The 72,089-nt window shown below is 41.2% G+C and overlaps 2 long non-coding RNA genes across 3 annotated transcripts; both read left to right on the forward strand.

Annotated features, from left to right (window-relative positions):
* The first annotated feature begins 12,764 nt into the window (after positions 1 to 12,764).
* LOC148182918 (uncharacterized) lies at positions 12,765 to 32,704 on the forward strand. Of its 2 annotated transcripts, XR_015774118.1 has the most exons (4): positions 12,765 to 12,988; positions 14,147 to 14,411; positions 14,525 to 14,744; positions 32,475 to 32,704. It is a non-coding gene; the product is annotated as an uncharacterized LOC148182918 (long non-coding RNA). The 2 variants fall into 2 exon arrangements; XR_015774117.1 differs by lacking the exon at positions 32,475 to 32,704 and having other exon boundaries at positions 14,525 to 15,298.
* Positions 32,705 to 39,651: 6,947 nt separating this feature from the next.
* Positions 39,652 to 40,933, forward strand: LOC148182919 (uncharacterized). The gene is made up of 2 exons (XR_015774116.1): positions 39,652 to 39,683; positions 40,616 to 40,933. It is a non-coding gene; the product is annotated as an uncharacterized LOC148182919 (long non-coding RNA).
* Positions 40,934 to 72,089: the final 31,156 nt, after the last annotated feature.

Raw genomic sequence — 72,089 nt, forward strand, 5'->3', positions numbered from 1 at the left:
GCTTTCCCTGCTAGCAGTGTGGGTGCCAGGGCTGGTGTGTCCCCAGTGCTCTGTCCCTGGGGCACGGGGCTGTCCCTGCTGGGGCTGGGTGCCCCCGGGTGCCAGCCCTGCCTGTCCGTGTGTCTGTCCCCGTGTCCGTGCGTGCGCCCTCGGCAGCTGCCACCACAGGCAGCCAGCGAGGCTCCGGGCTCGGGGTTTGATTCCAAAGATGACAAGTTCCAGCACCAGCTGTGCTTCTCAGGCAACACTGCATGATGCATGGGGATAGCTGGGGTTTGTTCGTAGGGGTGAAAAAGGCATCTTCCAGACTGCAGTTTGCCCTCCCCTGAGCTGTCCCTGCCTGGTGTCTGTTTCTGTGCACACCAGGGAGAGCTGTTCCAGAGGCTCCTCCTGTCACTGCCGAGCTTGTTGCCCAAGCCACAAGAAAGGTGTCCATGTGCTGTAGTTCTAGACATGCCCATTAGCCCAGCAGGTCCAGATGAATCTGGTGTCGTGCTTTGGCCGTGTCACATGCATGCCAAGAGATTTATGTGACCCTTCTACCTGGGTTCCCATTATACTCTAATTTAGCAGGGGAAGACAAGACAGAGAGAAGGGATTCAACATTGCTTGGGTTGCCGTTTAGCAGGAAGTTTTATCCTACCAAGTGCCTGAATCCTTTCAGGAAGCTAAAGAGAAGAAGCCCTGATATTTGCCAGGAATGGTGGGGAGATATTATGCCGTGCTTAATTGATATCTTTATGTGACATACAAGCACTAAGTGTCCAAGTGCACTGTCCTGCACATCAGGCGTGATGGATGCTTTGCACTGCTTCCCTCGGTGGCTGGGTGGAATGACTGAGGTGGCAATGCTGGGTAAGATTTGGGCTGAAGGCAGGTTAAACACAAGTGGGACACATAGACACACATGGAGAACCTGAAGTGCCACGTAATTTTTACATGGTTGGATTAATCTGCTTTTGTCTGGTATTATCACTTCATGCAGTAGTGCTTCCTCTCTTGGCCAAGTAGCCCACACACGCTAAATTAATAAAAACTTTGCATTTGTTGAGCAATTGGCCAGAGAAGAAGGAGAGCACCATGTGTAACCAAAAGGCAGTCATCTTTGCAGGGTATTTTTATTCCAATTATTTAAAGTTCCTATACAGCTTCAATTGTCTAGCCAAAATTAAATTGAAGCTTTATCTTAGAGATCCTATTTAAAGATCTAAGATCTAAAAAATCTAAGATCTTAGAGCTGTCCCAGTGTAGAATGTTCTGTACTACTGTGTCCTTGGTCATCTTTTTGGGCATTCAAGTTGTTTATTAACTTCTAATTTGGGTAAAATTTTAAGATCCTTTTTTTAAACTAGAATTTAATTTTCTTTAACTTTCTGGGAACCTTGTCTTCAGTTTGAATTGCTGTCATGTCATATTGCTGTTTCTTGCCTCAAGTGATTTTTTTGCAAGTTTGACATGTTCCTCTTGCCACATTTTTTTCACTTTTACAGTACAGATGCATGAGGAAAAAAGGCTGTGCAAATCATTTCCTCCCTAAAGTAGAGCTGAAATATCATCATTTTGGTAGGTGTAAGGGAGAGAAGAAAAAAGAAGAAAAAAAGTAAAATAAAAAGTAACCTTGTTTCAGTGGGAAGAGAAGATTCGAGTGGGAGGTGAGATCAGAAGGGAGACAATGATTTTGGGAGGTCTTTGAAGAATTTATGAAAGTGTCATCAAAAAGAGTCATTTTCCAGTATTATAAAAGTTTATCTTGTTGCTCCATTTACACCTAAGGGGCATATGCTTCACCTCTCACTAGAACAGGAGCTTTATGCTGAGTCTTTCCAGACTTTCCAGGCAGCTTTCATGCCTCTCCAGCACTTCCCCAGTGCTCTGCATACCAATTATTGTCTCGCAGCACTTCACAAAAAGCACAGTGGCCATGGACTAGGATCAGAGGAAGAGATGGGCAGCATATACCAATATACCATCAACTTGAATCTTTTCCTAAGGTAAGACAGAGATGAGCACGGAGAGGCAAAATATTAGAAGTACTTTCAGATCCAAGAGCTTGTCTTTATTTTCTCACTTGGAAAAGAAAGGTTTTTATTTCATGCTGTGTTTAAGTCTGTAGGTGTATTTCCTGTCTCCACACACAGGATGGGTGCCAGCAGGGCAGTGTGGTGGTAGCAGGGATGTGATTCCCTGAGTGTGGCTGGCTGGGACACGGCTCCTGCTGGCAGCAGGGCAGCGCACACGCAGGTTGCCCACTTGGGAAGGACAGATTCTTACACTTACATCCATGAAGGGGCCTGGAAACAGCAATGTCACTTGAGGTGTGCAGGCAGGCAGCGATCAGGGCCAGAAGCTCCTGCTCAGCTGCTGTTCAGCTCTCTACAGTAGATGCTGTCACTTCAGATTCCTGTATAATGTCTTGCCTGGGCACTCAGGGTAGGTGACCTTGCTTTGTGTGGCTTGCAGTGCCTGGCAGGGGCAGAAAGAATGAGTTTTGGGTGGAAGGGAAGGTGGAGGTGATTGCCATGCCCACTGACATCATGTTCAAGGCATTCTCAAATGGATGTGGGAGATTGCTTTTTAAAGTCTTCTCTTGGCTCAATTTATACAAGAACTTTTTTCCACATGTAGTTGTCACGAGTATACTGGGTTAGGTTATTCTCAATTCTGTTAAAGACCCTCCATTTCACTTAAATAATTAGTCCTTGAGAAACACTTCTACAATACCCTGCTGGCTGGGACTCTGCTCTGGATCCCAGTTCCACATCACAGTGAATAAAGCCTGCCTCCATGACCCTACTGCTTGGTTAAAGGGGACAGTGGAGTGTCCCTTTCCATCCCCTGACAGACTGGCTCCTCCTAGCTCCTCTTCCAAAAGGGATTTACAGCTGAAAACCCAAACTGGAGAAAAGCTTGTTGTTAAGGTGCTTTAGAGCCCTCCAGCCTTCTTCCTGCTCAGCCCTGCTGGGCTGGGTTTGCTCTCTTAGCTGTGATTTACCCTTGGCTGCCTGGGCAGCCTCTGTGCCTGGCCAATTTAATGATTTCACTCTTTAGCAGCAGGCCTGTGAGTCAGGAGTTCAGAATGTAGGAAAACTGTTAAATGAAACATAAGTGAATGCAAAAATAATCATTTAATGGACATTATGAAAGGACAGTAAACCAAACAGTTCAGTCCAATGGATGATGTATAACATCTAAACAAATATGACAACTAATTAAGGATTAGGTTCTGCATTTTGGATGACAAGCCTTATAAAAATGAACAGCTAGGTTATGTTGGGGGAAAAAAAAAGCTGCATTTTGCAAATGTCAGGCAGACAGATCAGTAAGCAGAAAAGCTCAGTTATCCAATTAAAATAAATGTGCAGTGTTCTCAATATAAAGAGCTAAAGCATCCTTATGTCGAGGAGTTAAGATGCTGAAATATAAGTGGAACAAAAAGTGCTCTCTATAAAGATTAATGTAATCTATCAAGATTAAAATTTTGCATGCTGGCAAAGGCAGATAGTAATGTGTTTCAGTTCCTGAAATTGGAAACATTAGACTAAGATCAGTACCAATTTAAACCCCAGGTAACCCCAAATATTGAACTGAATTATTTACAACCATGAAGGGCTAATAACTTGCCCTGATGGCTTCTATGGGAAATAGATACTTACAGTAGGTGCTCTCCTATTCCCCATAATCCTCCCTGGTACTTCATGTGAAATGTAATTACAAGTTGTATAACTGCAATTTAGGAAAAACTCTTCCACTAGTAATAATTCTGATTTATTCAGGAGTTTGATTCCTGTCCTAAGAAAGAATAAGGCTGGTTTGAACATTGTCATGTGCAAGGGGTATCAGGGAGAGGCCATAAAGTTTCAAGGCCACCAGCAGGGGACATAGTTAAACCTAATTTTTTTGTTGCTTTCTAACAAAAGGAGGTTATTGTATAACAGTGGAAAGCAAGCAGTGGGGAGGAACCACAATAACAATTAAACTAGGTTGCACTTGATTTGTAGGAAAAAAAAGATTCCACTATCTACACTTCCAGCAGAGCATATGTCTTTTTTTTAAGCTAAGATTTAAACCTGCCCTTTGATGCAGGTCTTCAAAATAAGAATTTCTAAGGCAGGAAACGTGTAACAAAATTTCTAAAAGGATATTCAGTTCAAGGTATTTTCAACAGAATTAACATGAAACATATGGATTTTCTGGTGGTTTATAAAGCAGAAAGCAGAACATTATTACTAGGAGGGAGGCTTTAACAGAGTATTAAAATGAAATTCAAATTTGTGACATATAAAATAAAATCCGTCAAATGTTGAAGTGAGAGGTGATATCTTAGCTCTGCAGTGCTTGAGAAAACATGGGAGATCATGGCTGTAACACTCCCACCTCTGTTTGATTTCGCCACCCACAGATTTGCCACCTTTTTAATGAAGTGAGCAGTTGCACTTGCAGCTCTGAGTGCCTCTGCTGTCCTCACCTTTATTCTTCTAGAAGCAATGTTTCACATCTTCTTGGCCACAACTTTTGATGTTCACCCAGAAGGGCAATGATCCAGCTCCCTATTATTTGAGAAGAATGATGGCCTGGGGACACAGACATTGTTAATTCACAGACTCAGCTGATGAGCTCTGTAACTGAGGTTTCATCACAGACTTGAAATTTCTGAGGCCCTGTTGCTCTACAGTTAAAAAGCAAACAAAGTTCTTTCAGGAAAAATAGCAAGAAAGATAAAAAATAGTTTTATCTGTGAAGCTGAAAAGCAGATTTTACTGGCAGTTCTCTTACGCTAAGAATAGAGAGAGAAATATGCATGTTGCTACAGCTGGTAAATTCTGCCAGAGAGACAAGAAATTCCTATGGGATGTCTCTAGATTCTGGTAGTTGTCTTTTTTTAAAAATTTATTTTATTTTTTTTTTTAGTTTTTAACTTGACCCTCTGCTAGACCACACTATAAAAATTAAACATTGCCCCATCTTCCCCCAGCATTGGCCCCTAAAGCCTGATTCCCATGGCAAGAACGATCCATAACCCTTGGAATGTGAGGACATCATTTGTGCCCTGGGATTAAGAGGAAGGCATGCATCACCAGAGAGTGCTGCACCAGCCATCCACTCTGAATCCACTCTCAAATCACCTACCCCTGGAAAATAAGAAGTGGCAACATGAATATGATAAGCAGAGCAACATGGCCTACTTTCTGATAATCTTCTTTTATAGCTTTATTCTCGGTGGCTTTGAGGGGAAGTCAATAAAGAAATTGTTTTGCCCAGTGCCAAAATAATGGAAATACATGCAAATTTGTGCTCTCCCCCAGTTGTCTGTCTCTTTGCCCTTTAGTCAGCCTGATCTGTCACCACTTTACAGAATTCCCTACCTGTGTGGAGCCCAGCATAGGATTTGGGACAGGAAAATAGGATATCATTACTGGAACACCCTAAGAAACAAATCCCCAGTAAAATGAATTCTTGTAAGGCAACTGGAGATTTGGGAAAGTGGAAACCAAGTGACTTAACTCCTGTTGAAGGTCAGAAAGAGGTGCATGGTTAGCACTGACCTGCCCAAACTGAGGGGAAAACCTTCAGAACATTGTCCCAGCACACCAAAGAACAGACAGGATTATTTGAAAGCCCCCAAATTCCAGTTGCTTTATTTTTATGAGATGTTTTCAAGTTGTTTTAGGCAAAGCACTCCCAAGGTTTTAAGACACTGAAGTCACCTGAAGAGGTGAGGTCCAATTTTGGGAGGCTTGTTTGCCTAGAAACAGGACAGTTCCAACTTTTTTTTTTTTATTATTATTTTTTATTTTTTAATTTTTTTTTTTTTTTTGAGAATTCTGCACTTTTTCTACAAATATGGAAGTTCTTCTCTCTTCTAATTTCACTCTTAAACCTCATTTCCTTCTCCATATTGTCAGAATGGCTTGGAAAGATTAAAAAAAGAAAAAGAAAATAAAGGGAAAAAGAAGAGGTGTTGGCAGCGCTGCAGGTCTGCAGAGGAACACAGCACTGAGGTAAAGGAAAGAGGGTTGCTGAGTGAGTAGGTCCTAGGAATTTTAAATAACCTTAAGGCTGCTTGCTAAAAGGAAAAGTCATAAGGTCGCTGGTGTTTGAGAACACGCTGCAGAAAAGCAGACACATTAAAAGTGGAAGTTTTCCACTCTCTGTTGTATAAGCATGAGCAAACAACATCAACAGTGTATTTTAATCAGAGAGCCAACGGTTTAAATTTGCTCATTTGCAGGATTCAGCCCAGAACACATAAACACTTAAGGTGATCTGATTTCTGGAAATTCAGGAATCTATGTCCAAAAACAAATTGATACTTTTCTTTTTAAAAAAAAGTTAGGGCTAAAAATCTTCTACCAGGGAGACAGAATGTCAGGATTTTAGAATAAACTAATTAAAAGCCTGGTTTGGGGCAGCTATGTATATTTTCTAAGAGTCACAGGCTAGCTTTATTTTGATCCTTGCCCATCATATTTCATTCAATGTGTAGTTTCTTGGAAGAAAAGAGTTTTGAACTCACTGAAAGCATTTCACTCTTTTGTTGAAAACTCCACCAAACCAGGAAACGTTATACACACATATATAAATATAGGTAGATAGATAGATAGATATACATATGTAGATATATACATATATATACAAAACAGAATGTTTTGTGTAATGGCCCAACCTAGGTAAGTTATTTAAGACAGTTGAAAACTGCATTTTCCTAGAATCTGAAGTGTGAAAGCAAACCAACTCTTCTCTTCTGTGCATCTGATGATAATGTGGAGAAAAAGGACAAAGACTTATATAGGAAAAGGAAACCAACAGTGTTGTTAGGAAGTTTAGAGGCTTAATTCTTCAAGTCACTTTTAATTATCTCTCCCTGACTAGAAAAATTGCCAGTAGCTTGTAGCTGAATAGAAAAATTGCCACAGGACATTCCTTCCTTGCATAACAATAAAAGAAATGTGCTAAAGAGCAGAAGACTTTTTACTGTTTGTGAAGGGTGCAGTGCCATGCCCTCATCTACAGCAGGCCCTGCATCTTTCAGAGTTCAACTTAAAACTGGAAAAGTCTCAAGATGGGCCATGCAGAGGTTTTGGAAATCCCCCATGATGGGCATCTGTAAAACATCTGGGACTTCCCCCTACATGTGGAGTTACTTGTTGCTAAGAAGGTTTTACTGAAATTATTACTAGAGATTTAAAGGTTACTTGTGAAAGAGAGCAACTGTGATTGCACTGTTTTCAGTAGCAATTGCATTCCTATGGTGCAGCTTATGAAGGTTTTCTGAGATCTTACTTGTGTATTTGATCCAGAAGCAGTTTGCCTAAATAACTCAAATCAGTGGGATTTATTTTTTGCTGTATTTCCTTTTAAAAGCTACTCTTTTATTTTTTTTTTTTTTATTTTTTTTTTTACAATTCCTAATATGAAACAAGAAGCCTGAGAAGATCAAACAGCAAGTAAGGATTTAAGAACATAACACAAGTTCAGGAGCTGGGAAAAAGACCCAAAAAATAAATAAAAGGACCAAAGAACCCCCCAAAGATTCTTTCTGTATATTAACCTGACTTTAAATGGCACGAGTTCCTTTGGGGTCACTTTTAAGTGGTTATATTGGTTATCTTTCAAGAGAAAGCTGGGAAGAAGGGATGGACAGGCAGAGGGGAGATCCCCAACATCCTTACAGAGCCATTCTTCGCAGAGAGTGGCTCCACCAGTGCTGGGGAGCACTCTGCAAAGCCATTTTTCATGGACATGTCTGCAGCCACCTCCTCCTCTACAGGAAAGTTCATCTGCCTTGAGGAGAGCACAAAGGCACTTGCATTTCCCTCTTTGCAGCCAAGCCATGTGGCAAACGCAGCCCTTTGGGTTTCAAAGCCTCTGTTCTTAGCCCCTGACTGACATATAGCACTGTGACAGGCATAAGTTTTCCCCTTATTCAGCATGAAATTAACTTGACATGCTCAAAGCAGCACAGCTATCAAGCCTGGATCGTAATCAGCCTGAGCTTCTTGGGGGGAATATTCCCAGCCCAGCACTAAAACATGATCTGTGCACGCCAGAGTGCCACGGGCAGCACCAGTGCTGCTCCACACGTGCTCTGCAGAGGGGCAGAGCAGGGATGGATGTTCCCCCTGCCCTGTCCCTGCCTCCCCTCAGCAGCCCCAAAGCCATCAGCAGCCAGCCCAGATGTGTTGTTTTAAATGTGCTTGTAACGAGTAAATGCATCCGCAGCCGTTCGGAGCTGGTGTTGCAAATGCTTAAGTGCCTTTTGGGAAGCTTTTAGGCTGAAATGTTGCTGTTAAGACACTGAAATATTAGTAAATCTTGCAAACGACACAAGTTCTAATGTTCCTCGTTTCTGCGGCGCTGCACGCTGGGCTAATGACCCGGTGACTGGATTTGCTGCTTTGGAAAGCAGAGCTCTGTGCTGTAAAACTTTCATCTAACTTGAGCTGCCTCTCTCTAACGAATTTTTTATTTGTTTACTTGTTGTTTCAGTAGAATTTAAAAGTAGCAATTAAAAAAGTCCAGCCAACCAAACCCTCACCCCCTAACAAGGAAATTGCCTTAATTCAAGATCTAATATAATGATGGGGAAAACATTGTGCTCTGTCCAGTAAAGTGATAAGAAGTAAAGGAAGATGCATAAATATGCTGGTATTTGGCATGAACAGGAATGCATAATTCATGTGATGGTTTACACTCACACCAGCCACCAGTGCTGCATTTTCCACTCAGCTCTGCCTGGGCATGACTCCTGTCTGTCACTTGGTGAGAAATTCCTGCTGTCCCTGGAGCCCTGGCCCAGCTGACTCTCCTGTTCCCGTGTACTTTGTTTGCTGGAGGGTGGAAGAGCTCTTGAGTCCGGCTGTGCCAGGCAGGGAGGCTGGCCTGGCACGCTCAGCATCTCCACAGTGGTTTGGAGCAGAACCTGAGCAACATCTGTGCCCAGCTTTGCCCCTGAGCCTTGGAAAAGAGGCCAGGAATTAGAAAGAAGCAGGAGTGGAGAGGAGAGGAGGAGAGCCCTTGAATGAGAGGAGGAGCAAGCCAAGGCAAGGTGACACCGGGGGACAGGGGTGTTGTCCCTGCATTAGGGAGAGGGAGGGTGGGAGCCCAGCTGCATCCCACGGCAGCTGCCAGTGCAGAACAGCTCTCCTTTGCCTTCTGTTGAGAGGAGATGTGTGGTCCTGGAGGATCCACAGGCATGGGGATAAACAATCACAGTTCCTACAGCCAAGGTCAAGGCTGTCTCTGCTCGTTCTGGTGGAGCTCACAGGAGGAACAGGTGATGCTCCTGGCACTTCCACCTGCCCTTCCTGCCTGGAGCCCTGGGGCACAGCCACCCTTTTGTCCCAGGGCTTGCTTTGCTCAGGAGTTGAAAAAAACAGTCTGTGTACAAAAATAAATAAAGCCCCAGCACTTCTGTTTAAAAAGCAGAGACTGATATTTACTATGCGTTTATTTACAGTAGAGCTGGTGAAAACAATGGTATTAGAAAAATAAATGGTCAAAATATGGTTATTTTCTTGCCTTATTTCTGAGCCAACAGAAAAGATGAAAGATAAAAGCTTAAGGGAGAGGCTGCTGATAAAAGCTGTCTGTGGTGAGATCCCTGGCTGCTCCTCAGAGCTGGGGCTGTCACAGTCCTCCAGGGGCTGGCCAGAAAATGTGTCCCCATGGCCAGCAGCCCTCCTGTGCTCACAGGCTGGGCTGGGGGTCTCTTTTTCAGCCTCCATCCTTTGGGATGTCCTGTGCCACCAGCCCCTGGCACAAGCCCAGCCTGTGCCCCGGTGGGAGAGAGGGGACACGGCAAACACAGCCCTGGGTGTGGAGCAGAGGAGAAGGAGCCGTGGGGAATCTGGGGAAAGAGCAGAGCAGCAGCAGCACCTGCTCATCACACAGGAGGGATGTGTTCCACTGTCTCCATCCTTCCAGTGCCAGGGCTTTCCAGCTCTGCCTCCACTCGGTGTGGAGCTGCTGGAGGGGATGCTGTGGTTCAAGGACCAAAATGAGCCAGGGGAGGGGAGGGCAGAGAGGGACAGGAGGTTTGGCAGAGCTGTGCACAGGGAGAGTGGGAACCAGCACCTCCTGTGACCTCTGTGGCCTCAAAACCACACAGAAACCTCATCCTCCTCATTACTGCTTTCTTTTTAAGCTACTCTCAGTTCCAGAATTTAGTATTAGACCTCCAAAAGCTGACAGATCAGTGTGTTTTGAGAGCTCTGGGTCTTTATTATGGTAAAATCATAACATCTAAAATCCAATTCAGCCCTTGCTATAAATAAGTATAATGAAGAATTTAATGATATTTCCACTAAAATTAGTCAGAAGGCAAACTTTAAAAAATGACACAGATCATTAACTGGGAACATTTCTCAGAATAGATTTGTTATATTAAAAAGGCACTGAAATTACTAGCGTTAATCAACTGTATTGTATTAAAAACTCTGTATAGATTAATTAAGTACTTTAAATATGAAGAAATATAAAAGTGAGGATATAGAGGAATCACAGGCTTGAATCTGGGTCTCCTGACATGCTACTTCCCCTGAACTTCTTAAGCACCTAATTTAGTAAGAATTCAGATTAAATAATTATTCTTGGCTGGTCTAAGCTGTTTTTAATACCCTATTGCATAAGTAACAAGATTCCTGGCTGCATTTTTCATTTACTTCCCTCAAACACAGACATTGGGCTCTTGTCCACACCACACCCTGGGCTCAGTCAAGTCATGTAGGGCTGAAGACAGTCAACAAAATACATTTTATACCATTTTTGAGATATTTAGCTGTGGTTCTTTGCCTTCAAGACCTGGCACTTTTAGGTGATCTCCCACTGGAACAAATCTGGGCTTGTTTAGCCACAGACTGCAGAGAAGAAGAGCATTCAGCTCATACTCCTTAATTTGTATTTGCCAATGAGGGCAATTTGCCTCAGCACTGCTGCTCCCTTGGGTACCAGACACTTAAAACAATCTCAGTTCAAAGTACAAACTTTAAAAAAAAAAAAAAGAAAAAGAAGTAAAACTGTAAAATAGGTAGGCTACATTTTATCTTTCTCCTTGTGGGAGCTGTGGAGCACCATCTCTCTCATCCAGGCTGAGCCAGCCCTGCACAGGTTAGAAAGTGAGGTTATTCTGTGGCTGGAAAAGCAGCAGCAGCAGCAGGCCCTCAGTGCCCTTGTTAAATCAGCCAGCAGCTCCAGGAGTGCACGATCCTCTCCTGTAGAAGCACACCCCACTGGCAGGTGCATTATACACACGACTAGAATATTCCCTGGCAGCTCCTGCAGAAAAATGTGCTTTACTGTTATGGCACAGGAAAAGCAAACTTGTATTCTGCTGCTTGGGTGTTGTTATGTTTTTGCCAGATCCATTTGTACCAGGGGTATTTCAAGGACTAGAAAAAAATAACAGAGGTGCTCCCTCAATCTGCAGCACCTGGACAACAAAGGAGAAGCTGAAAGAGATGTCAGCAAAGCTGTTCTCACCCTACCTCCAAAATAACCAGTGAAAGTGTCTTTTCTTATAGACAGGCAAACAATTGAATTTCTACATGAAGAAAACTTTAACCAGTCTTTTTCCCATCTGTCCATGCAAAGTCCCAGCCCTGAACAGGTTGAGGGCTGACCAACAGAACCTGGAGCACCTGTACACTGTTCCCCACCCTGTGTGCACTACAAAAGAAATTTCCTCCAGAGATCCTCTGCTTGCAATCTGCTATTGAAAAGGCAGCACAGAAGCAGAACCTTTTACTGGTTTGAACTAAACATTCAAACTTGAAAGCTAGGAGACTTAGATTTTTCTTTTAATGGGCTTAGTATTAACAAAATAAAATAAAAATATAATTCTGGTGCGGTTTGACTGGCTCAGTAGCAGGTATTATCATATATCCCTGTCTCCCACATTCTTATTTCAATTGTGTGGTGCTTTAAATGATGCTGGATAATACAGCAGAGTGTGTGTCAGAAACAGGTCACCAGCTGATTTTCTGCAGCTGCTTTATAGAAAAATATATTCCTTAAAACTCAAAAGCTCTTCAGACAAGTCCTCAATAGTTGAGAAGCTGTTGTATGTACCAGGTTTGTTATAGTGCAGCTCACATTCTGGGCACACTCTTTACCTGTGTGATAAAAATGCTGACATAGATTCATGTAAAATGCAATAACCTAAAATGTTTATAGCCACATCCTATCACTGAAACAGAATGAATTTATTTTATTTTATTTTATTTTATTTTATTTTATTATTTTATTTTATTTTTTATTTTATTTTATTTTATTTTGTTTTATTTTATTTTGTTTTATTTTATTTTATTTTATTTTATTTTATTTTATTTTATTATTTTATTGAGACATTACATCAGATTGTCTTCACCTGTGAAATTCAGCTCAGTGGACACACTTGTAATTATACTAATTGAAACATCTGGAAACTGTCTCATAGGTTTATGCTACATGCAAAATATTTTTTTTCCACAATTATTTTAAAACTAGGTATTTTTCAAGCTGGGATTTTCTCTTTTTCCTGATCATTGTTTCTGTTTTTTCCTGCCTTAGCACTGTTTATTTTTCTATTGGTCAGGGAGTAAGTTAAAAACCTGAAAGGAGCTACACCTGAAGGTAAAACCTGAAAGGAGCTACAGCTGAAGGTAAAAACTTGAAAGGAATTGCAGCTGTGTTTTACCTCCCAGGCACATTCCATGGTTGATTCCTAATGAGGAAAAGCTGCATTAAGGAGAGGCTTTATGCAGCAGTTTCTGCTGGTGTGGGTAGTGTGGTGGCTGTAAGGCTGGTTGTTAGGCATGGGGAAATGGTGAGATTCAGAATGTGCTTTCTGCTGTGGGAGAAGAGTATTTTGTGTTTGAAGACATTTGTGCCTCAAGGAGATAATGGTCTGGATGAGTGCTACTTGATGCAAGCCTCTGTTCTACTTTTCAGCTTTTGTCAACAGGCATGGAAAAAAAAGTCGGCCTTGAAGATGATTCTGAGCAGGGAGGAGGTGGGTGAAGGGTTGAGGTGGCAAGAGGGGAGTGTGGGGAGGAAAGTATTTTAGATTTTGTCTTTGTTTCTCACTTTCTAAATCTATCTTAATTTGCCCTGAGTTAAATGAACCTCATCCATTCTTAAAGTCAAATCTTCTTTGTCTGGGATGGCAACTGGTGAGTGCCCTTGCTTCAGCTCCAGTGGATGGAAACTTCTTGTGTTTCCATCCCCCTTGTCCTGCTGGGAGGGCATCTGCCCGTGGCCAGGGCTTGTGGTGCTGGAGGAGCCCTTGGAGGAGAGTTTTGGAATTGGACAGGTTCACCTGGAGAAAGAGGGAAAAGGGTTGTGAGATTAGGAACAGGGAGATTCATCTAGGCAAGAGGGACAAAAAGGTGTCTGGCTGAGAAGGGTGAACTAATTGGGGACTGCTGGTTTCTAAGCAACTTAATCAGCTAAGAGTAATGCCACACTAGGCTTACAGAAGTTAAAAGCTAAGTACAAACAGTGAGTTTTGAAGAATACCTGGATAAGAGGCATATGATGCTCTAGAGGTACCTTTAGGCCTAACAAAGGTGTGGTGTGTTTATCCACGGTCAGCTGACAATAAAGCCTAGTGCTGAACATAACCACACACAGCCCAGGGCACAGAGAGGGCTGCTAGCCCCCATTCCAGCTGGATTTGGGGGCTGTGGGATCTGTGCCTCATGCAGTGGCACTGGCCAGGGTGCCTGGTCACCAGCTCCTGTCAGAGGATGGCTGCTTGCATCAGCTTTGATGGAGTGCTTGGGTTGTTTGCTCAGGTCCTTTCCTGGAAATGCAGCAGAGCTGCAGTGCTCAGCAGGCCACCAGCACTTCATCTTCCTCTCAATATCTGCCTCCTGCTATATTTGTGCTATTCAGACAGGGCTATAGCTCAGAAGCTTCAGTGGGTTAATAACTCACGTTCTGCCTGTTTGTGATGCAGGCTCATCCAGGAGAAATGAACAAATATTGTTGCCCCAAAGCTGCTCTGGCAGGGTGTGAGTGTCAGTAGAGGGAACTTCCCTTGGTTACAGTAAATGTCATTGAGACACTTAACTAGAAATTCAAAGTGATTTAAGTTTAATTTTGACTCAAGAATCCACATAAACTGGAGCACAAACACTGTCTTGGTTTTTTTTGCTTTGGCTGGAAGGTGCCAATTAAGTTCTGCAAGAGGGCAGCAAGGCCAAAACCAAAAAGCTGTGAACGCAGAGGGAGGAGAAGGCATTAAAATGGGTCAGCTGTGTCCCTGCCTTAGGATAAAAGTTATTGATTTGTGGAGAAGACTCTTACAGCCAGCAATAGAAGTGAGCTTGCCAAGGAAATATCTTGGAATTAGAGCAGTTCCTGCACTGCCTTAGAAGGAAGAGATGAGGATCGTGCATTTGTGTTACCCCCACCCCACAATGGATGAGCAGGTTTGAAAACTCCCTTCAAAATGTCTGTTTGCTTTCTCTGTTTGTACCTGAGGGGCTTTTAGTCTCTCTTCTAGTTCAGCAGCAGTAGTTTTTTATGTGTTGGTGTCTTTCAGGTGATACCTGGTCCCTGGTATTACATAAAATAATGCTAACAGCAGAAATAGAGGTGTCTGTGTTATAATAATAAAGAAGGTGCATCCTACAGAAATGTTTGACTCCAGGCTGAAGGATCTGAACATAAGTGTGCTCCAGCAAAGATGTTTTTCCCCTCACTGGTGATCAGTGACCCCAGCCTCACTTTCTCTGCTGATGGAAGATGATCATGGCTCGCAGGTAAGAGGCAGAGGAAGTCTGAGTGAGAAACATGGTGCAATCACACAAAGATGTACTTTCAGTGTAAGCTATCACTGTGGAAGTGCCAAATATTCCGACAGGACTGCAAGTGCAGCATGGAAATGAAGAGGCCTGGAAGTTACTGTGTCTCAGTGATGACTGAGGCCAGGTACAGGCAGCGTGTCCTCATGGCTATTCATACTGTGTTTAGAAGAGAAAAATAATAGGCAATCTCCGAGTTGCTGAGATTTTCAATTGTTTGAAGTGGAGCAAGGAGCCAGCACTTCTTAATGAGGTTTTGTGGTTTCGCTGCACGTGTTTCATTTGAAGGTAAGGAGTATTTGCACAGGCACTAAAATAGAGTGGAGAAGAACTGTATAGAATTTATGCTGCCCCTGGGGTTAAGAGTGTCCATATCTGATGGTTTATGTCCACCTTTTCTTGCAGAAATGATTGCAGAGTGAATTTTAAGTACTTTATCATGTGCAGGATTTGTAAATGCGCAGGAGCTGGGTTAGGGCTCTTGTGCTTTTAAGGTGGCTGTTGTAAGCCTGGTGCTCTCAGGAATCACACCTACCTATGCAGCAGGTTTAGTTTCAAGATGAACATGCACTTATGCTGCCTAATTCTGAAACATCCCCAAAATTAGACTTACTACACAGAAACTGTGAGTCTGCACATAAGAACTGGAGTTTCTGAAAACAGGAAATGGATTTCTGTGAGCACAGAACCAGTTTTATTTTTTTTCTCATGTTTACAATGTCAGTGATTTAGACATAAATAATTTTGAAAAATACGATCACTTCTATCCTGTAACTTTTGAATAAAAAAAATAAAATTATTTTGTATAAAGAAGCTTAATTGGAGACTGTGACCAGGAACTTTAATGGAATGTTTTGGGTGCTTAACCAACCAGTGAGCGCCCAGAAATACAGTAGCAGCAGTTTGTGCTAGTGGTAAACAAATGTCATGATGTTCTCGCTTGTTATATTACAGTTTAAATGTTCTGCCATGCAGAACTGTTGGCTCTGCTTGTGTGCAGCTAGTGCCTCAGTGAGTGAGCCACGGAGAAGAATGCCTGTGTGAGGAATCCCTTTGGAGCCCCACAGCCTAAGGACAGATCCCCTGCTGCAAGGGAAGTTCAGCACGCTGGGTCTAGGAGCAGGACTTCACCCTGCCTTTCCTTAAGAAATGTGTGTGCACCTCCTCTGCACCTACCTCTTCCCCTTTCTATTTAATATTTAGGTCAAAACTACAGTTAAACACAGATGGAAAGTTGAAATGAGAAAGGCTCATTGCCAGTACTGTGTTTGAAATGAATTATAAACCAGAGCAGGTCAAGCCTCCGTGAATCACGGTGACTTCTTCCCACTCAGGCATTACCAGGATGTGCATTCAGTCCCTGTTAAAGGGCTTCAACTTCTCTGAGTTGCATAAGAAATTTGGATTAACATCTCTGTGCATTTTGCCACTTTCTGACAGCACTATCATCTCCAGTCTGGGGACTGGATTCCCACACAGGGTAGACACTTGAACAAAAGTACAGCTTTAAGATCATCATTGTTTTGACCTTTCTTCTCCTTTTCTGCTCAATTCCTACTGTGATCAATCAATAGCTGCAGTGGGAACCCTGGGTCAATATAATTTAAACTGGTTAGTATGTCAGGATGATGCCACTTCAAATACTGTAGCAGTCAAACCTTGCTGTATAAATAAAAAAATCCCATTTAGTAGAAAGAAGGCAGGTATTTTTCTTTGAAACATTTCTGAGCTGACAAGTCTGGATTTATGCTGATATAAATTATTCTTATAGAAACAGAAACAGACAAAAATCCTTGGGAGAGCTGCTTCCCTAATCTCAAGCAGATCTGAGGAGAAACCCAGAGGATGGGTTTGAGCATGTGAGAAGCTGGCTTTGTGTCTCCCTTACAGCTTAGTCTGAAGTTTCTGGTTCATTAAACCCAAACACAGAGCCGTTGTACCCCCAGACTTCTGGCTTAAGAAAGCAGCAAGAGTTTGTTACAAAACTCTTTACTTGCCCAAGGTTTTGTTTTCTCTTGTGAGAAAACTGTCTTATCTTGGTGGTGGAGCTCTGGAGCACCTGTAGGTGTTGAGAGATGCTCAGGCTGCACTTCCCAACTGGGATAGAGCTCCCCTACGTGGGATTTAGCCGAGGTATTTACTATTTTTTTTGTAAACAAAGGAAATCTTAGTTTGCAGACTTAATGGAAAACATGAACCATCTGTGAATGTTACTTGCAGCTCATTTGCTTCATTGGCAAATATTAAACGGTGTTGTAAAGATCCACTGAAATTATGGAAATGGGTTTTAACATTAAAATCAAAGTGCAATTAGAACATTTCACTGCATAATTGTTTGGCAGACTAAGCTAGCAAGCAGAAGATACCCAGCTTTCTGATTTATTGGTCACAGGTTATTTCTTTAGAACTACAGAAGCTGAGATACATTTTTGTATTTATATTTTTTAAATGATCTCCACAATTATGAAAAGGCAGTGCTCACACATCTTGAGGTTTATTTTGTATGACTGTGTTTTACATTTCCAAACTGTTATCTCTGTTTTCCCTAACCAGCATAAATTGGAACCTGCAGGATTTAAAGACAGGGGTACAGACAGCAGCATGTTTTCCCCCTGTGTACAACCTCCTCTGGAACATAGAGCTTGTTTGGTTTTAATTATTATTCAGACAAAAGAAAAAAAGGTTCATCACCAGTGTGGCCCAGAGTGTTTTGTAAGTAAATACCACGTTACAACAGACTTATAATCAATCCCCAAACATACTGGTTTTTACATCTGCAGAACTGAAGAAGTTTAAAGAAAAAAAAAACAGATTTATTGTTGGAATACCTAAAAATATAATATATACATATGTAAAATATGGTGTTAAAATTTATTTGCCCAAAGCATGTTACAAATAGTCTCTGCTTTGCTGTTCCACAAGGAACAATGAGGGATTATGATAGGTAAGAGCTGGCCAGTGATGCATAGAGTCCTTGTGCTTTTAATTTATATAGGGGGTGCTTAGAGTAAGAATATATTTACTGTCTCATGCAGCTGACACTAGGGGCTCAGCCCTGGGAATGAAATAACGTGTAGTTGAAATTACTGCACAGTTCTTTTTAGTGCAACAGCTTTTCAGACTGTCTTATTCTGCTCAGTGTTTGTCCTATAGGGTCCTATTTGTGACTGGGTTCCCAGGTGCTATTGTAATACAAATAATAGGGGGTTTTTTTTTGTTTTTTTTTAAATGCACACTGTGAGCTACAATATTGCTTCAGGAGTAAATATTTAAGTACCTTTAATATTGAACATTTGCTGAATGCCTTGGTACTGCTGCTATAACTGTTTAGTTTATTTATTTGTGGAATAATGTTTAGTCTTGGGGGAAAAAGTCTGTTCTTGAGATCATGGTTGGGGTGCTCTACTATTCTGGGTAGGCTGAACAAGAATTACAGCAGGTGATTTCAGCACTGAGGTGAAATTATATTGGGATATTGCTCCTATGGGGGCAGAGGTGTACTGCCAGTCAGTATTAAAGTGACTTTTTCTCAGGGAGCACCGCTGCTCTGTGGAAATGCACAGTGCTGCTCCATGTGAGCCGTGCAGTCTCTGGGCACTGCAAATTACTGAAGAAGTACAAGAGTAACTCTTATAGCTTTTAGCATTACAGGTGGTGCAAGTTCCCATAAGCACACAAGGATAATGCTGAAATTGAGGTATCTCCGTGCTGTTTGGCTCAAAGGCCAGGTGTCCTGTGGCTCCTGCAGCACTCGGGGTTCTCCAGCTGCCCAGTGATGCTGATGTTGGGGACCCTGGCTCTTTTTGCAGCTTAGCCACTGCTCACCTGGTCAAGAACATGAATTTCTTGCTTTCAAATGCTTTAAAAGCAGAAAGATTTTTCTTTCTGATTTTCTTTTCTGATTTTTCTTTTTTTGATGTGATCTTTGATTGCTTCTTCTTGTTCTTTTTAATATGAGTGGGATGGATTTCAGTCTGTTTTGGGCATGAAAAGCAGTTTTTTTCCTATGGGAGTTTTGCATTCAAAACTCCCATCAGTTGAGGCTGTTACCAGCACATGGTTCTTTGGTCACTGAAGAACTCCTGAATCAAGAAGAACCTGGCCATTGTTCATGTGTTATCTGCTGGCAGCTGTAAATGGAGCCCTTCAGCTGGCCCTCCCCAGCCAGCAGAGCACTGTGTGCCCTTGCCCTGGGCTCGGTGTGTCCTGAAGGCAGCTCCTGCCCCTGTTGGGTGCAGCCTCCACGAGAGGTGGGCAGGTGCTGGTGATAAGGCAGAGGCTTGGAGGCAAGGGATGTGTTCAGGCTCTGGGGGAGAGGGTGGTACCTGCAGGCCAATTTCTACCCTGGGTGAAAGTGGTACTCTACCCTGTGAGTAGAGCAGCTGGGTGAGCTGCTGACACAGTGTCTTCAATCACCTCTGTGACCTGAGCTCCTCCTGGTGCTGGACATCATTGTCTGTGACAGATCATCACTGGTGACTGATAATCATGGGTGAGATGGCCAATCATGCAGTTCTGGAACAACCCTTGCCTTGTGCTTTTGGATAGGGATCTCTGCCACAGCTGAGTGAGTTATTTGGGATTGTTTTGTGCATTCTGGGCCTATCTCCTGCGTTACTGTGCTGCAGGCTCCTTTCCTTACCACCAGAGATCCATGGATCAAACACAACATTTCTTTAAAGGTAAAGAGCTGAAAAAAAATCTCAGCAAGCCTCATGCAAATGAGCCTGCCTTCTCAATACAATTTCCCTGAAACACCGACACAGCGCAGGTCTTTGTAATGTGATAAATCAGCTGAAGCAGCAGGAATTTAACTGAAGGAATAGCAACTTTTTTTGAGCACCTCTGGAGGTTAATTGATGAAAGGATTTTGAGTTGATAAACACAACAGGAGGATTTGGATGTTTTCTCTCAGATGAAAACCTGTATAGTCTATGCTGCAAGATATTTATTTAACAAGAACTGTAAGTATGAATGTCTAAGACAATAATTTCTCCTCCTGAAAAAAAGACTATTTCAGTCTGACATATCCCACTATCACCGTGACATCCCTGATAATTTCAGATCCCTTCAGGGGTTTGGTACTTAGATACATGTACATGCTAATCCACGAAGTAGATGGAGCAGGGAGATGACCTCCGAGCTGTGAATCCCCACGGATGGGAAGCAAACAAAAAGGAATGGACTAAGGCAACTTTGCAATATGAAGCTGGCACATGGTGATGATAAACAGTCAACACTGGTGCAACGCTGTTGTTTAGCTTTCAACTGAGCTAGTCTTGCTGCTACCACTGGGAAAACTAATAACATAACAAATGAAACTATTGTTCAGTTTCATTAAAAAGAAATCTGATAAGATGGGGAAAATTGAATTAGCCAATCTCAATAGAGTTGCTGCTTGTTGGAGCAAAAGCAATATCATCTCTAATAGAATATGTCCCAGATACTTTTGGCTGGTCCATGCAGTGTGAACTCTGTGTGCAGATGCTGGCACAGCCACGCAGCAGGCTAATGTGAGCATTAGTGGGTCAGCACTCTGCATCTCCAGCAGCAGCTCCACGGCCAAGGCTGGCAGTGTTACTTGTTAGATCAATGAGATGAATTGATTTCTCTTGGCAGAGCAGGTTGAGGCTTCATTCCAGTGAGGCTGTGGTGCCCCTGCTCTGTGTGTCAGGTGGAGCCTCCCCTCAAACCTCTCAGCCCGAATCCCCTGCTCTGGCCATGGCTGTAGCTGCTCTGCCCTGCCAGGGCTGGGGAGCACTTGGATTGCTTTTTTAAAAATTCACCTTTGGAATCCACGTTGAAGGATTTTCATACCCAGACCTCTTGGTGCTCTAGGCCACTGTTGGTTTTATTGTGGCTTTGTGAGTCTCCTGGCAGAGCCCCAGCAGGACAGCGCTGTCTGTGAGTGTGCACTCTGCAACCGTGCCAGCCTGAGCTCAGGAGGTTGAAACCCTTGCATCACTTAGTGATCACTCAAAAATGTTATAGCTGAAATAATCAGTGTTTGCTGGTTTTGTTTGAAAACAGAACTATTGTGATAACACAATAACCTTGTTACTGGGAGCTGTCCGGGTTCCTCAGCTGCCTGTGGCACAGCCCAGTGCTCTGCCCTGTCACTGCAAGGTGGGCTGGAATGCCATATTTCATATTTGTGGAGTTCATGAGGTCCAAGGGATTGCAGAAATGTCCTGTGCACCTTTGGTTACCGTCTGAGTTAAGCTGTGGCATGTGGATCATCTCATTTGCCCAAGTATAAGAATTCAGTGCTTGGGGGTAGAAGTTGAGGTGAAGTGGGACCAAGTGAGACTGATTTTTTTCTTGTTTTTTTCTCCCATAGAGAGGTGCTGGATTACAAGAAGGGATTAATAATGTATGGAAGAGTTTTTTTTTTTTTAATAAACATGGTAAATGCATCTTTTGGAGATCCTTATCCAAAAGCACAAGGCAAGGGCTGTTCCAGAGGCAGTGTGGAGTGGGGGGTGAGGCAGGTGGGACACAGAATTTAGTGATAATACACTTTAGGTAGGATCAACATATTTTATATGTAGCATAAATACCTATATACACTGTTTAGCCCCAAACGTAATATTTAAAGAGATTAATCTGAATGTTTTCAGGGAATTACCTTGCTAGCATTAAACTAGCATTGACATCCCAGTATCAGAATGTCTCCAAATTCAGTTCAGTTTCCTTATTTCTTCTTAAATTAAGGTTATTTAATTCTGAATTAGATAATTAAAAATGTTGATTTTTTTTTACACCTTTATTCTGCTAGAATTAATTTTCCAGAGCTGCTTTATCTTGTTGCTGTTTCCATAGGCTTCTGGCTGGTTTCTACTAATCAAAACAGGGTTGCTATAAAGAGGTTTTCTTGTTCCTTGACGTGGTTTTCTGGGGACTTTAAAGCACTGCAGTGGCTGTTTGGTAATGCTCTATTACTTGTAGCACCTTCTAAAATATCTCTTATGTCATCTCATTCTTGCAAAAGTGGTGCACTCTGTTCAGGTTTAAATAATGTTATCAGATTCAAAAGCTTACTGTCCTTAGATGATCAGAGTGAACTACTTCATTTTCACTGTGTGCGGAAATGAAACATTTTGTAATAGAAACTTAAATCTCCTGCCTGTGGAATGAAATGACCTTGTGTGGTACAAGATTTACATTTAAGCCAATGGGCACTAAAACCTGCTATGCACAGCTTTGTATTTCCAACTAGCTGTAACTCCATTTTGTAAAATCAAAATGGAAATTGTATCCTGAACGTTTTTATGTTAGTGGATTTAAATATAGCCGTGTAAATAAAACTATTAGATGACAGGGAAAAAGAGATTTGAAGAGTAATATGTTGGAGAGAGTGAGGATGTGTGGAAACTGTAAGAAAGGAAAGGTTCTTGAGCTGCCAGTGGGATGTTCCTGAAATGTGAGACAGCAACAGGGAGATGGAGTAGAATTTTATGATATTAGAAAACAGCTGGGAAATGTTCCCAGGAGGCTTCTCCATGGCAGCCTGTGGCCCTCACAGCAACTACAGGACTCTGCTAGAGCACATGTGTGCAAGGACTTTAAAAAAAATAGAAATATTTCTCAATGATAACCTTTGGCAGTGTTATTAACTCCTCTTGCATGTGGTGAAGGGCAAGCTGAGGCCCTTCGTTTGCATATTTTCTGACTTGTTTGGTCTGCAAAGGTGTGACTGACGTTTAAATGTGATTTGAAACTTGGTGTATAGCTCTGGTGTGTTACTGGTGAGGATGGGGAGGATGAGTGACTCAGACTGCAGCTGTGTACTCAGGAAAGCGGCTGGTGGGAATGCCAAGTCCAATAAAGCGCTGCTGGATGAAGGCAGGTTTTGTTAAAGGTTTGGTTTCTCTTGGGATTTTGTCCTGCAAGCCCCATCTCAGCAGCTCCAGCAGCTTTCCCCCCACCTCGAGGCTGGGAAGCAGCAGCTGTGGGTGACTGCAGGTGGATGGGCTGGCCTTGTGCATCTTCAGGGCTGGAATTGCCATCCTTGCAGGGTGGAGGAGGATGAGTAACAGGAGACACAGCGTTAACTCGTGTCTGCTCTGCCTAGCATGAGCACTGTACAAATGTCACACACATGAGAGTTACATTTTCTAACTTTGGAGAAACTGCTGACTGGAGAGAAAATAAAGCAAGGTGAGGTTTTTTTGGCATACATAAAGTAAAAATTGAAGCAAGCAACCTAGTGACTTGCCTGTAAGACTTCATGGACATCAGTTTTTCCAGTGCTTTTTCACATGACTTTGAAATATTTTAATCTGAAGCAATGTAATTTTGATAGATACATTTTTTTCTCCTATCAATGTTCTTGGCATGGCTTTAACTGGGCCTATGACATCTTTAAGGAACACTCCCTAACTTAAGATCTGCTCAAGTGCAGATGGAGACAACTTTTGTGAAAGGGAGTTATTGTTAATATGTGATGATGAAATTATGTTAATCTATGATGATATGTTAATTTGTTAATAGGAAATGATGTTGAAGAGCTTCATTTCAGCTGACACCAGGAGGCAATTCATAGTTTTTTCTTCCTCCTTCTTATTTGTTACATCTCTTCTATATCCAGTTTGCTTTTTCAGCAATACCATTTTAGAAGCTTTTAGAAATAATGGCCACATTCACATCCGATTGTGAATTCCAAGGTTGATAGAAACTGATCCCTCAGCTTACTTGGGAATCTCAGGAAATCCAGCTGCTGTTGGGTAATGCTTTGTATGCTGTGAGAGACCCCATCCTTCTGATGGGGAGCAAACAACAGATCCTGGCAGTGCATGACTGCTAAAACATTACTGAGCTAGCAAAATTCAGACCAATGTCCTGGGCTGCACTTCAGCATTTTCATTTACTGAAACCTGCAGCACAGGTAACCAATTTTGCTGTACAGTCACACTGGATTTCCTGCCTAAACTACACACTTTCAAGAAACAGACTTTACCATAGTCAGTAATTACCAAACCAAACAAACAGAGTGCATGTGTGCTTATTTTATGGACTAAATGTTTTCTTATTGCGTGCTGTACCTGTACCAGTTCCCATAAAGAGAATAATGATTTTTGGTACCTCTCCTGGCTGGGCATTGTTGCTCATTAGCCTAAACTTGAGCTGTGTTTAAGCTCATTTCCTCCCATGTCTGTGTTGTTCCTGCTGTGGTGTTTTTGCCAGCATCTCTGGCCAGGTGCTCTGTTACATGTCTGGGGGAACAGCAGTCCCCTAAAAAGCATTTTTGGGCTCAGAGAGCAGCCTGCCTCGTGCAGCCATCCCCAGGCTCTTGACCTGAGCAGCCAAAGTGTCATTTTCCTGTACCCTGGTTACACAGGCAGGACCCAGTCCTGCTTCTGCTTGTCACCGTGGAAGTTCTGGCAGAACACAGGAGCTGAGAAGCTTCTCCTGTAGCTCCTGGACAGCAGCAACACAAAAGAAATACTTTCCTTAAATGTGATTGTATGTTTCTATAGGTTAAAGAGTGAGCTTATGAAGTAAAGGTTAAAGCCCAGAGTCCTACCCAGACAGCTATTGTATCTTATTTTTTTTTTTCTTAATGCTTGGGAATGGTCAGCACAGCCAACTTCCTCTCCTGGTTGAGGAAGGACTGCTGACCTCCATTCCTAAATACTTCTGTGCATTAGCTGGCAACTCTTCCCACATCTTGCCATTTGGACTTTTGGACTTAAACAGATTAATTTCCTTTGATCCCATTGTATATAAAAGTGGATTTTATTTATTTTTTTTTTTAAGTTCAGCCTCTTTAATCTCTAAGAGAAATGTAGCCTGCCTGGCTCCTAGGGTCTATCCAGTGCTTCTCCTATCAGTGGTTTGCTAAGATTTTTTTTTTTTGCAGACTTGGGCTGTTTCACTGTACACATGTTCCTGGTCTGTTTTGGCTCTGAGCCATTTCTTACAAGGCAGTCTGAGCACCCTGAGTGTTTGGAAAGAAATAACAAATAGGAGCTGGATAACACTGTGTACCAGAAGTGTCTGTGTGACTAAAGCCTTTCCATGGATAATGTCTATATGTTAAGAGGAGGAGAGGCCTGTGCTGCTTTAAAACTAAAAACGGGTTTGTAGCAGAGTAAAGGAGCTCCTGTGGTTGTTACCTAGACGATGCACTAATTGGGAATGAAAGCATTGTGTGGAATAAATAACACAAAGGCATCTCCATAACACCAGTCTGGTGCTACATTAGGGTTTTGTGCTGGGAGGGCTTTGAAGAGACAGGGCACACAACTTTTCACAGCTACACTTTGTACTCCAGGTAAGTCTAATGCAAATGAGGGAGAAATTGGTGACATTAGACTAATAGCACTGCTTAGTCTCTAATAGTCTCTACTTAATAATGACTCTGTAGTTAAAATTTTCAGATGAAGGCTGAAAACTATTCACTCCACGGGAAGCCTCATGGCTTTGAGTCTTCTGTTTTCCTAAAATGAATATTCAGACTAAGACAAATCAGGGGGTATAATGAAACAAGATAAGCATCTAAAGCTTCCAGGGGAAAGATCACTCCCTGGCATGAACAGCAGTTGCACACAGAGGGCTTTTGAAATTACAGCATGTTGATGTGTCTGTGTGAAACAAATAAAGGCAAATTTAAGCCCAATGCCTTCTGTAAAGTGAGAGTTATATCTAGAATTCTTCTCCCACAGATATTCTTCCAATCTCCTTATGTGGAAATTTAGGCCACAACAGGAACTGATTCCTTTTGCCAACATGTCCAGTTCCTACCTCAATGCTACGAGGAAAGCCAAGAGACAACTCAATATTCATTTTTTATTGCAATCCCAAGTCAGGCATTGTAATAGCAATCAGCAGTGCAAAGCAGATGCCTAGCCCAGCTGGCTTCTAATTGATAATCCAGATTCAGGTAAAACAAATCTCTAAACTAGATCAACTCCTGTTGAATAAATGACTAAGGCTCCAACATACATCCTGCCAGTGCAGTGATAAAATGGCAACACTCCTGGTTGCCTTTCCATTTGTGATTTGTCCATAGTGATGACAAACTCTTTTTAGCTGAGTGCACTGCTTATGGTGCAGGCTCCTGTCAAGGTGAATTTGATTCATTTTACCTTATTGCACCAAAGTTTAAATCATGTCATTTCTATCCGTGGCTACATGTGGTTGATTTGTGGTACATGTCTAACTGGAGAATACATAACATAAGATTGATTGCAATAGCATTTCTAAGAGTGTAATGATAACTTTTTATGGCTTTCAACTCTGTCATTGTGCTGGTGTCAGTGTTCTGAAAGGAGTTTGGGATCTCACACGTCACACTAGGCAGGAAAAGAAGGTGGGGAGAGGAGCAATATTCAAAAGAGCTGGGGGGAAATCGCATTTCTTCATTAGGTTTGTCTGCAATGCAAAAACTGTCAAGATAAACAAATGTTTCACCACACCCTACAGAAAAGAACATATTCAAGGTAGATCCATGAAGGGCTGCCAAGGAGGAAACAAAACCTGCATTTTTTGAGTGTTAATGAAATGTTAAAGATATGTGGAGATTTTAACTATCTGGATTTTGTAAGGTTGGTTTTCATGTTGGCTTTGATGTATCTGCATGAGGTATGATTTTTGCCTGTGACCATCTTTTCAGATACACAGTTGTTCCACTTTTGAAAGCTGTGAGTGATTTGGATGCACATTTAAGGGCATCAGAACTTCCAGGACTCTTCAAAACCTCTTAGTTATAAGGCCTGCGTGGGTTTCTTATATTGACAAAAGCTCACTGACACTTTTAAAGCTGCCTAAAGCCTGTGTCAGCCAGCATTCAGAATCTAAGCAGACAAAAGAAATACCAAGTAGGTGAAAATTAAAAGATACACAGAAATTCAGTAGCAGGTCTGGGAATGTATCTAATATTTTGGGTTCCTTGATTCCTTCTCTTCAGAGGCAAAGAAATTTATGATATTCTTGACTTCTCCTTGGCCATATTTTGTGTCCTTTTTTTATTATTTTTAATTTCTTTTGAATAATGTCACCCAAACAGTTTGCCAAGTGTAGTATTTGCCTCTGGTCCAAGTCATGGGGAAAAAAGGCAGGGCTCAATCCAGAAGAAAGGGAATAATTTGATGTCCTACATCTCAGAACTCAACAGGCTAAAGATGGGTGCTCTGTACCCGGAGAAATCCTAGAATTGTCTCTCTCCTAGAGCTGATCAGATGCATAAAGGTCCATTAAATGTGGGTCCATTAAAAAGGGCTGGAGCACATGATTGTTAAAGAGTGACTGTGGGGGGACTCAGTCTGGAGGAACTGAGGCTCAGGGGAACCTTCTCACTCCCTACAGCTCCCTGAAGGAAGGGAGCAGTGTCCTCTCTCAAGTAAGGAGAAAGAGGACAAGAGGGAATGGCCTTAGATTGCACCAGGGGAGGTTTATAGTATGGGTAAGAATTTCTTCACTGAAGGGGTGGTCAGGCACTGGCACAGCTCCCCAGGGCAGTGGGGGAGTCTCATCCCTGAAGAGATGTGACAGACCTGTGGATGTGGCACCTGGGGACACGGCGGAGCTTTGGCAGTGCCGAGTTAATGGTTCCACCTGATTCTCTTGGTGGTCTTTTTCAACCAAAACTATTCTGTGATTCCATGAAATGCAGGTGCTGAGGTTGATTAAGTGTGATGGGAACTGTGATTTTCAAATGTCCCCTGTAAGCAGGAGGTGCTGCTTTGGCAGAATCCTCTGCTGCTCTGCTTCTGATCAGGTCATGGCTCCAAATACCAGCAAATCACAAAGGGTAACAAGATAGACCTTGTCAAGGATCATTCAAATACACTGATCATGTTTCTACTCAGAGTTAGCTGGGCCTTCCTGTTTGTATGGCAGTGTTTGCAAGCACTACTTCTAAGCTGGATAAGTTAATTAGGCTCTTGAAATAGTGTACAATGCTTCAAATTAAAAGCAGATTTCATGTGTCCTAACCACTGTACAAAGGCATCAGGGACTAGATTGTCATATCCTTTGAAGATCCAGTGATCAGAAAACCACACTGACCATTAATTGAGTGCTAATAGCAGATATTACAATTGGGAAAGAATTGCTAGTTGGTATATAAGTACATGTGTATATATATTTATGTATCTCTGCACCTCAGGCATTTAAATAAAGTGTCAGGTTAGATGAACACTGATATTGTTTCTAAGGTGTCTTTCCTAGCTGTTTTCTAAAGTTCTGGGAAGTATTCCCTGAGAGCTGCTTCCTGCTATTGGAAGGGTTTCCCAACCAGGAATGGTTAAAAGAGCTTCTCTTGTTGAATTTTCATTTTGTGTACATTTTAACTGTTGCTCCAGTCAGTATGTAGATGCTGCTTCAATTTAATTGAAACTTTTTTTTTGAAAGAGGAGGGAATGAGTAAAAATCTGTTTCCACTGGCTTAGTTCATGCTGATAAGCAAATTAAATCATGTCCTGGACATAGTTAGGAAGAAGATTGAATATTCTTTGCACTTCATGGCCAAACAATTACAAAGTAGGTGTGAAGCTGCAGAGAAAAATCACTGATTGGAAGTACTGACCAAACTCTTGTCTACCTTGCACCTCCCACCTTCTACCAAGGACTTTGTGAGCCTGATCAAGGTGGGCTGGGTGCCCCCTTGGCAAACTATCCCCTTTGCATGGCAGAGCATGCATTGCCTCTGATGAGTCAGAGACATGCAAACTGCTTTTATTACTGGGTGCTACAGCCATGGAGCCTTCCACAACTACAGAAAAGCACTTTTTGACTGTTGGTGTTGTTTGAAAGTTAAGTGCAGCATCAAATGGGAAGGTTGGGCAGGGTGGGCTGGATTATGGACAATTATATTGTTCCAGGGAGATCTGGGGATTGATGCTTGGTTTTGATTAAATCTGTTCACTGTTCAAGGAAAATTAAGTTCTACTTGCCCGAATTATTTATGGTATGGACCACATGCCTTGCATCACACACTCTCTCTGTTCACTGAGTGATAAATCCATGTGATAGAGGTCTCTAAAATGCATGAGAGTTGCAGTAGGGAGTGAAAAAAGGTAAGAGAGGGAATAGGGCAGAAAGTCAGACTTGACAAGGGGTTTTTTGTTTGAATGCTTGGAGAAAATAATCTGAGGAATGTCCCATGCAGCAAAAAAAATCTAAGGCCAGTTTTGCAAATATCTGTGTGATTTTGCAGCATCTTTCAAGCCTGGTGTGCAGTGTTTGCATGCCTGCCTCTGCTGCAGGGCCCTTCAGGAGGATGCTGGAATTGTCCCTCGGGCACTGGTGGTGTGCAGCTCTCTCCAGAATCGCTTCACTGCACACTCAGATGACTTCAGCTGCTCTTCTCTAATTACTGATGGAGATGGGGGAGAGACTTTCTAAATTGAAAGCTGAAGAGGTGATCTCTTTCAAGCTAAGCATCACTTCATAGCAAATTTAGTTACTTTTGTTTTGTTTTGCTTGTTTTTAAAAAGAGAAGAGGAAAATAGTGGTTTAACTTTCCATTATAAAGTAAAAGCAACACTTTTTGGTCCTATTTTCACTGTGCAAGTTGGTAGGAAATTGAGTTCAGAGTACTGAGGACACAGTTCAGGTGTTTTGAACCCTAATGTACCTGATTTACTGAGGGAGAATAATGAAGCAGAATAGCCTCAACTGCTGGAATAGTTTCACTCTATTGAATTGCATCAGTTTTAGACAACTAGGTTTGAACTGTGACATGTGAGGAGGGATGTTGTAAATAGCATGGCTGTGTGCACAGCACAGCCCCCCTTCTCCCTCCTGCCCTTCCCTCTAAGCCCTCCTGGCTCAGAATTCAACACAAGCTGCTTTCTCACCAGTGAGAATGAATTTCGATAATCCTGAAATGTCTAGACATCTAAACTCCAACTCCAAGCTGCCCAAGCCTGAGGTGTATTTTTTTGGAATTTCCATAATTTACATTCTACATGACCTGTGCAGTTAATGTAGCAGTTTGTTTCCAATTAAAATTTTAAGTTGTAAAAAAGGTACCAGAAAATTTGCATTGATTCTACGAGAGATAGGAGAACTAGTTCAGGCAAAATAAGATTCAATTCAAGTGTGGGTAGGTTTATGGGATTGTAGGGTTTTAGTTTTATTCTCACACTCCTCTGTAATTCCTAATTTTGGACAGAACAGATGGAGTGAAATTCTCTCTCTTCCCTTGTTTCCCTTCTGGGAGAAAACATGTTTGCAGGGACAGATTCACTGGTATAATTGAAGCAGAGAACAGGTCTGCTGCATTTCTGACCAACTGAAATCCAGAATAAAACAAGAAAATGAGGTTTATATATTTTAGCCAAAGGAAAAAATATACCCCATTTAAAAAAATAGCCAACATAGCTGTAAGGATCAAGTCATTAAGCAAAAGGGAAACATGTGTTGAATAATGCTGAATAAGACAAAGGGGAGTTCTGCTCTGAGAAATTCTGTGCTGGTGATGTGCCTGTATCCCCGATCAGATGCAAGTGGTGTGGGTCTGGGTTTCCCTGAGCTCTGACTGAGAGCAGGGCAGTCCAGCTGATCCAGGAGCCTTCCTGCACAGCTTCTGCACCTACACAGAGATTCAGGTTCAGGTGGGCACAGAAGGTCCAGACACAGATTAACTTCTCTGGCCAGGTGAAGAAGTGACCATGCCATCCATGCGCCCCTCCAGTTAAAACCAGAACTGAGCGAAACCAGTTCATCCATGAGCAGAGCCCTGCCAGGTGAAGTTGCAGAGCTGCCAGAGAAGTTGGGATGCAGCACAGGTCAGGGCTGCAGGCGTTCATCAGCCCCACGGAGGTCTCAGTCTCCTGGCTTGGCCACACTGCCAGCCCCAGCAGCTGGGATTCATTTGTGGCTGGTGACAGCAAGCACTGCCAGCCCCAGAGCCCTTCCAGCACAGCCACCCCCTTTCTGTGAGAGCCCCCCTGGTCACAAGAGACTCAGGCAAAAGTTAAGAGCATTTAGCTTTTATAATGCTCCTGTGCAAACACTTGGATGTCAGATCCTTGGGAGGGTTTCAAAGCAAACCAAGCTGGGCTCAGGAATGCTCCGGAGCTCAATATAGCTGAGACTGGGAAAGGACTCGAAGGAAGTGTCAGACAGGCTGCCACTGCTCCTGTTTGTGCCTGGCTGGCTGGTTACAGCTGGCACTGGAGGCAGCAGCCTGGGCTTGATGAACCCTTGCCTGAATCAGGATAATAAATATATCTCTGCTTATTGCATAGCACAAAATGCACTACAAGGTTGAAAACCTGGAAGGCAAACTCCTTCCAACTACTGGATGTAAATTCTAGTAAATGCCCATATACAGCAGAGAAGGGAATAATTATTATATAGCAACTCTACTAGGTAAGAAAATTATTTCATAATCCCTTTAATGTCTGTGCTTACACGCTAGCCAGCTGGCTTGGTTGCTGCAGGTAAGAGAGGCTACTCTATTCCTCTAACAACTTGTTTTCAATCAAGCAAGCTAGATTTTTGCAAGATCAATATGAGATGAACAGAAAATATTTGATTACCTCAGGAGCTGTCAGTGTCTGACTTTTTTCTAAGCTGACATAAATAACATCTGGGGCAGCAAATGTACATGCTTCTGCTTTCTATTTCTGAACATTATTCATGGACTGAAACTTAGCTTGAAATTGAAACAATAAGAGTTAGAATTCTGGAAAAGCACCACTTCAATTTGGAGCAGAGAAACAACAAGCTGCCAGCTGGAATGAAGATTCTCAGCACACAGAAGGCAGAGAGCATGTGTAGCATGATGCAAAGTACAGTGAAACTTGCTTGTAAATCACACTGCCTTTTAAAATTCAAGTCCTTCTCTCTGGCAGAGTAGAATGCCGCTGAAGTATTGCCCCATGCCTGAAATTATAGCACCTAAAAAATATTGCTGTTTGTTCATGCTGTGAGAAAGGTGAGCCGGGCAAATTGCCTGAGCAGAAATAGTCTGTGCTGTGCCTCTGGGGTGGGTGCTGCAGTCACTTTTGCACCTTACTTATGCCCCATCTAGACAAGAATTCTAAAATTTCCAAGTTCTTTAAATATCAGATGTTATTGCTAAGCCTGAAATGGCGTTATGAAAGGTTACTGTCTTCACACCTGCTATACAGGTGGTTATACGTCTGCTTGGTAAGTCCTCAGAGCAGGAACAACAAGAATACAATCCTGCAATTTCGATTCTGTGCTCTGAAAGTGCCTTTAAAATGCAGCAGTGTTTCCTACCCAGCAATTGTCCCCAGCAACCTCTTGAGATCTGAGCTATTAACTACCAGTGAATGAGTACATGTGCTGTGGCCTTTAACCTCATCTTTGGGTTATCATTTCTGATGTTTCTTTCAATAACTTTGCCAGTTTCTTTTTTTTTTTTTTTTTTTAAGCTGCCACTGAATTTTGTTTTGTTGGGATTTTTTTTTCAGAGCTATGTCTCACATTTTTGGGCTGTATCCCCAGGATAGAAATACCTACCTTTTCTTTCATATCTCATGTGCAATTTGTTGGTTCTGACAATTCCTTTCATTCTGAAAAATATTGCTTTAGAGAAATCAGTTTTAAAACCCAGCAGCAACTCAGACTATTTTTGTCTGTAGCCATTCCAGAGAAGTACCAGTTGCCAACTTGTCTCAACAGTAATCAGCACCTCCAGGTAATGGCTCCTGACACACTTTGGTACAAAATGTTGCTGAAAACTCATGATCTGGCTCTTCTTTTTAGGCAAACAAAGAAAAATGCTGGTGGAGAGAAAAGATGGAAGAGCTTACTTCCTCCCCCCTGGAATAAGGGCTGTGAAAAGGGGTGAGGAGATGTCAGAGTGGGATCCTGAAGTTGCTGGGGACGAGCACAGGGTCGCAGCTGCCGTGTCTCTCTGAAGGAGCTGTCACCCTGAGTTAGGCTGCTGGGCCATGGCACACTGCCACCCACACTCAGGGGCTCTCTGAAGTGAGCAGAGAAGAGCTTCAGCTTCCCAGGCACACCAGCTTGGATAATGTCAGGGAGTGGGGAAAAAAGGGAAAGAAGCTTGCTTGTCAATGTTAAGAGAATAAATAAAAAATTAACTAAACCTTTCCTACCTGCAGTGCCAATAAATTTAAAACTGACCCAGTGATTTTCAACCACTATTTTTTATTTTTTTTCAGGATTTTGAGTGAAGGTTTTAAAAAGTCCTTTAAAATTCAGCTTGTTCAGGTGGGGAGGCAGGGAAGCAATCAGTTTTTCTCCCCTCTTGCCAGAAGGCAGCTGAGGGACAGGGAGCACATGCAGGGAGCCTGGGAGAAGCTGTGATCACTGACCCCACACAGCCCAGCTTCCCTACATGTGGGCTTGTGGGGATGTTTCTTCTTCGTTTTCACAGGACAAAGTTTTGGCCCCAAGAGTCTCACAGCCTGAAGTTGAAGGTGGTTCACCTCTGCAGCAATGTCTGGCACAGGGAGGTCCTTCATTCTTTGTCTAGTATTCCATGTATAATTCCTAATCAAATAAAAGCTATGATTGAAACGTGGTGTTGATGATAACTTATTTGGTCTGGGCATGTCCTCCCTTTGCACATGGCTAGAAGGTTATAGGCTTTTAATTTATTTTTAATTCTTTTTAAAAAATTTTCTTTTTAACTTGGGCAATTTCAGAGAAAGGCCCTGAACTGGCTTTAAACCAGTGTGAAGGGGTGGTGAGGGATATATTGAATATCTTGGGGTGCAGCTGCAGGTTGAGCTCTGCTGGCAGGACCCCCCAGGAAAGAAGAAGCCATGAACAAAGCATAGCAAAGGACAGAGGACCTCTGGCCCCCAGGTGAGGGACACTCTGAGGTGGGAGCCAATGACCCCCACACCTCTGCACATCTGGACTGTGAGGGTATAAAACCCCAGGATTTGTTCAGGGTCCTTCCTTGGAGGCACTAGATTGAGCTGTTATTTTGTTATTTAGTCATTGCACCAAGATTAAATTATTGTAATGATCAGGACATCTGAGCCTCTGCTGTGGGAAACCTGGGGTTGAGCAGGTGTGGGCTGCAGCTGTGAGGGGCCTTTGGTGAAGTCAGACTGTATAAACTGCACTTTCACCTGCTTTTAATAGCTCGTGATTTTCAAGTGAACTTGTAATTCAGAGTTTTTCTATGTTAGAAACTTTCCTGAGAGATTAGGGGGACATGCACAAGAAGACCTTTAGAGCCACCAAAATAAGCTGTTAGAATAAACTGGACCTACTTAGCAGCTTCCTTGGTAACAACTTATCAAACTAATAATGTTCATTATATCCCAGCCCCTGCAAGCAATTTTGCAAAGACAAACCAATGCCTTCCTTGTGTTTGGACGAATCTCAGGCTCGAGCATAACACAAAATTCAACTGCTAAAGAGTTGTACCTGGGTCTAGAACTGCCAGAAGAGCAGCACTTTTTCAGTCTGTTCTGGATCTCTTTTGGGGTGCTGTACATGGGATGGAGAAGGCTGCCTCTGAGACAGCATTTGCTTTATATGGGAAATACAAAATTCATTTACCTTCCCTTTCCTAGTTTCTATATATTTTGTGGTTTTTCCTGTGCTTATAGCACAGCTGTGAGTCTTTCTGCATCTTTGCAGTCTTCCATTGATTCCTCAGTGTGGTACCTGGTGGTTTTTTTGTCTATCTGTAACCTGGTCCTCACTGCTTTCCCACAGTCTGAAATCCATGTGAGTATGCAGTTTGTTACTGTTACTGAAAACTCAATCACTCTATTTTTATATCTAATACTACTGTTCAGGTATCAGATGTGTCTGGTTATTTAAAATTGAGTATAAATTTAATAATATAAGCTTATAAGTGTTAGGAAATGGGTGTGAAATAGCATACACAGCAGCAATGGGATTTGGCTTACCTGTTTACCAGAAATGCATTAATATCAGGGGCAAATCAAGGCATGTGATGAGTTTAAATCTCCTTTCTCCCTCATTATTTAATAATTATTTAATTGTCTTTGATTCTCTCTTTCCAAGTTAAAGAACCAACCATGCTCTGGCCAAATCTCTACCAAGCCAAGCAAACTCCTTTTTATCCTTCTTTGATACTATAATGCTTCAACAGGACCTGTGTAAAATCCTTTGTTCTACCCTTTCCACCTGACATCTTAAAAACAGGATTTATCTCTGAATGTTTATTCTCCTCTGTTTTAGCTGTGTAAATATTTGACTTTGCAGTTGTGACGTTAGTATAGACTTCACAGGAAAGACTTGTTAATTAATTAATACCATCAAAATACCTGTCAGCTTTGTGTATGTGCAAGAGGCTGGGTCAGGATTAGCTGCCTACAGGTGATGCTGGCACATGTTTCATGTGCTCTTTATTCCTTATGGAAGAATGTCTTTCAAAGGTGAATTTTGCAGCAGGTACTTATGCAAAATTAGATAACAGGAAAGAAAATTTATATTCCTCTAAATAATGAAAATTAGGTCTAATCCTAAAACTTCTCTAAATGTATTTTCTAAGGACATGCTGTCCCATGTGGGGAAAGAAACACCAGAGCAAGTATGTCATAAATACAGCTGAATTTCAAATACCCTCTTGGTTTTTTGCCTGCATTCATCTCAAAGCACACAAAACCTCCTAGATTTCAATTCAATTTCAATTTAAAAGAAACAGGGATACAATCAATTAGCTTCTTCATTTGCAGTAGTAATTGCTTAAATGAGAAAGAAGAGATCATCTTAAAAAACTTGCTGGAAGTAGAAAATAAATATATGGAGAGAAGTGCATGGATTACTGTGATCTTTAACAGTTGTGTTCAATATTATGGCTAAATTTAACAGTTGTCTTAGACATTTTTTGGGTTTTTTTTCAATTAAAGGCTTTATAGGATAATTAGCTGAGGGGCTGAAGGTTCCAGCAGAGGATGAGGCATCCAGTGGCACTGAGACCTGGGTGAACAGAGAGCTGGATTGCAAACAGCAGCATTTGTACATTGCAGTGCCAGGTGCAGCTTGATTTCATAAAACAATAACCCCTGGCTGATGGAGTGTAATATGGCACATCTTCAAGAATAAATGAGACAAAATATTCCAATTACAGACTAATCTTACTTCTTTCTATCCTGAGCCAAGTGTTTGCCTCAATTGTTCAGCAACAAATTACCCCAGGAGCAGAGAACTACCACGGAGGATAACAAAGTGGTGTCTGCTCAGGGAGATTAACTGTTGATCGGATTCTCACATTAAGAGTTCTTGAAGGAAAAGAAGCAAACTAATTCACAGCAGATGAGACACTGATGTCTTGTTCTTTGTCTTCAGAGGAGCCTTCTGTGCTGTGTTCACCAGGATTTTTTTTGGAAGCTGCTTTTTGAGGATTTGTGTGTGCCTTCTGCACAGCACATGCTGCAATAAAAAAAATAATCAAACTTACAGGAACAGTTTCATGGGGGCTGGGAAAATTTTAGAAGTGTTGAGTTGTGACAATTAATGCCTGTATTCAGCACCTCTGAGAGATTTAATTAATGATCTGTCATTAACTCTTCCATGTACCCGTGTGATAGGAATGTGTTTCTTTTTCTTTTCTTTTGGATTGTTTTAAGACTGAGGATGATTTTGCCCTGTATGCTGCAGAGGGGAATTCACAAAGAGGCTAAGCTGAGATGTGGAAAGACAAGCAATGTAGAGGTATCAGTTCCATACTGTGAATGTACATCTACTCCTGTTTTGAAGAAGTTTTAGGGAAGAATACTGATGGATTTACTCCTTTTTACTGTTTTTCCTCCTGCACACCCCCAGTAAATATTTTTTATGTAGCTGCTGTAATGACAGCCTTTGGGTGCTCTCTGCTGTCAGATCTGGGGGTTCTTTGCAGTCATCCACAGCCTTCTCTGGGTCTTGGATGGATGTGGAATTCCTCCTTTGCTGCCAGCTGAGTGCTGTTGATCCACACAGACCCTCCACAGAGTTTGAAGTGCTTTACAGTCAAGTACAAGTTACTGCAATGATTAATTAGTTATAAATATTTTCTACAGCTTAACAAAATGTATCATTGCTGCGTTGGAAAGAGCCACTTGACGCTCTGTGTGTATTTTAAGCTATGAAGATCAGCTGCAATTTTAAATGTGTCAAACCACTCCACTGGAATATCTCTATGCAGATGGGAGACAAAGCTCAGCCAGTTTTTTCAGTGAGTGGGTAATGGTCAGTCTTTTGAGAAAATCAGGGTTTAACCTAGCATAGTATCTAAGTGTAACACTTCACCTGTGTCTCCTTTATTATTAAACAGCCAGATTTAGGTTAATTGAGATGCTTTGGAAGCACAGACTATTAAAGACAGTTCCTGACATCAGCTCTTTCCTTGCTGTGTGGAAAATATTCTCTTGAGAAGACAGAACAGGAATTTAAAACAAAGCCCAGCAACCTTACATGGTCCTGACTTATTCCTGAGACAGCCCAAACACTGACTCCTGATGATTGTGTGCTTGCCCCTCAGTTTAAAAACATAGTTTTTGTTGACTTTGTTTCAGGTTGAACTGAGCAGCATCATCTAAATCCCTTTGGTTAACAGTTGCTGCCACAGCAACATTATGGAGCACTGGAAAACACTTGAAGAAAGTGATTTTCAGAATATTAAAAGAAGCTCAGAGTGAAGGGGTTTTGATGCAATGTAGCAGGTCACTGTGCTCAGGAGGTGACCATTAAATGTGAATGTAAGGAGCAGGAGGGTTTATTGAGGGGGTTTCTCTTTGTTTTGGAAGGTGGGATTATTGGTTTGCAGCTGCCTAGGCTGCAGCTCTGGTAGATAAAGCACAGGAAAGATGCAAAGCCAGAGGTGCTGATGGAAGTCAGACCTTTGGAGAGCCACTTGATGAAGTGCTGGGCTCCCTTGGGAGGGTGGCTCAGGTGCAGGAGCTGCCTCCAGCTGCACAGATTGATGAGGGAGCTTTGGTTCCTCCCAAACAGCCTCCCCAGGAAGGACTTTGCAGTTCCTTTCCCCCTGCCCTGTGAGAACTGGGTGTGCTCCAGTGCATTGCAGGTCCATTGCTGGCTGTGCAGATTGCTTGTGAGGCTATAAACTAGATTGTGAAGGTGTTTGCCAATGTTTTGGATTCTCAAAATGCCTGTCTATCCTTGAGGCCTCTGCAGTCAGCCAACTGCTCCAGGCTTGGCCAGCCACACTGGCAAATCGAAAGGCAGGCTCATTATGGATAATTTGATTTAACATACCTGCTCACAAAAGCAGGTGACTCTTCCTTTAGCTAGTGAGATGTTAAGGCTAGTATTTCAACAGCTTTGGAATTAGGGCATGATCTTTTTTTTTTTTTCCCCTCTGTATCAATTTAAAGTAAAATTGAGCACTTTTGTAGTTTAGTTGTTGCAAAACTCCACATACTCACTTTGCAAAGTGTGTCAATAATCCACATTCCTGTGAATAACTCTTATATTAACACTGTCTAAAACACTTCTCGCTTTCTCCTTTCACTTAAATAAACACCCGAGGGGATAAAAGCTCCTAAAACCCCTCAAAAACACCTATTCATTTCTTTCCATTCTTTCTGACAGGAAATTATTTCAAATTTGAGTTTTCCATGAACTCCCAGAGTTCAGGAGCTCCTCTAGAACACCTCTGGTAGGTAATTCTTATGGGAAGGTATTGTTATGATGGCTCCAATTTCAACATGCTAGAAATTTAGCCTGGATCTTCCAGTCTTTTACCAGGTGCCAGAACTGGGAAAGCCAGGCCCTAAACTCAAGAGATTACTCTTACCAGATCTAGAAATGTTCTGTGATGCTTCTCTTTGTTTCCTAATGGCAAGTCTTCAAAAACCATTCCTCCAGCCTCCTGTAATCCCATAGAAAAATGGGACAGAACAGGTATGCAGCTTGCTACCTTGTACTTTACTGGAGTGCAGATATTAATGCATCATGTGGGTTATTTTTTGGGTTTTAAGGCACTTATGTCTTCAGTCATAAAGTTCTATTAATACAACACAGCTTATCCTGTTGGATTACAGGTTATGTCCTAAAATTCCTATCAGAAGTCTTAAAAATGCGTTATTTGTATATTTACAGTAAAGGAGAAGCCTTCCTGCTCACGCCCTGAAATGTGTGCCAGGTCTTCAGGGCATGCTACATAATGTGCCCCAAGAAGAAATGCCCTACTTTCAAAGCTGAAGAAGTTAAGACAATGAATTACGGAATTAGATGGTGAGGAAACAATGAAGGAGACACAAGAACTAATTGCAGGGAGAAATGTGCAGAAGTGTTTCTGGACTTGTACACTAGGGCAAAAGAAGTGGAGCCAAACTCATTTGCACATTAAATGTATTAACCATCTTCTTGCCTTATGTAACGTAGCTAAATAATTTAAATGTGCTCTTTATGTAACTGAAAGAACATATTGCTTGAAGCAAAGTGTAAGGGGTAGGGGGAAGGGTTTGATAAAAAGATTTCCCACCCCTTTAGCTGCAGAAATTATATCCCAAGTACTGTTTTCCACAAATGTTTGGGCTAAATTTCAGTGAGATGTGCACTGGAAAAGCCCTAAGAAATCTATAAGAATTCCTTTGTTTTTTCCAACCTTAACTTGAGCTATGGCCATTATTAGCTTTGAGGAAAACTGCCCTCAGTATGTTGGATTCACTGCACCCACTGTGAATAGTGGAAATCCTCCTTTCAGTGGCAGAAAACAGATCTTTGTTCAGATGCTTTTAAATATATATTTTTTTAAAAAAATCAGACCTTTGTTCAGATTTTTTGAATGTCTATTGATCTTTCTTGACCTTTGCAATGACTTTGGGGGTGGGTCAGCAATCAAGTCTAGCCAGGTTGCACCTGAAAAGGATTGAGGTGGCCCCAGGGTAGCAAATTGGCTCAGATGAGATGCAGGTGAGGGCAATTAACCGTTGGGACAATTAAAAACAGCTGGGAAGTTCCCAGCCTTCAGTTCCCTGTGGGCTCTTGAGAAGAAAGCATGCAGTATCTCGGGTAGGTTTGGTTTTGGGTTTTTTTTTTTTCCTTTTTATAATTGTGGTGTTTCTGCATTGTGGTCTTTATGACAGAAATCCTGAGGAGATGTTTATGGTGTTTTTTATTTATTTTTTTTCTAGTTATAGCCTGTGTTTTTGTGCTAAAGTGAGCTGAGTAGTTGAAAGTAGCAAACTTATTTGTATCTGTAATAGCCAAGCAGAGGCACTGCAGAGCTCAAGGTCTTGAGAGCTAACAGATTATCACTGTGGGAAGAGAATGTGATTTGTTATTTGCTCCAACTAAAAACAACTTGAATAACTAATTAAAAGTGCTTAATTTGTTGTGTTGTTGGGGTATTTTTGTTGTATTTTTTTCTGAGTTTTAATTTTGGATTTTGAAGTTCCTCATTAGTAACATTAAAAGTGGAAGGATGTTCTTAAGACATTTGCCAATTGCACGAGCCCTTTTCTGTTTGCAGCTGTACAATGTGATGTTTCAAAGTGCTTTTCTCCCTTCTGTGGCAAATCTTAATTTTACTTAGCATACAGCAAACATTTATTTTTGTCCTCCTAGCGATAAAGAATTTGCATGCAAGGTTCTTGAGTTGTTCTGAAACAATATTTGTCTTGATAATTGGATGCATTTATCCAGTTTTGTGGATGCTTTTTCTTTTTTTTTTTAAATGAGTTGTTTTTTAGTGAGGTCTGTCCCTTAAAGACTTGTTTACTATACCCCGCTTCTGAGTCTAAAATATATTGTGCCTTTACAACATAAGCTGTGTGAAAGGAAAACTCCAATGTTATTATTTCAGCTACTCTGTTAAATCCTTACCTAAATGGTGTGCATGTTGGGGGTTATTTGTTCCCTTCTTAAAGCTATTTCAACACCTGGTATTTACCCAGGAAGCCTGGAGGACTCATGTGGTTCTCAAATTGCTGCTCTTCTCCCAGGTTCCCTCTGTTGCTCTTTGGATGAGTGTGATGGACTGCTTTGCATGCCTGGGAAGCTTTGTTTCTCACCAGGTAGAATCACGTGCTGACATCTCTCAAGGAGTCCCATATGCCAAGACACCTGAGCCAGTCTTTAATACCTCCCAGCTATGTGGCAGGCCTGGAAGAACCTCTCTCAAACTTTCTCTCCTGTCACTTAGCTATTTTTAAGAGCTATCTTAGCAGCATGCAGAGATGAGCAGACTACAGGAGTGGAGACTCTTATATATTCCTTTCAAGTAATAAATAAATAATGTATTCCAGGCTGTGTAACCAGCAGATGTTCCTTGTTCCAACTTTATGGTTCTAGAGATAGTTAGTTAGCAGCAAATTCAAAAGTAGTTTTACAGTATTATTTCTGGGGAAAAACAAAGACACCGAGAGCTGCTGTAGGTTTCAGATCCTGGAAGGCAACTTCAAGTACTTGCATTTTGTTTTGTTAAGAAAAGAAAGGGGAGTTAAAATCCTGAAATTATGAAGTGGCTTTCAAAGTGAGTAGACTTCAGCCTCAATGGCCTCTCTAGAAGATGAATTCTAGTCATTAATAAGACGTGTCTGTCTATTATGGTATGCATTAATTTGTGTAGCTTCTCTTGGATGAGCTCAAGGTTGTTGACTGACTGTTCTTCAGTGTCAGTATCCTCTGACTGCTGCAGTGTAGTTTTTAATCCCACTTATGAAAGGAAGAAAGGCACTGAGGGGATAGGATGCAGCCTTTGGGTTGGGGCTTAGGAAGGGGTTAGGAAGAGATGTGTGTGTGCTCTGAACAAGGGTCCCTTTAGCACAGGGCAACACTCACAGTGAATGAATTCCATCCCAATTAATGTCCATCTAGTGATTTGAAGTGTGGTAAACATTTTAACAGAAAATTCTTGGATAATTTTTGTTAGTTTAATAGTGACTGTAATTTAATTTTCATTTCACTGGCTATGAAAGAAGGGAAGCAATGGTTTTGGTTATCTGAGTTCTGGAGGGTTTACCTCCAGGTGCTTTTAATTCCTGTAGATTTGTTTTCTAGGGTTGGGAAATAATGGCCTGGCCACGTGCTCTGTGATGGATGTGTATCACTGTACGTGCACAAACACTCCAAGAGTTGTTATTGAATACTTTCTCAACAGATATTGGCCACTAGTTAGATGTATAAAATAAAGGGATAACAAACACTTAAAGGCATTCTGATACACCCTTCTCTCTGCCACACCAGAGAGCCATCATTGCAAATGGGATTATGCAGCAATATAACAAATGTCATTTGGTTTCTGTCCTCCAGCAGTAATCAAATAGCAGGAAAAACATTCTCTCATGCATATGTTTTTTTACTCCATTTTCTTTTACTGTGATTGCTGTTTCACTTTTTTTAAATTTTTTTTTTCTTAAGCAAAGGATGAGAAATGTGTATAATTTCTTGAAGTGATGTTTCAAATGATGGAATTCAGCATTCTCTTACGTCAGTGTTTCCCTGTAATTCTGCATTAGGGAAGTTAACTTAGATCTAGGAGAGAATTCATGTCTTGGCAGTATCTAAACTTATATATGCACTTTATATGGAACGACTTGTGATGTCCGAGGGAAGTATTAAAATAAATAAATTCCAGTGACCACATTCATGTTGAGTCTGAACTTTCTTCACCAGCCTGCTGGACTTTGCCCTTATTGTTAGTTCAGTTTAGATGCATTTGTTGGGCAAAAAGCCACAAAATAATAACATTGGGTTGATTTGGGGTTTTCCCCCTTTTATTCACCTATTTTTTGGTTGTGTTTGCTAGCTTCCTTAAGTTTCTTGTTTGGGAAAGGCTTCCCAGGCCACGTGTGTTGAGGTGACAACAATGAAGAGGTTTCTGTGGGGTCACCCAGGGCAGTGGCTCTTGGAGAGCTCCCAGCTGGGACATGGGGAAAGGATGAGCAGAACCCTCCCTGCTGTCACTCCAGGCTCCACCTGATCTTCAGTGAATCCCTGTGATGAGGATTCATCAGAATTTAGATTCATTGGGAGAGGTGGGAAAGACTGAAAGTGAACTTCGATTTTTTTTTTTTATTTTTTTTTTTTGTTGGATATTTTAAGGCTCGCTATCAGTTTTCATTTCTCTGCTACTGTAAATCAGGAAGATGGTGTGAGAATTGAATACCTGCTTTCCAGTGCTTCTGCTTTCTCAGTTTTTGTGCCAAAGCATGAAAATTCCTGTGACCATGTTACCATTTTGCTAATGGTTCATGCCCTAGTGGATACCCTCCATTGCCCTAAAATATGCAATCATTTAATTGTCATTGCAATCCTATTATATTGCCATTATGGAACGTCTGGTGGGGAAAGCTATGAACATGTTATTAGTGCTGAAAGGGACAATTTACTGAATCTCACTAAATGCCATCACTTCTCAAAAATGAAACAAAATTACTTTATTATGCATGTCTTACTTTAATATTCTGCTCAGATAATGATTGGGAGCCATTGATCTTTTTCTGAGTGGAGATTTTTTTTGTACAATTTTTAGTTTGTTGCAACAGTAGGAATGCTAAAAACTTACCTTCTTCCAGCATCCTTCCTTATATAAAGAAAAAAAAGGGGAAGGAAAAAAGGCAGCTCTTGTTGAACTGGAGTTGTGGGTACATATTTTGAAGCTTTCTGTTTAGTGGCTCAAGCAAAGTTCCTATTAATAAAGTTCATACAGATGAATCAGAGCTCTTCCTCCTGGAACTCTTTCTCCTTTTCAGCTCATCTCTCCTTGTTTTTTTTAGCAAGTTTTGTAAACTCTTCAGGGCATAGGGTACATCTTAATGAGTCTTTGAAATAACTTGATATTCTCCTCTGTACAACCTCACTGGAGGTCTCCAATTACAGCCAAAGTACAGATAATTAACTCCCCGTGTGTGGCTCTCCTGCTAGAGGAGGGTTGGTTGCATTTGAAGCACGTGCAAGTTGTCAGTGGGGGAGCTTAAAATTGCAGTCTATTCCCAGGGATGGTTCAGTGAATTGGAGAATTTGAAATTCTTACTGATTCTAGAAATTGCATTTCCTTTTGTGGATGGCAAGTGAGGCCAAGTGAATCATTTCCTTTGCCTTTTTGAAGCTGCCTCCAAAGAGCTATGGGAAATCAAAGGGAAATGTGGAACAATATTGAGACCAACAGGGACTTCGCCAATGTATTACAAATTCCAGAGGAAATGCTATCTTAACTAGAAGGGAAGAAAATATCATGGAAGTCCTTTAATATCTTTATGGTTTGATGTCTTTTTAAGGTCACATAAAACAAACTGAAGAGCATCACATGCAAATTATGATTAACAATTTGAGCTTGGGGGGCATTAAAAATCCTAAAGTATGATAAATGCAAAATGTATCAGGATTAAGAATGTGGATATGTGCTTACACTGCAAGTGTGTCACCAAACAAAGAAGAGTCTGTTGTCACTTTTTTCCTCTTTTTAATTCATAGTATGTTTGGCCATTTCATATGGGTTCTGCAAATATTTTTTTTTTTAATCCTAGATTTCTTCCTGGTAATTTCGAATTTGTAGTTCTGGGCCAGCTGATACAACACAAATAGAATTATTGCTATACAACTTAGTTTGGAAAAGGGTTTTTGAAAAGCAGTTTTGAATTGCCTTGTGGCAATTCTCTTGTACATAAACTCATTTTAACTGCATAAAACCTACTATATTGCATCTAGAAACTGCAGTGAATGTGCATTTAGATGTTATGAATAACTGCAGTTAAGTAGAAATGAAACTGAAATAAATCTGAATTTTATTTGCACTTTCCCTTCATTTTAATGCCACTCAAGCTGCTGCTACCTTTTATTCTCAGAGTAACATAGCTGTTAAGGATAAAGAGCGTGTGTGTGTGTTTATCTGTGAAAAGCTCAAGCACTGTTGGCCTACATGTAACATGGTTTATAACCACAGAGGCTGTGCAATGAAATTTTGACTGCTGGACATTATTTTAAAGCTGTTTGCTCCTGTCATGGAAATGCATTACACAACTAACACAAGGTATGGCTGAGAAAACTGAATAACCACTTGAAAATTCAAGATTTCTGTGGGTGATAAGCGATGCTGATGCCTTGGCAACCAAGACGCTGTTGGAAGGTGTTGGGAATGTGCACGAGGGCTCGTTCCTGCGGCCATGGACTGGTTTGTGGTGCTGTGCTCGCAGCAGCCAGAGCTTGGCTGTGTGCTGTGGCAGTGAGCACTGCCAGTGACACTGTGTGTGTGACCAGAACCCCTCTGCTCTGCAGGCACAGCTGCTTCAGAGGAACACCAGTGACTGTGGGGAAAATTTTCAAAAGCACTTGAATGACTTGGTCAGCTCTGTGTCATTTCTGAGCGTGACTCACCTGCTCAGGAACCGCAGCCCACAGAAAGATAATGTGCTTTGTGTGCCAGTGCAGTCAGCAGCCTCTGAAAATTTTACCAACAAAAATCCTGGTTGACAGAGGTTTGCTTGATTTATCAGGCTGTGATGGCTTTTATTTGCTTTCCTGCTGCTCTTTTTGCTGCCAACTCATTCAAATTTAACTTTTGGCCCGTTTCTCTTCTGTCAGCTCTCAATTTTTGTCATGCAAGCCACCCTTCGCAATTACTGTCAGAGTGTAATTAAAATGCTAAAATAAGGTAGTAGGAGCCTGTGCATTGGCTTCTGCCAGCAGCTCATGAAGAAGCCCTCTGTCCTGAGCACATGAATGTGCTGGAAAAACAGCCTGAACACACAATCTCTTAGCAAAGCCATGGTGGAGTGGAGCAGTTTGAGAGCCGTGCTGCTCTTGCAGGGTGTGCACACCCTCCTGAGGAGCTGGGTCACACCTGCGCTGTCCCTGCCCTGTGACAGTGCTGTCCTCTCTCATGCTACTGCCCCTCAGCACATTCTGGGGGTCTGTGATTATCAAGACTGTTTCTATTATAGTTTTCTCTTTTTTTTTTTTTTCCATCTTCTAATGATGATTCTTTGATTAGGCTGTTAATATTTCAATTATGGTACTGGGAAGCCAATGACTGGACGTAGAAGGTGGGTTTCTTTTTGCCCATAGCAAGGTTTTCAGCATAACTTCTTTGATCTCTTTTGAACTCAGAATGGCACAAATCCTGACCAGGCTCAGGAGTTCTCCCACATTGCACTGCTGCTCTGCCTCTTCTTAGCTTTTAACTTGTTTTGTCACACCCACCTCCCCTTTCCCTTCTTAAAGGAGTTATCTCAAAGACTGAGAATTAGTATAGCCTGGAAAATTTTTAATTCGTGCCCTGATTAATGAGTATAATGTAATGTACACCTGTGGTGATAATACCTTTATTAACATTGAAGCTGCTAGACATCAAAGCATTGTATCAGGCAAAACCATCTATTTCTCGTTTAATGGAGTCACAATTCAAGTGTATTTTGTAAGAATGAAATCACATCATAACTGGGGCTCTGCATGGTGAGCAGAAATCCTTCCATCCCCAACTGCAGGTTAATAATAGGGATGGCTGTTATGTTCAGTGTGGCAACCAAAGCATTAGGTCACAATCCACGTTTAACATCACTGAACGTTTTATGAATTCACTCATTTTAACACTTGACAAGTGTCTTAAGAGGTAGATGCATTAACATTATTTTTGCTTCATAAATAAGGGTGAAACAGTGTTCTCACCTCAACGTGAACAGCTTCAATAAAGAGAAAATGCTGCAGCTTTTGGAGCAATAATTCATTTCCTGTGTGGATAAACTGAGGCTGAAGGCAAAATAGTTTGTCTCTATCTAGTATTGTAAATACATTACCTTTCCCCTTTTAAAATTGAAATCCATCCTATTAGACCACAAGCAATGCCAAGGTTTCTTTCCCACAGCTTCTTTTGTTTCTTTTCCAAATTCCTCTGCTGTTAATCCTATCGTACAATAATTTGTTGTACAAAAAAGGCTTTTTGTTTGTTTCTGATTCTTCAGCTCTCTAAAGTGGGAAGATTGTTCTGGCTGAAAAAAATTAAAATCTTGGAGATTTATTGTACAAAAGCCTGGATGTGCTTACTTTGGCAAAATTCTCCATGATTTCATTGTTCTTTTTAAGAACCATGAAGAAAGCTGGTCATGTTCAATATTGCCTCCTCAGGCAGTGTCTTGTAGGCATGACAACAAGCATATGTTGTTGAGGAGGTGAATGCAACCAGGTTTGGAACTCATCCATCTCTTGAGACAGGGGTGGGAGGCGAGGGAAAGGTAACGAGGAATTTCTTATAAGACAAATATAAGATGAACGTTCCCATAAGAAAACACTAAAGAAACTCCCAATATGTAGAGTTTGATTTTCATATTCTTTGGATCATGGTCATATTTATCTTCTGTCTGGAAGGATGAAGGGGCCAATAACGGTGTTTTCACGCTCTCCAACCTTATTTTCCTTTTTTTCCTCCATGGATTCTTAGATTTATTTTTATCTTGGAGAAGCTGCAGTTTACTGGTGTGCAGTAGGTTAGCTTTTATAGTTATAAAATTTAGGAGAGAGTGATATCCTTTCCATACAACTTCCAGAGTGCTTTCTAAAGCCTTTATTGCTGTAATCTTTCAGATTCAGTAAGAATCCTTGACCTTTGCTGGCTCCATTATTTTAGAAATGTTGCATGACTTTGATTCCTCAGTGCTACCACATCATAAGGGAAAATCTTTCCTTATGGAAATGGCATAGCTGCATCAAATAAACAAGTCTTGCACTCTTCACATTAAATGTTATAGAGATCTGCCTGCACTTTAGAGAAGTAACTATTATTGCATTGCATAACAGGTGGAATTTGAACAGACAGATCATACTTAGAATGGAAATAGAGCATGTTCTTGTTTTACAGTGATTGCTTATACAAACACTTAGTCTATATTAAAAAAAAAAGAAAATTAAAATCATTTATTTGAAAACACGAAAATGAAACTGCCTTTTCTCATTATATTTTGGTAAGACTATTTTCACTCCTGTAGTTTGGGGCTTGATTTAACAATGCAGAAGTTCTGGCTGCCAGAATCAGCTTTTGCCACCTTAAAGGTAGGGATGTGAGTGTGGTTGTGAAGAATTGCTGCTGGTCAAAGGTGATGTTCTCATGTTTGTGCTGACACAATAACCAATGTCAGAAATACCCAACAGGCCACATTAATAGGTTTCATTTAAAAATTTGTTAAAGTATGCATGTGTAACATTTCCATTTACATTGAAAGTATGAAAGGATGTGGTCTTGTGGGAATGCATTAAAGTCTCTGAGGAAAAAACATTCTAAAACACACATAAAAGGACACTGCAAGCCTGATTAACATATGAAACTCTCAGCAGTGGAGTTCCTTGAAGAAAATGAAGAAAAATGTTGGGAAGAATATTTAGAGTTTACCGTTTTACACTGCTCAACAGCTCTGTGTTCATTAACTGGCACATCCCTTCTAATTTGTGATCTCATTTGTACTGTGTCAACAGCTTTTAGCAGTGCCTCTCCACATTCTGTTTGCTTTAAAACACAGCTTCTGTAATCGGGGAGAAAACTGGGAGCAAAATCAGCATTTCAAAACCTGCAGTCGTCCCCATTAGCAGCTCCTCCTTCTGCTGAGCTGGGGAGGTTCTGTGTGCAAGGCTTTGCTCCACTGATAGAACTGATCTGTTTTAGAGAATCGCCACAGGTTTTGTGGCATTGTAAAAGCATCCAAGAGCTGACCTTTTTTATTTTTTGTCCTTTATGCTGCATTACCAAAGTAATCTCTTCTTTCATATTTTGTCAGGTGATAAAAATGGGGATGGTGTAATTTATAGAGACATTTGGCAGTCTCTCCCCATTTGCCTGGATTGGATGGTACATGTCAAATCCGTGCCTGTCCCAGTGAGGATGTTTACCTGAAAGAGGAGACAGTGTGTTAGTGGATCAGGCATAGATTAAGGTGTTGCTGTTGTAAGGAGTGTGTGCCAGGTATGATTTAACAGATTGAGCTGGTTTCCCTTCTTTAGTTTGCATTTTACGTTTTGTTATGTGTTTTGGAGCTCACTAATTTTGTAACATATTTTTATCTACCTCCACACAAAGGAACCCTATGCAATGACAAAATATTTTCCATACAACTCAGAATTTTTTCTTGTCATGATAAATATTTTTCCATCCATTGTAATTTGTATTTTTCTTTTTGCAGTAAGATGCCATTTAAAAATATTTTGAAGTGTTCCAATGTGCCTTGTAGTTTTCCATTACCTAAATCATCCCAAGTCCTTTTAGAGCAAGCCCCAGTCCAACTAGAGACTGTCCTTGTCTCCTTTCTGTCCCAAACTGTCTCAGTTACGTCAGAAGCTCCAGGACCCACCCTTGTCCTGCTTCTCAACCAATTTTAAAAAGTGTGATTTGGCTTTCTGAGGATTGCATGATTAGGTTTGTTCTCACCTTATTAGTGCTCCTTCCTTTGCTGCGATCACCTGTAATAAGTCAGAGTTCATTTATTATAGAAACTCAGAGATATACAGAAGAAATTGTGAAGAGACTTTAATAGTTTCTATCCCTTACAGGAGGGATATCTTTAAATTATGAAGTATTATAAAGAACTTTTGCTCTTATCATTAGTTTTCTTAACCTCTCAGTCCCTTTGACGAGGAGAAGGAGCAGAGGTATCACCTGGAACAGGGAGGGAGGGAGTGAGCCATCCAAACCCATCTTTCTTTGGCTGACTGATGTTTGGAGGCGTTTACAGGAGTTGCTAATGACCTTCTTGCTCAGGTCATCATCTGATTTGGTGCTATGATAAACAAAGAGGAACAACTTAAGCCATTTTTCCTACATGTTTTTTTTATGTGATACATCCTCTGGAGATGCCTTGCAGTCATTTAGGTGATGTGGGACCTTTCAGAATGAAAAATAACAGGAAAAAAAAAATATAATAAAAAGCATTTTGTTCTGTAGTTAGCTGGAGGATTGGATAGGGAAGCTTGAGATTTTAGTAACCTTCAAAAAAGAATTAAAATCAAGCAAGAGGGCCTGGAAGCAGCTGTGTGTGTAATGCAGCAGCTTACACAGCTCTGCAGCTACCAAAATAGCTCTGTATATACTTGGTTAAATATTTTGGTTTTAGTCTTCAGTATAGTCACTTCTACTTCTGTAATGCTCCTTATTTCTCCCTGCCAATAAAATGGGAGGGGAGCCTTGGGGCACAGTGTGCATCTCTGAGGACTTTTCCAGCTGCTGATGGAAAGACAAGCTTGTACAGATGTAAAGGGGAAGCTGAGCTGTTCCCCCAGAGCACAGCCTCCACTCCATGGTGTTTGTCACCACGGTGCCCTTATTGAAATTTGTGTGGGTGATGTCAGTTTAATAGGCTCAGCACTTCTAGGGGACATTGACAGAAACTAAATTGGAAAAATGCAACAAATGTTAGGTTTTAGCAGAATATCGACTTAATACAGATTGAACAGGGAAGAAAAATATTGTGTGGTGTGCAAGTTGAACTTCACATTGTCTCATTAAAGACTCTGCAATGGATAACGCTGTCTGCCTGCCTTGCCCTCAGCTGTAGACCCAGCAGATCATTCATGTAAGGAGTAATAATATACCACTGTGGCACCTCACTGCAACTGCCATGAGGAATTTTGAGGATCTGTTTTTATTACTTACCAAAATCTACACTCCATTTATTTCTGTGTAACCGGTTTTTTTGCTCCCTCCCCACTTTTCCGTGGCCCCACACCTATTTCTTATTCATTTGTTTGACCCAAATTTCTTTCTTGTGTACAGCAATCAATCCCTTGAAACCCTCAGATCTCCAAACCTGGGTGTGTATTTTGATGCATTTTTTTCCTCCTTTTAATGGTGTGATTACAAAAAATGAGTCAGAAGAAATATTAGTTTCCATCAATGAGAAAATTTCACCTGCTCTCTGGAATAAGTGGTTTGACTGAAAAATTTAAAACTGGGCCAATCAACTTAGATTTAAAAAGAAGCACGAATTCTCAATATGAGCTCAACATTCAATTTGGATTTTCAGTCTTGACATGCTTTATGCCATTAACTAAGAGTACCTGGTTTAGAAACATATAGACTGTGGGTTGAGGGTGTTCCCCCATCACCACCAGCCTTAATGTGATTGAATCTGATACCAGTAAAACACCTGTTAACCAAATAGGAGCAAAGGAGGGTTTGTCAGATGGGCAGCTGATGCATTGGGTGGTCACTGATGAGATGGCAAAGTCTGTGGCACGTTCCCTTGGCTGGGGGCTGCAGAGGATAAGAAAGTTATTCAAGAACAATTAGTTCATGCTTAAGTTTATTGGCGTTTTTTGGCTTTGTTTATTCCCCCCCCCCAAATGAATTGCTTAATGTAATCCTATTGTTTACTCACCAGAGGATAAAAGAGATGGAATTTGCCAATTGTGCAAAGAGGCTTTTGGTGGGAGGGACTCACGATGAATTTGTGGCCTGAGTCCCACAGTAGACTGTGACTGTGCAATACTGATATTTAGTGCTTTCCATTTCCTAAGCAGTAATTCTACACAACTCATTATTTATGTTCAGCAAATGCCAAAAGCTTTTTTTAAAAAAAAACTTCATAATATGGAGTTTATTCAATAGTCTCTGGAATGAGTTTTGTCCCTTGAGTGAAGGAAAATCTGTGTGTCTCCTTTCAGAGAGCATCCAGGTTTGACCTTTCATGGCCAAAGTATAGTTTGAATGTTGAGTTCCACAAAACCCAGAGAAAGAATATTAATATTTCTCTTTGTGTTTCTCTTTTCATGATTGCAACACAAGCACTGAATGTGATTTTCCTGTCTTGAAACAAACACACCAATAAGTCTATCTGGTCTGCCAAGAAAAGATGCAACATCCAGGCAGTTCTTTGTACTGTCAGATGAAATGAGGCTATTTTGACTAGTGTTTAGGATATACAACATATGGCATGCTGCTGATTTTTGCTTCCAAGGGATCATATTGGATTCACGTATTTGATGTTATAATTCTAACTGCACCCTACAAAATACTGAAATGGCAACTCGGCATGTTTTTTGAAGGTGTCAGAACCATAAAAAGTTGTTGCTGGCTCTGTTCCAGCACTTTCTTTTATTAAAGCTAATTTCTTAGCTTTTGACTAAACACAGCTGCCCTTGAGGACAACAAAATACAAATTAGCTAGGCTGGGCAATGGTTTTGTATCTTGCCTTTCTGCTCCCCTCAGCAGACATTGATTGTGGTTTCAGTCTTTTGATACCTGACCTCCAACCTGAATCCCCACCCAGAACAGCAATGCCCAAAACCTGCTGCCCAGCAGTCCCTGAGTGTTGGGGAACAGCCTCTCTGGGACTCGCTGCAGAGGAGACTTTTGGGTGATGCTGAAGCTTTTTGATTCCCAATTGTACTGGTGTTCAAGGGGCTCAGGGGAACATCAATCCCTTGGTGCTGCAGCTCTGCTCATGTCACATCGTCATTAACTTTTCAGCACTCATCAAAAGCCAATGCTCCTGGGCTTGGGTGAGAAAGAGACCATGGCTGGTTTATATCTTTCATAATTCATAGGATTGTAGAATGGTTTGGGTTGGAAGGGACTTCAAAGCTCATCCCATTCCACCCCTGCCATGGGCAGGGACGCCTTCCACCAGGCCAGGGTGCTCCAAGCTCCCGGCCTTGGACACTTCCAGGGATGAGGCAGCCACAGCTTCTCTGGGCCCCCTGTGCCAGGGCCTCACCACCCTCAGGGGAAGAATTTCTTCTAATATTTAATTTCAATCTATCCTCTTTTCAATCACCTCCAAGGTGATTTCCCCTTGTTCTGTCAGTACATGATTACATATTATTGTGCTTTACCAAGATTCCTGTTTTTCTAGACTCAGAAGGTAAACAAAAATGACACATATTCATTGTATCTTGATGATTTTCAAGCTAACCCCATGTTGGTCAGGTTGTCTTCTTTGGCACGTGAACAATATGATTTAGGTTATGGTTTAGTCTAAAACTGGGCTATGGAAAATGGCTTTGTGGTTAAGCAAACTCCAAGCTGTGCTGTATCTCTTGCTCCCCCTGTACCTGTGCACTTTACGCCTCCGCTGCTGACATGACAAAATATTCAGGGGGCTTGTTCAGCTCTCTGGTGTATCTGGGGAAGTTTCACAGGATTAATTTTCTTTACTTCAGAAAAACAAATAAAACTGAGCAGCAGTTTTAACAGCCAAGCTGCTGTGTGAATTTTGTTTAGAGAGACACTGGACCACCAGCCTAATACACACATTTGGACTTCTGAGTTGACTCATGTTCTGTATCTCTGGAAAGCATTGTACTGCAGCCTGAACTCACCCAGCAGATGCAAATCTGGTTTCTATGATCTTCTTGTAATAAACAGATTAATCACTTTAATTAGGTGGCCTTTTCTTTTTTTTTTTTTAATACCATTTTGGGGTACCAGGCATTACATGTGGGAGCACTTTTCCTGTGCTCAGTTGTTGATGATCACAAAAAATAAATGCTTTTTTCAAGTCACCTGTGTGATCCAGTAAGCAGACTGTGATCCTGCCTAAATCCTTACTTGTCTTCTTACACAAATTTAGCATTATTGCTACAGTATTTTCTTGCAGTCTCATTTTCTGTTAACTTTCAATTTTTATAGGCTGAAAAGTACCTCAGGGAAGGAGCTTGCTGATCGGGTTTTTGGGCTTTTTTTTTCCCTTTTAAAAAGCTATTTTTATAACCCCTACAGTTTCTTCTCTTTTTTTCAGTGCTTGCTTTTTCAAAAAGAATAGCAAATCGACTGTATCTGAGAGCTGATATGCCTATTTTGCTCATAACTTTTAGCTACTATTTCCTTAGAAGTTTCCTGATGATACATATGGTGTGTATGAACAAGCTGCCCTTTCTGTATTTCCTTTTATTACATTTCACCCAAAGGCTTCTTGCTCCTAAAATTTTAATGTAAAAACATTTTTTTTTTGTTTAAAATCTGTCTTATTCTCAGATTATCCCTAACTCTGTTTTATTCAGTCATTAAATTATAAGGCACTAAATTATAAGGTGCCACCTTGTTATTTCTGTAATTTCCTCACTGATCCACAAGCACACAACCTGAAAGAGAACTTTTCCTTTAAAGTCTTCTAAAAATATTCCTTCCTGGGATTTGTTGCTGTAGCCTGTGTGTGACATGAGCTGCTGCTCTTTATTCCTTTGCTCCATTTCAATGAGACTGCAGGAGCAGGACCCACCTGGGTACCCACAGGGTGGGCAAGAGCTTCCCCAGTTCCAACAGCTGGGTGCATGGGGATGAGATTTAATAGATCCTCACACCTTTGTAACCCCACTGCTGCTGTCCTGAGGAAGTTTCCTGTCCCAAATCATATGGGATTTGGGCAGGTTAAAAACACATTAAGGGAAAAATGAAAATATTTAGTGTGTGTACATATATATGTAAAAGCACAATTTTGCAGGAGCTTTCTCAAAAATAGTCCCAGACAATGAGAATGTCTAACTACAAAAAACATTATATGGGAATTTTCTGGGGAAAGACTTGTAGTGGGATATGTGAATTTAGGCCCATGCTGTGGTATCAGGATTTGGTAACTGCAGTTGGCTCACAGGAATTAGATAATTCAGACTGAACTGGTGACAAACATGGAGCAGTCTGGATTGTTGATGTTCTGCCCGAGAGAAGCCAAAGAATGAGACAGACACATCCCAAATTAAGACACAGGCTGGGCTTGCTGCAATTTTGACTTGAGTTGCTTGACATAATTTGAGGAGAATACTTGTTTGGGTGTTTTCCTAGTAGATTTTCCCTGGTGCAGTCTCCACACATATTGCCAAGATGTTTTTAAAGCAGCTAAATTTAGTGAGATAGATAGACAGATAGAAATTATTCTGAATCAATAGATAGACAGAAATTATTCTGAATCAAGCAAAATTCAGTGAGCTGGGCCATATATTTCTGACAAATTTGTCTCCATGGAATGTGAGGGTTGCTGGCAAGGCAGACAAAACTGTCTTCACGTACCTGTGCATCTCCAATCTGTACCTTCCAGTTCTGAAGCTATATGGCTGCTAGTCTTAAGAGTTAAAGAATTTTAAAAAAAAAGTTTTTTAGTGATGACAATTATTACTCTAACAGCTCAATCTGGAAAGGTGAGGTCATTTTTTTTTAAAAAAAAGTGTCCTTATGTCTTCAGTGCTGGCCCTTTGTACATAGATTCTGCAAGCCTGATGGTAATGCATAAAAATAATGATTCTACGTGACACTTAGTCTATTTTGAGGAACTTCCTATACTTAGTGACCATTAGACAGTATAAAAATTATTGTTAGACTTTTCTTATTTGTGCTAAAGTTGGATTTGCAGAACTGCTTAATGGGCATTTACTCTTTTACACCTCTAAAACAGCTACTGCAAGCCTATTTTTTCCTCTTTTTGACTTCTGCCTCTGCTGGCTCCCTTTGGTTTGATGTTATCTATTTAAAACCAAATCTGATAAGGGATAATGGCTGCATTAGAGTTGAGTTGCTTTGCTTGATTTGTCTCCAGTGGCTCTGGAGCAAGGTCCAGGGACTATCCTTTGTGATAAACACTGCCACAGACAATCCCTTAATTTCTCCATCAATTTACCAGTAAGGTGAATGTCGACAGCTTCAGCACTTCCTGGGCCAAATGCAAGTCTGAGGATGTGTGGGTTGTGAAAAGAGACACAAAGAGGTTAAGAGGGCAAAATACCAGAATCAGTGAGGAGAGGCTCAGTGGGAGCAGATCCTTGCCAGGGAGGGAGCAGTAGCCCTGCAGGTGGGGAGGGAAAGAGGAGGAGGAGGAGGAGGAGGAAAGATGCCATTCAGGCTTCTCATACAGGTACTGCAGCGGGAGCTCTCTGTTTTAGCAGTGCTATACCTGTGTGCCATAAATGTGGGGTCTCCTTCATTTACTGACAAATAACTGCATTGTTTTCTGATATATTTCATACTTATCTACATATTTTTATATACTTAGCTATGTGTATACATGGGTATATGTATGTAAAACTGATCATCATATAAAATATATAAATTCTATGTATAAATATATATGCTTACCTATTTATAAAAATAATAGTTCTGCCTCCTCTTAGCAAGCCAGAGAAAACTAATGTGTATGTCCAATATTTATTGCTGGGAATAATGACCTAAATTATTTTCTTGTTAGAGTTCAGATAGCTTCATTATTATACAGTTTCCTCAGAGCAACTCTGAAGAGTTTTTTGTATAAACTCTACTTATTTATCACAGGGCTCGTTATCTCTGCTGTAATTACAGTATGCATACTGATTTCATAGAACAAGAAAACTAAAACTGTTAAACCAGTAAGGATAAGTTTAAAAAAAAAAAGAAACAAACAAAAAATGGTTTCAGTAATTCATCTCTTAAATCACGAGGTTGTCGTTGTCCTCTCAAAATTGGCTATAAATGGTTATAAGATGTCTAAGAGGGTTTCTGTAGGCCTAAAGAGATGTTATACAATGTCAAATTTTTTGAAACCCCAAGGTTCACCTGTGAGTAATTAGCTGATGAAATTTATCTAACTTTAATGCTTGTTGTATGAAATTGAAGAATTTAGTCTTTATTTATTCCATAAGAACCTTAGGAAGAATACCATGCCAAGAGATCTAATTAAGAGGGAGATCTGCTTTATGCTGTGACATTACAAGATAGAAATAGGATGGAGTATGTGGTAATTAAGGTTCTGATGGCTTTTCCTAAACAAATGTGGGTCTATGGTGAACTTTGAACATAGTCCAGCCTTACTGTTTGATGGAACTTTAAATATACATCTGTGGCATAATGGCATTAAGCTCAGATGTGACAATGTGAAAAATATTGACTTTACTCATATTAATGCTGTGCTGAAATGTACTTCTCACCAGAACTGTTTGAAATTGGTTCAGTTTGCTAGCCCACTGTAACATATGACATTTTTCTAATTAGGACAATGTTTAATTTACTGTCTCATGGCTTTTTGAATAAATATAAATTGTCATACTAAAGTGACAGGTGTAAAACCCTGGGTAGCTGTGTTAGAGAGGTTAATTTGCTCTTAATCAAATCAGTTCTGCTTCACTTTCTCACAGGGAGTGAGAGATAATAGGCCTGTTTAACTGGAGATTAGGCAGCCTTTTCCCTGGAATTCCCAAAGGGTTCACCTGAGACTTATTGTGTCATATTCTCTATAAAGATATTTGAATATATCAACATTTAAAGATGTGCTAGATCTACTCACAGGGGTATTTTGTTGCTTGCATTTGACTCAGCAGCACTGAAAGGAGACCTAGGACTAGAGGAGCTGTAGGAATGTGGTCCTGTGGAGAGCTGCAATATGCCATCCAACAAGGGACCCATCCCCTCCCCCTGTTTGGAAAAGAAAGAGGGTCAGCTTTATCTATTGTTTGTTTGTTTGTTGGTCTTGTTTTTTCTTCTTTGCTCCCATTGAGCTAAAAAGGGAGAAAAATCTTCACCCCATCTTATATTTTGCAATGAGAAAGTTGTCAATATGTACTGCTTGGGAGCTGATAAAAGAGATAAGAAACACAAATGAAAATGCCTGCCAGTTTGTAGGAAGTGAGAGCAATGTGGGAATCCACCGGGGGGTATGTGAGCATAAGAAGCTTGGTTTGTGGGATCAATAGGTGATGGCTTTGTGCCAGAAGGCCAATTGCTGCAGTGCCTGCCAGGATTCGGTGGGAAGGGGCAGTCCCCAGTGAGACAACATCAGCATCCTGCCATGGGGGGTGCAGGAGGAGCTGTATGAGTTGAAATCCACTCAACAAACAAGCTTGGGGTGTGTTAGGAGAGAAATCCAGCGTGGAATTATGGAATAACTGAAGCTATGGCTGAGAGCAGTGTCAGCTTTAATTGCCTGCTATGTCTGGGATAAGAGGTTTTAGCATTCAGGGGCAAGCTGCCATCTTATTTTATGACTTTCAGTATAAAGAGCTCCACTTAGAGAATGGAAGTGAGGTGGTCTTTAGACTGAAGTTGTGATGCTTCCTTGTCACAACATTTTTAAGCAGCCCCATCTTGTCTCTTTCTGGCAGTAAGGAGAATGAAATACCCCCCTTGCATGGCAATCTGTGTGCAGAGGAGAAGCCAGAGGCACAAACTTTCACAGCTCCTTGTGCCTGGCAAGCACAGCAGGCGAGGTTCTCGCTGGTTTGCCATCTGCAGCGTGGAGGGATGCAACACAAGGGAGGGTCTTGGTCCTCACTCTGCTTCAACATCAGGGAAAACCATCCTAAATAGCATTAAAGTCTGTGGGCTGCAAAGATAAATGTGTGACAGAGCTGGGTCTGGAATTGCTCCACTGGGAGACAAAGGAATGCCTTGACCAAATGAGTGCATCGAGGAGAACCAGGGGAAGGTGTTACACTCCATATACAGCTCTGAGCAAATGTCTCCCTACATTAGCACACATGAAGAAGAGCCACCTTCTCTTTAATAATTTAGGAGGTAGGAAATTAATCTTTTGTAGTCCCTGGCCATAGATGAATGCTGCAAGTAAATTGTGACTGATTTTTGCTTGTGTGCATCTTTTGTTCCTGAATTATCATGTGCACCTGTGACTTCTATTTATTTGAATGGGCTTTGTGTAAGTCAAGTACTGAGGGAAATGTGGCTTTTTTTATTTTTTTACATAACCTATATTGTATGTAAAACAAGCAGATCCTCTGACATGTTTAGAGTCCTATATTCTAGATGTGCTGGGCAAAATAAGAAGGATAGATACTATCGCTCTTCTATTATTTATGGACTATAAAGTCTTTACAGTGGCATTGACAAAGGGTTTATAGTCGGTACACAAGCTGGTTATACCATAAATTGTAATGTTATATGATAAACTGGAAGTTTATAGCAGTAGTAGATATCAAAGAAAAAAATGAATTTTGGTTTGAAATGATCTATCATGGGATGGAGTTGCTACACGTTTAAATATTCAACCATTTTTGTCTTCATTTATTTTGAAGCTACTGATAATTCATGTGCTACAGAACAAGGATTTATAGGTTTATTTAGAGACTGCTGTGGGGGGAGGAAGGAATAGACCCTTTAAACCCAAGAACAACAGATTCTGGCATGGTAGCTGAGAAACACTGATGCAATTAAATTGATTCAAGCCTTTGGTTTCCAGCCCTAGAGATGGCAAGCAGACCTGTTGCTAAATATTTGGTCTGCTGCTACAGGGCTCCCAAAAATGCAATAAAATAGTTGGATTACTATTTCTAGGAATGTAAATGGAGACTACTTACAGCAAAAATGTCTTAAACATAATTTAATTGTTTTGAGTTTACATAAAAACTAAAAGCAGGAAAATGTCAACAAATGTTAACTCCCCTTCCTTTGTGAGTTACTTTTCTTCCTTTAGCTAATGATTCTGTAAACAAGAACCAAAATATTCTTAGTGTTTACTTACAACACTTTAATTTAAAAAATCTCATTGCAATTTTTCCCACTGCAAAGGATTACTACGTATTAAATTTGTACTCTTTATTAAATTTATGGTTTCTGACTGCTCTTTTCTCCCTTTGAAGCATTTCTGGTGTATGAGTACTTTACAGATGGCATGGCACTACAAATTTAACTAATAACGTGCAGGTAAAACTGATTGTATTTATTTTTTTTGTAGCTTCTACAACTGAATTAAAATGATCTCAGTTAGTCAGAGCATGGTGCTCACAATGGCAAGCCCATGGGTTCGCTTCCTGTATGGGGCATTCACTTCAGAGATGGGCTTTGATGGTTGTTGTGAGTCCCTTCTGACTCAGCCTATTCTGTGAAATCCAGTGTACCATAGGAGTTGTCAGGCTTTGAAAACCATTCTGCTGTCTTAATTTGTGATGTGCTCAATGCCCAGGTACAGCCAGGATGGTGGGAAGCTTAAGATTACACAGAAAACTGGAGGAAAACAGCTTTTCCTGCAAAAAGAAGTGTTGCTGACTTGTCCTTGGCGGTGACTGGCATGTTGGTAAAACAGAGATTTGCCTAATTAAACAGAGATTGCTGTGTTTGGCAGTGAGCAGGCTTGAGGGGTGGTTCAGGTGAGAGTGTGAGTCCAAGCAGAACAGGAGGGATGGGATGAAGCAGCTTTTGTGAGCCCTGAACACCGGGGTGCAGGGCCAAGGCAGCCTCTGGTGGCCTCCTGAACCTTGCTGTGCCCCCTCCCAGGAAAAGGATTCTCATCCCTCAGTGGGGCTGACAAATTCTTCAGGGATGAGAGTGTGATTGTTGTGAAGAGAGAGAGGCTTGAAAGACTCTTCACCAGTCAGCAGAAAAGCATGAGAAATTATGTTCAGGCAATATTTCAGTCTGTCCCTACTGCTAGGGGCCCAGGTAATGTCTGAGTGTATGCACAGCACATCCATGGCTTGTTGCCAAGCTCTGCTCCAGTCTGGCTAGATGATGAATATGCATGAAGGGGAAAAGAGGAGGGATGGGGGGATTGTCTGCTGGTTTGTTTTGGTGATTTTTTTTTGTTTGTTTGTTTGTGTTTTGTTTGGAGGGGGGGTTTATTAGTTTAATTTTTTTTCTGAAGAAATCTTTTTGTTTCCTGGGTGAGAAAATCTAACTGCTGTTTTCCCCTGAAGTACAAGTTTTGCACTGTGTACGTTGTTAAAGTACAATGCTAAGGATGAAAAGATGTATCTCCCCAAGCGATTTCTTGAGTTGTTTTTCATGCAACATAACAGTTTTCAATTGTACCATGTAGCAGTCAAGTGGTCTTGTTTATTTTAGTTATGCCTGGGGAATTCTTTGAAGAAATTAAAAAAATCCCCAAAAAAACCAGCAAACCATTTTGGGGTTAGACTTTCTGCTTGTTTTCAGCCTTCTCTGATCTTTGACACCCCTGCTAAGAGATTGAAAAATTGGGATTGGTAACATTTCCCCATTTGCAGCGGTGTAAACAAGCTCATATTGTAAGACCCTGTCTGATTTTTGACATCTGCTTCTTTATCACTGATGTTTTTAATATGAAATAGTTCCACAGGAATTTCAAGCAGCAGAGCTTTATGGGTGTTTTGGCCACTGCTGTACCCCATAAATGCTAATAAAGTTGGCATTAGTGTCTACGGGATGGGTTCTTGCAAGCTGGGTATGTATTTTAGTCCTTATCGTTGCCTCTGCGAATCAGTACTGAATGCTCACACGGGGCAAACTGATTGAGCACCAGACCTGGTGGTGAATTGTGGGCAGCTCTGTGTGCTGGGGTTATTGATGGGAGAACAGCCCTGCAATGCCTCTGCTCTCCCCTGAGGCGGGCACAAGGGCTGACCCATCACAGTCTGCCTGGGCTCCTGTTCAAACCGTGTCCCTAAGTTTTCCTCAAGACCCAGAAAGCTCTAATGAGCCAAGCATCCTCACCTGCTCTTGTCCCATGGCCCAGGAGTGGTGTTAGAGCTCAGGTGGGCCTGGGACAGAGTTTGCTCCCTCCTGTCACCTGTCCTGCTGCCTCACCCTTGTTCAGCTATCTCTGACTGCTGGGGTGTGGGGTGGCCTTTGGGACAGCAGTGGGCTGGTTTTCAGTGTCACAGGAATTGTACAGGTCTTGTGCAGCTCCCCAGATTTTCCTCCTCCCCTGTTCGGTGTGCTGTTCATTAATGGAGGTTTCTGGTGGCTTTGTAGAGCAGGGTTTTTTTTTGTTATTTGTTTTCTGCTGGAGTTTCTGCCTGATTTGTCCAAGAAGTTGCATAATTTATCTGCAGCTGAAAACTGCTCCCTTTGAACAGCACAAAGAATGACATTTTCAGTTTACTAAATTAAATAAAAAATAGGGGAGGGGAGTGGGGGGAGTCAGGGACACGTTTACATGCCAGTGGCTCTTGTTTGTGCCTGGCAGGTAAAAAGTGAGTGAACTGTTAAATTACTGTTGTCTTCCTATATGAGGTCATCATTGATTTCTATGAAATTCTTTAATGTTGTTACCCACTCCTAAAATCTATAGCAAATACACATTGGACCATGTATATTTCTGAGGATTTATGAGCTGTTCGTGATTCATTCAATCACGTATACGATATATACCACTGAAATATGAAAAACTCTTTGGATGGTAATTTTTTCTTTTATATTTCCTGAGCAAAGAAACACCCTTGTAAGCACAATGCCTGTTTCAATCTATCACTATTTACAGGAAAATACTAAAAATGAGTTAAAGTTTTCAGCCTCTTATGTGAACTAAGATAACCAAAGCCTTGGGTATCTTCCCAGTATATGCTTGCTGAAATGCCAGTTTTAATACCAGTACTTTTTGCTCTAGGCAATGCTTTGGTATCTGGTATTAGCTCAAACAAATAAACTTAGATTTTCTAGATAAATAAAGGTACCTCGAAGTCTGGACTAAGCTACCTGGTGCCTTGTCCTAGTCATGAATATTTCTTCTATTAAATACAACAGTCTAACTGAGTTTGTTAGTTTGGGGAGTGCCAAAATGGAAGTGTGTAATAAATCTCCATGCAAGGTGGAGAAATGTGTTGTGCTCTCCCTGTATGTGAAGTTTGCTTTCTGCATGGGTTTTGTGGAAAGAAGAGAAGGGATTGATGATCTGCTTATGCAAGGCTGGAGCCCACAGCTGAATTTACTGCCCTGGAGTGCAGCATTCCAAGCCACTCTGCAGTGACACCTTTCAGCTGTGCATAGCAAGAAGGAGGAGCATTTGCAGCTGCACAGAGGCACTTGGATTCTCCCACTTCTCACCCCTCACTTTCCAAGAGCTGTCTTGACACACTGCTTGAGCTGGGATTTTTAGCTATGCAGTTATGCTGTCAAAAAGAAGTAGGGATTGCGATCCATATCAGAGCTGTTTGTATCTTATTTACCAAGTACTGTATTTTTTATTTAATTCTAAACACATAAGTACTTAGAGTATGAGCAGAACTTAGCCTTGAAAGACATGATTTTAGCTTACATTTCAAAATGAGAGTAAACATTTGCCAAAGATATGTGCCTGCTATACCTTGAATGCATATAGTCCCTCTTAAGCCTTCTTGTAGTAAGTGTGGCTTACATAGCTCAAAGCTAATTTTGCAACTAAACCTTACAAGTGTAGTGTTTGGAAAACCAAACCATGCTTACAGGCAGAAATCAATCCTGGCTGTGGAAGGTCCTTGATACAACTTAGGCTTTGTATGAGCAGCTCAAGTGGGGCTGATTACCTGACTGGGAGGCAGTTTCACACCAGAGTAGGAGTACTACAGAGAGAACAGCATAACCAGTAGAAAAGGGCAACAGCCTGAGCAGGTGAGTGGTTCTGATCACTGCAAGAGCCCCGTGCCAAGCCCATCACACAGAGCTCAGGGACTGCAGGGCTCCTGCTCATGCTAAGAATCCAACAGTGATTTTAAGACATTTACTTCAACACTTTCTTTTCTTTTTAATGTTTTTTTCCTCACTGTTCCTTGTTGTCTACAGTTCCTCCTTCCTTCCCGAGGTCCTAAATGAATCTATGATATAACTGAGCTGCTCCAAAATGGAAGCACACTTTTTTTTTGGTAGAACTATGGCATGTATAGAGAAATTTATTTATAAAGAAGCAACTTTGCACCAGGTTTGTCCACATGCAGTTCTTGCTCAGACTCTTTGTAGAAGTGATTAATCTAAATGAATCACAACCCATAATATGGATAAGGCAGTTACTGGTGGCTTCTGAACTTTTGTCTGTGTACAAAATAGATACTGAAAGGGTCCAGCTGCATCTTTAATAATCAGTGGCAGCACAGTATGAGATTCTCTGCCAGCTCTGAGCAGCAGAGCAGGAAAGATCAAGCAGCCCAGAGAATGGGTGGCCTCTGGACCTGAAGTCATCTCACTGAATCAGACTGCTGAATTCTATATGGTTCTACATTATATACAGCATGCTCTTGAGTTGTCATCTTGCTTTTGTGCCATATTCTTTAAGCTCATAAATTCTTTTTTCTGAGTAATCAGACTGTTGAGGAATGCTTGTAGCACAGATACATGGTGGTCAGGCTACTGTAATAATCCTTTGAGCTCCAGTTGTGGTGTGACCACTAGTTACAATTCGAGTGTGCTCAATAAGAAATATGAGAGCATGAGATTGCAGATGTGTATGTTGCTGGCATTATCATAATTGAGACATACTGTCTTGTTTAAAAAAAATGTAGTGAATGTACTGAAGCTTTCAACTGGCATAACACAAACGCCCTGTGTTTACTTTAAATGTCTGCATTTGCATCTTATGCAACCTTGACTAAAAAATCCTACAGTCTTCATGTTTTTGGATTCTTACTTGGAAACATTTCTCTTCATCTATGCTAACCTGCTGCCTGAGGCAGAAACAGATTTTGATTCTGTCTGTATTTTGCTCATTAGTAGAGGAAGCAAGAGCCAAGCCCCTCTTGAGCTAATATCTCAACACGTGTATGGCCTTAAACTGTGATGAAGGCACCCTCAGCCCTGTGAAGCAAGTGGCAGCTGAACCAGGAGGAGGAATAGAACAGGTTTCCTCACCCTCAGGTGAGGGTGGAAGCAGTGCAGAGGTCGGTGTGCTGTCCCAGAGCTGGAGGCTGAAGCCAAGAACCAGGTTCACCTGTCTATGTGGCAACAACTGCCTCTCAGTCTATTCATTAGGGGAAAAGAGGCTTGTACAGCTCTGTTGCCATTTATCTGCCTGTTTGTTGCCCAGACTTGGTCTTATAACCATGTGAAATACCACATGAAGTACATTTTTCTTTTGAAAAATTTCAAAGAGAAACAGAAGCCCATGACTTGGGTAAGCATGTGGTAGAGGAGACCCAGGGAAAGAATAACCACTCAAGTTTGTTCCTGGCTAGGATCAGCAAAACCACATACGTGAGAAGTACTAGAAATGGTCAAATAGCAGAATGTTGTTCCATCAAAAGTGACAATGAGCTTTCAAAGCATGAAAATCAGGCTTCATTGTTCATGTGGTTTTGCTGTCTCAATATCTTCAATACCAAGGTGAACAATTTTAGAAATCCAACCCAAAAAGCTTGATCCTTTTGGGCTTGATCCCTTATTTCTGTAGCTTTTGTACCACTTTGGGATTGTTCAGTCAGTCACACCACCTACGTGTTGGAAGCTTTGCATTGTTTGGGTACTTTCCAGCTAGCACCCTCTTTCTACCTTTTCCAGCAATACAAAAAAAATGGTTGTGATTTTATTTTACTGCTTTGTGCTGTGCTTAACAACCTGTATGAATACAGAACTTGATATAGGTAGGGTAAAATAGAGACTATTTCTCCACAATAAGTAAACAAGTTTAGCTCATTGTCTATTTTGTAATCATTCCCTACTAAGCACGTATGCATAATTTTTGTTGCCCAAATTATCCAGAGGTTAAACTAAAGCTTACATATAAATAGGAAATGTTTCCCATATTCAGCTGTGCAACCCCCTGCTAGGCAGAGGAACACGTATGTGCATATTTTACAGTGGCACTGAGCACACATTTTTCATTCTTTTTAAGTCTCTGTCGGTTTATGTGGCGGTGGCTGTGGGCCTTTGATCAGGCTGGCTGTTTGAAATCTCGGAGTGGCTAATAGCTCCTTGTTAGCGAGGGGGAGGAGATGAGCACTGAAGCTCACAATCACAGGCAGGCACTCGGTGAACTCCTGAACCGGAGTGTTTTGGAGTGGTTTTTAAAGCAGGGGTTTGAATTGACAGTGTTTGAAGTTTGCACCAATATCAGTGCTTGGGCATGGAGGTGACACAAGGCTTTTCCATGGAGTGGGTTAAGGGTGGAACTGGAGAAGTGCACAGGACACAGACGTGTGCAGCTGTTCAGGCCCACCAGAAAAAATTGGATGGGTTGATCTCAGCAAGGGAGGTCTTTATTTGAAATACTGTGATATTGAGGATGGGAAGAACTTTCTAGAACTGTTCCTAAGCCATAGAACTGCCCACTGCCTACTCCAACCAAGGCTGGGGGCTGCCCTCAGCCTCGAGAAGAGGGTAAGGGATGTGTTGTTTAGCACTGTTGTGCAGCATGAGGTAACTTGGAGGAACAAAAGTAAATGCTGGACAGAAGAAGAAATCCAAGTAATGTTTTTAAGTATCTTTTCTTTAAGATATCCAAATGAAATGTGACAAGCTGTGAATGTGAAATACTGGAGTGTTATATGTGCCTCTGGTTTTGAGGGTTGATGCTGGTCTTCTAGCGGGGAAAAAAAGGTATTGCTCAAGTGGCTGATAGATCAATAAAGAAGACTAGTGGAAACTAGCTACAGAAGGGTAAAACAGACAGAAAATTAATACTTGTTTTGAATAAAAGCATTGGTGATAATAATAAAAAAAAGGCAGGACTTAGATAAATTATTGTATACCTTGTATCCCATTATTAGAAGGTTGGTTCATAGAGACCCAAAGTCTGCTGCTGAAATATGTGACATGGTTTACATGACTGAAATGTTAGAAATCAATAGTTATGACTTATTTGGGAAGGATTTGGTGGACATAGTGGTAAACAATTATTGTGAAAATTCATATTTCCAAGTAAGAGATACTGAAACAAAATTATCCTAAATGGATCTGAATCAGCTTCTGCTCAGATGATGCAGTTTAACAGTGGCTGAATTCTGAATGAGAACTGGATAATTCCCTTCCTAAATTTACTTGCAATCCTCACAGTGGAATAATTGTGGAATAATTATAGTGCTTAATTTGTCAAATTTCAATTTAAACAGTGCTGCTAGAAAACAGAGCTGGAAAATGGATACTGCTTTAGCTTGTACTTGATTATGCCTATTCTGTATCTAAATATGAATTATCTTGCCCAAGATATTGCCCAACTCAAAGTATGAAGTTTTTTGGGAAGTCCAGCTTGCCTTCCTGGTCAAGCTTGATTTTCCAGCTTTTCAGAAAGTGTGCCACGTTAAAGGGGAAAAGGTAGAAAATAATCACCTTTCTCTGAAGGCTTTTTCTGTGTTTCCCCCCAAGATCTGTATCAGCACAAGGTGTTTTACTCTTAGCCTGAAGCAGAGTTTTCACTTAATTTTTTATTACTATGTTATTGTAACAAAACCTCAGAAAGTTCAATATCATTAAAACCAGTTTGCCAAAGATTCTCTAGAAAATCAGTCTGTTTTAAGACACTAATACTAAAGATATGGGAAACCAGTGAATAGATGCAAGAAATGCTTTAGAGGCCAGTGTTTTCTGCAACTCCACAGTTCTCATTATCTCCCCTTTAGCAATGCACCCCATCCATGACTCAGATGAAGTGGATCTTGCATCGCGCAATTATCTCCCATTGGGAAAAAAATGTTCACGAGGCATCCAAGAGTACTCAGAGAACAAGAGCATCATTTAAGCAATGAGTAGCTGCTGACTCACCAGAAAAAAAAATCCTGCAGAGACAGCTGATTTCCCTAGAGTGATACTTAACGTTTTTAAAGAGGGCCGTGCATCTCCCGAGCTGTGCAAACATCTAATCACAGGTCACTTAGACAGATTGCTCCTCAGAGCTGCTTCGGACTCTGCTGGTCCTGAGGAACATCATCCCATCTCTCTCCATTTCACTTGTTTATCTTTCCTTGTAGAAGTTGTTCAGGACAGAAAAAGGGAAGTAAAAATCCCAGGGTTTTCCATGTTGCTTGGGAGAGTAGGGACCACCAGACAGAGTAACTGAGGTCTTAATTGCCTTTGAGAGTCTCTCCTTTTAAATTTAATATTAATCTCACAGGCAACGATGACAGAAATGTTTGTATTTCTGACATGTGAAAGGTGTTTATCACTATTGCCTCCAAGAAATAAGTGGGTGTGAGAAGGGAGACACAGGTCAGGGACAGCTGAGAGGAAACAGACATTTGCTCTAGATTTACACTGATATTGCTCCGTAGATTTAACACTTGACTTTTCAACCCTTTGCTAAATGATTCCGTGTTATAGGTGGATGAATTAAATAGTCAGAATTTTCTAGACCTTTTGATTAAATATAATATTATCTTAGACCAACAAGCCTGGAAAGGTGCAAAGTAAAAGCAAGAGCTGAGTACTTTTTACATAGTTATCTCGATGCTCAAGTCAAACTGAATGAGAAATAAAGACTTTTCAGTTTTAAGGTAATCTGCCCCAGATTTGGGGAGGGCAGGAAAATGCCATAGTTGACAAATTAATTATTAAATACATACCCAACTTAAATACAAACACAGGTGAGGAATTAGTATCCTTCCAGGTGTGTTTCTACATGTATTTATTCATAATGTGTGTCAATCCATATGATGCACAACTACTGCTTCTTTCCTTCTAACAGAAAACTCAAATCACCAGCAGTGTGCATAAAATACAACATTTTGGTCTCTAACGCTTCTCAGCCAGTTCTGCCTTCAAATTTGTTCCTTTTTTTTTTTAGCAGCCCTGATGAACAGGGCGTTGGATTAAATGTCAGAGATTCTGGGTTGGATTTCTGCCTCAACCATGATCTTTCATACATTATTTTGTTATTAAATGACGGTTAAATGCAATGTCATATATTGCTGAAAATGAAACCTTAGCAACAAATTAATGCATCTAAGATGATAAGTGTACATGTGTATATAAAATTAAAAACTCTGTGGTGTGGAACAGTAAAAATGGGTCACAACAAGGAAATAGATTAACAGAAAAGTCATGTGTAGCAGCTTGTAGTAGGTATCAAAAAGATGCACGCCTTGACTTTATTCCATTTTCTTCTTCATGAGCAGAAGTCAGTAATAGACTATTTTAATACTTTTATACTTTTTCAAAAGCAGCCTAGGAGCCCTAGCTGCTAAGACATAAAGGGAATGGGTAAGTCCCCAGAAGGTTTACTTTCTTTTATTTTATGAATGTGTAGGGGGGAAAAGCAAAAAAAAAAAAAGACATCCAGCTTCAAAGTTAGATGTAAAATAATTTTCCTTTATCTATTATCATGCCTAGTGCAATGTATTAAAGCAGTTTTCTGAATGTTATGGAATTTAACATTAAACCAAAATAAGCAGAAACAGAAATCTGTTTTCATTTCCCTCTAATTACTTTCTCAGCACCAGTCAAGCTGCCAGTCAGGGGAACTGAAGACAGCAAAGAGATCAGCATTTTACCATCTTTGTTTTCATTCAGACCTTAGTTACTTTGTTAATGGACAGAAAAAAGAGATTGCTGAATTTGGTTTCAAGTATAGGCAGATGATTAATTCTTGAAATGACATATTTTGTTTCAAGTTAATTTTGAGATTGCTTTTTTCCAGCACAATCAGTTTAAAAAAAGATGCCTGCCAAATCTCAGGGAGGCTCTTTTGAAGAGAATGAATAAAATTCTAAAGTAAAGTAGCAGTGATAACACTTCCATTTATTGAAAATAAGGATAAGAATGCTGAGTTAAAGTGCCTTTAGAACAAATACATTTCTAAAGATCAGAAATCAGTTTTAAACTGATTTCTTTTGCATCAGCACTTGTGTAGTCACGTACACATCACTAAAATTCCCACAATTTCTCCTTCTCATGTAACAAAAAGCATGGCCTTATGGCTATCAAAGTGTTACCTGCACCTATAGGAAGAGTACAATATATACTTGGATTATTGTATTTCTTTATGCTATTGTATTTCTTTATGCTGGATCTGGAAAGCATATGATTTGTTTTCAGAGGAAACTGTACTCCTAAATTCCTTTGAAAAATCCCCCTCATTAAATCTGTTATCACCCTAATTCTTTATACAGATAACAAAAGGCATCTGTTGTGTCCTTTCTTTATATGCTTAACAAAAATAGTTTGATTAATTCTAAACGATGAGCATGGCAAAAGAAAGTGATATAATGAGTCTGTAAATGGAGAGATTTTTGCTTGGGGTTCTTTTTTTCTTTTGTGTTTGTTTTGTGGGATTTTTTCCTTGAGTTTGTTTGTTTGTGGAATTTTGGGGGCTGGTTTTGTTTCCTGCAGATTGATTGAAGTAGTCTGCAGGTAAGGAAGGGGGAGGGGTTTGTATTTAAGGTATCAGTCTGGAAGACAGAAGGAGTTTGCATCTTTTCCCTGCCTGAGATGTTTGTTTCTGAGTTGGGTACCTATTGTTTCTTAAGTTGGAATATTTCTGCAAAACATTGATAGCATAACATTCCTGAAAGTCTCAGAAATGAAGATGTAGGAAGAAAAGCAATGTCTACACAGCACTTCAGTTTTGTTTAATTTCTTGCGAGATAATGTTTCAGTTATTTTTATTTGGAGTAACAAACAAAACAAGGAACAGAGAAACCCCAAAATTCAGAAACCTCAGCTTCAGCCCTTTTCCATTCCCTAAATTTGAAACTCTTATGTAAGGAGGGATGTACTTGATTTGCAGAAGGATGCCTGAGGCCAGGGTACAGCTTCTGGGAGAGGTGGGAAGGCTCTCTGACATCCATGTGGGTTTCTTACATGTGAACTGTAGACAAGCAATTATTATTTTGGTTTTGGTCTTCTTACTGTTTTATTGCTTATTTATGTATAGTCTGTCTTTCTTAGAAGGTATTTGCTCATTAAGTTGAACTTACTTGAACATTTTAAATCATCTTTTTGCAGTTTATGGTTTTTCTTTTCACGAAAACATCATTTTCTTTGCTTATCCTCTTTTTAGATGTGGTTATTTAACTCACTTGGTGGTGAGTTCTGCTTACAGACAGAATTACTGAAACATCTGTGGAAAGGAGATTTTCAAATGGCAGCACAAAAGTTCTCCTTGTCAGCTTGAGAATATTTGCATGGGCATGAGAGGTTTCTGAGGGCCCAGAAGGTAAAGCTTTGTTGTGCAAGCTCATGGAATAGACAAAAACTTTCTTTTTCTGCAGCATTGTAGTTTTGTTTCACTGCTTCAAACCACTGTTTTTCTTGGTTTCCAGGTCCTGAGCAAGAACTATAAATGTCACAATATGCTGAGTTTAATGAGGGAGCACCAGGCTGGGCTCTCTGCAAGACTTTGCTTTGTGGTTTTAAATCAGAAAATCAGAGCCTTAAATTTATCTGAACATAGCCTCCTTTTTGCCTGTGTGGTTTAATGTGGCTTAATTAACTAATGTCTTAAGTGAGGATTCAAGTACCCATGTAGATTAAATGAGCCAATTTAAGATCCTGCAGGAGCTGAATCCCTCTGAAAATACATCTCTTGTTCCACAAAGGAATAGATAAAACACTTCAGAGGCTGTATTGGTTTTAGGTGGCAAGGTTTTGGTGGCAGGGGGGCCTCTGTGAGAGCAGAAGCTCCCCCATGTCCAGCAGAGCCAAGGCCAGTGGCTCCAGGACGGACTCACCCCTGGCCAAGGTCGAGCCCAGCAGGGCCAGGGCCTCTGGGATGGTTTAGGACTGGGAAGAGCAGCTGTGCAAGGACAAATCACAGCCTGAGAGAGGAGTGAGAGCTGTGAGAGGAACAGCTCTGCAGAGCCCAGGGCAGAGAGGGCCAGGAGGGGCTCTGGGGGCCGGAGCTGCGATTCCCTTGCTGTGCCATGGAGGTGCTGCAGGATGGGGAGATCCCCTGGAGCTGTGGAGACCCCAGGCTGGAGCAGGTGGATGCCCACAGGAGGCTGTGACCCTGTGGGAAGCCTGTGCTGGCTCCTGCTGGGACCTGTGGCCTCACAGGGCACCCACGCTGCAGTTTGTTCCTGAGGGACTGCACTCACAGGAGGATCCCTGTGATGGGGTGTGACAAGAGAGTGAGGAGTGATCACTGCCTCATCTGCTCTCAACCCATGAACCTTTCATTTTACTGCGATGTTTCCTCTCCCTTGTCCAGTTGAGGAGGGAGATGACAGAGCAGCTCTGGGGGGGCACCTTCACCCAGCCCAGGGCTGTTCCCTGTGAGGGCTCCATGAGTGGAAGGCTGGCCTGAGCATGGCAGGTGCTGGGCAGCACCAGGAATGTCCCTCCCAAGGCCCAGGTACGGCCCCAGACCTGGGCAGGAGCTGCCACAGGCAGCCAAGAACTTGTGGAAAGGGGCTGGGGCTCCCCTGTCGCCCACCCTAGCCCCCATGTCACCTGGGGATCCCTTGTGGAGCAAGAAACAGAGCTGAGGTCACAGGTATGTCGATTTGAGGAGTGTTAGCCCCATAAACATCAAATCTGAGTTAGTGAGCTCTGGCTGCTGATTACTCTGAGAACTTTGGCTGGGCAGACAACAACTTGGGTTCCTGTCTACTCACCCAGTGCATTCCCGATTGTCACGAGCTGCCTTTCCCTGGATCATGGTCCAGCTCTGCCACACCATCCCAGCAGGGCTCCTGCTGCCTCTGGGCCCACATCACCTGCAGACAGTGTCAGGTCAATGACATAATAATAAACAAAGCTGGTCAGTGCTTGACATCAGGGGAAGTTCACTCTTATTTTCGCTTATGTGTTTATTTTTATATGATTAAGTATGTACTGCAACAGCAGAACAATCTGTCATGCTAAGAAGACAAGCTCTGGACAAATGAGGACACTGCAGAGTCAGACTTAGGTAGAAATTCTTTAAACAGCTAACTCAAAGGAAATATCTTTATTTCCAAATCTGTATTGTGCAAGACAAAGGAGAGTGATGTACTTCTTAACA

The sequence above is a fragment of the Pseudopodoces humilis genome, chromosome 18 (genome assembly GCF_049639895.1).
Source record: "Pseudopodoces humilis isolate 2021_Gansu_Grassland_sample_001 chromosome 18, ASM4963989v1, whole genome shotgun sequence".
Classification (NCBI taxonomy): domain Eukaryota; kingdom Metazoa; phylum Chordata; class Aves; order Passeriformes; family Paridae; genus Pseudopodoces; species Pseudopodoces humilis.